The sequence below is a fragment of the Brachycentrus maculatus genome, unplaced genomic scaffold (genome assembly GCF_059751285.1).
Source record: "Brachycentrus maculatus isolate JH-2025_06_01 unplaced genomic scaffold, ASM5975128v1 h1tg000093l, whole genome shotgun sequence".
Lineage (NCBI taxonomy): Eukaryota > Metazoa > Arthropoda > Insecta > Trichoptera > Brachycentridae > Brachycentrus > Brachycentrus maculatus.
This window is the reverse complement of record NW_028280847.1, coordinates 334,491-395,680: the sequence shown is the minus strand read 5'-3', so window position 1 is coordinate 395,680 and position 61,190 is coordinate 334,491. Positions and strand designations below refer to the sequence as shown.

Here is a 61,190-nt window from a genome sequence, read left to right as displayed (position 1 = left end):
CAATTTCGAGCAATTCAACGCTTTGTTTAAACGGTGCAGACTAAATTTTGACAAATAGTATATTTTAACTAGAATCAACCGTACAAAAATTATATTACTTGTGGAATTTCTTCATTTTGCGACCGATGCAAGACGTGTAGTTTAACCCTGGATCACTAAACTTTCTTAAAAATTATAATGGACCTATTTTCGCCCATCATTTAAAGTGCTTAGAACGCTATTAAAGAGGCCTGTACTCTTCTAAATTTCCCTAATTCAGCTCGCCGATACACCACATTATGGGTTTGGTTTAAATGCATTCTAATTACGGATTTTTTCTAATGGCTAAATTTGTTCAGTGATAATTGAGTTTAGTGATCTAGGGTTAATGGTAGTAATCTTGGATTAGCAACACTAGCGACCATAAAGAATTGTGAACTATCACAGGCCCAAAGCTAGAATAGGGAAACTGTAGCTATTACTTATTGCATTTATATTAAAATTGGCAAGAGACAACACCATCAATTAGACGTATTGAAATGGCACATTGCTTACACTTGCGAGATCTAGACAACTTTATCCTAGAACAGAAAACAAATTGCACTAGTGTTTACTATTAGCAGTCATATATTCTGAAATTTAGAAAACAATAAAGCTACTTCTTAATAATCAAGTGTCTGTACAAATTTTATAGCCACAATGACAAAATAAAAATATTTTTATAAAATATCTGGCTTTTTTTTAATTTTATACAACTTACATAGTAAATTTTGTACAATTTCTGAGATATTCCTGTCACGTTAATATAAAAATAAATATTTTTAATAATTCTCTATATTTAGATGTGGGGCATCGTTCACGAGGTGTGCTATCACTCGAATAAAATGTAGTGAGCAATCACAATAAGTAGTTAGTTCTGTATAAAGTACACTGGTAAAATATATTACATTAAACATACAAACATTTTTTTTTAAAGAACAATAGACTAAGAGAATTAGAGTAAATGGCGCATAAGCAATATAGGGTGGCAAATCATTGCAAATCATTACCACATCATGCAAATAACTTGGGAGATTCGTCAATTTGCTAAATTTGGACAACACAATCATTAATCCCATCATTTACTATCACATACAATTAAGATCAAATAACACCTACACATTAATTGAATAATGTGGGTATCAAAGAATATATCGTCACTGTAAACAAAAACAAGGAAAAATATAAAAATTTATAGATTTGTTGCAAGGCGCAGCATTAGGGCTCTGTCTGTCCACTACAAAATGCTCTGTCTAAATCCCTATGTGAAACCGAGAGACCTTATAAAAATCTATATTTGGCAATAGTTGTGTTTGGAATAACGGATAGGTCCGTTAGGACATATCAGAGATTCTGCAGACTGCGACCTTTGGATTATTTCATATAGAATTATGCCAAGTCGATGATAAATGCTGATGCAAATTAAAGACCTAGAAAGCGCTGTCCAAGAGCAATCGTAACGGCCATATGCCCCAATTTTTATGCTTCATGCCATGTATCAATATATCAAATAATAAAATTTTAATATTAAAATAAAACCCTATTTCAATAAGCAAATATTTTACAACATAAAGTTCCATTGTTCTTTAAAAAATAAAACACCAAAATACGTTAAGGAAAAAGATGATTTGTGATATTTGTGTTTTGTCGTTATTCAGTCACATTGATATGCGCATAAATCAACAAATAGCCACATGGTCATATGACCCGTAATGAGAACTTATAAATAAACAGCAAAAATATTTAGGCACCGACACAAAATATATTTCAATTATAAAAGCATTAATCTTTTGAGCCAAATATGACATTAATTAAATGCAAATTAAATAATCCCATGCATTTGGAGGCTATATTATACAAGTTAATGAAATTAAAAAAAAAAACATTATTTTAAAGAATGCAAACTTGAGAGGAATTTAAACGGTGCAGCAAAACTGAAAATAGTTCGAGTCTCGTCCGAGTTGATTGGGAATATCAAAAACATTGTTTGTGATAGTTGTAAGGAACCAAAACAAGACATTTCAAGTGATGTACATTGTAAATAATTGAAGAGGAAAAGTACGGTTCTAGGTGTCTCAATAAATACAATGAAAATGTAACAACACACTTGAATAGTAGAGGACTTACAACATAAAATACTTATAGTAGTCAACGCTGAGCACATCATAAGGCATAATTTTACTCCTATACATACTAAATTTGTACTAAATTTACATAAAGATTTCCACTTTTTACAGTAATCTAGAAACCTAGATTGGTGGAAAAAATGTCTAAATAGCCCACGAGTAAAGCTATAGTTAAAACAACAATACTTTTTGCGATTACCTGTATTAGTCAAAATGTGTCTATCCAAATCTTGTCAATTGTGTTGAAAAAGTAATATGATGCAGCTGAATATGTTATTATATAACTTGTTAACACACATACTTTTCAACTTAGCTGAGTACATTCAGCTTTACATGTAACACCAAAGAATGTTAATAAAAAATATGTCAAAGGGCTAACCACATTTGAGTACACTCTTTAAAGCTTTCATGTTTTAGTCGACCAAGTTCAGAGTGGAAATTTTAAAGAAAATGGAATAAAATGCAATTCCACATAGAAACATGTTTCGTTACTAATTTGAAGGATAATAAAATGAACCAAATAATAATTATTGAATATTCATTTAACATGATTAAACACCAAATTTCTACACATACACATATTGTGCAGCTTGACGGATGAAAAGTTATGAATTAGTTGTTAAATGCTTATAATATTAGGTACATGCAGTATTTATTATAATTATTACAATTTATAAATAGCGTTACATATCGATGCCAAGGAAGAATTTCACACAAGCACTGTGTATATGTAAATCAAATGCAGAACCAAACTCTAGTCAGACAGACACTGACAAAGTGGGTAATCGTTTTATTAGTCCACAGTAAAAACATTCTTTTCAATATCTCGTAATGACCAAAAATATAGAAAATCTGCTCTCGGTGATACCTTCACATTTTATAGTACGCCAAGAAAACATTATAAGTTAAATGTCAAGAGCTAAGTTATTTAGTGGAATGGAATCCAATACTTCTGATTTTTTCCCAATCAAATACTTTACAATGTTGCCGAGGACTTTATCAGTGGCTATGTATTAATAATCAGAGCAAAATTAATTTGTTCTAACTATACCTGCAACATGGCAGAGTTTAATTTTTTGTTTTGATTAATTTCTGATTTTCATAAATAATAATGTATAAATGTCTCATCATAATATGTGTATAATTTAGAATTCATCGAGATATTGCTTGCAGATTATCAGAGTATATAATAAAGATCCCCTTTCAGTGGATTGATTTATGTATATATTTTTATTTATTTAATAAATTAAACAAGGAGGGTCTCGGCTGCGCAAAAGTGACCTAAATATAATGTGTGAATATTAACATTTTAATGAACATAATTATTCCAAAAGTAAAAAAATAATCTGGTAGAGAAACATCAACAATTGACTTAAAATCACTTAATTCTATACATTATTCTATCATATTTGTTCACAATACATGACTCAAGTGCATTATTTATTGTGTTTGCCAATTTCATTTGATATATCTGTTTCCGAGTGGTACGGGATAACATTAGAATTCAGTAATGTTGCAACATTGTATTTTTGCATTTTATATACATATTTATATATAAACCTTACACTGCTTCTAATAACTAAGTTATTCATATTAAACCCATACATCATTTGTAAGTAAAGTTTACGGTACAAGAATTATCTATGAAAATACTGTTTTCAATCCCCCTATGAACAAACTTGACAAGATTATATTCACACAACCTAGAAACCTTTTGAGATATTAGATTTTTAATAAAAACCCAAAAAGCACAATAACAAGGAAATGTTAATTTAAAAGTAAATACAATAGCTAGCAATAGTAAATACAATAGCTAGCTAGATAAAGGGTTTTGGAAATTAATTAATGAGTTTGGACCAATAACATAGGTGTTCTTCTTCATATAATTGCTTTTATTTCATGAAAAACAAAATTTTTGGGTTTTTAAAATGTTCTCCTTAAATGCAGATCAGCTTTGGAATTCGTTATTCAATTATCTGTATTCCTATAACCTACTTTAAAGGAGTCAGCATTTATCCGGACTCATCAAATGTATTTTTGTAATAGATTTTTTGTTACAGAATCAAACAGCCCATACCTAGCTGTCATTAATCAAATTATTGTTCTCATCTAGATAATGATATTGGTAAAGGATGATATTATTTTCCCGAGGATCCATTAAGTTTAGTTTCCAATTTTTTAAATGTAACACCATTTGAGATCTTAAAAAACAAGAAAAACAAGTACAATCAATGGACAGACAGTGAAAACTTGAAAATTCTAACAACGATAATTGAAATTTTACCATAATTGGAAAAATTGGAAAAATATTACAAAATTCTGGTCCCTCCAAAAATATACAAAAACTGATAAATTCACCGGATTATATAAAGGAGAAAAAGCGTATTATTTTATGCATGATACTACTATTATATGACACATAATTATCAAGGTTTTTCAAAGATAATTATAATGTAATATAAAATTAGCAACAAAAAACTTCAATCAAATCAAAAAAAATATATCACTGTTATAATATTATTATTTCATCAGCAACCAAAATATATAAATGAAGTTTAAAAATCATCAAGCATTAATTTGCATGCGGAAAATTGGTAAAAATTCTTTTGTTAAAATTTGGTAAATCAGAATTTGGTTTTTTTTTCCAATTTTGGTCCTGTGGTTTTCAAATGAACAAGTTTTTACTGTATTTAATTTAAGAAAATTTGCCACAAGCTCCCCCAACACACTTCTTTACAGACAGGAAATTAAAAATCAGATCAATTTATATTTTCTTCATTCAAACCCTCATCCGCACCCGATGGTGCATGGGGCACTGCATCGTATAAATGTTTTATCTTGATCATTAATTAACACATGAAGGAAAGGTGATCGGCCCTCCACTCCGGGGTAATACTGAATAAATATTTTAAGAGTGAAAGAATCAGTTATATTTATTTCACCCCCCCTGGGAATCGAATCCGGGACCTCCAGTACGGTAGCCATTACACTACGGAGGTGGATTAATTATTATATTTAAGTAAGCAATGTGAATTTATTCTCTCCATGTCAATCCTTTTTGGGCTGAACATCATTTACATATGCCAATTAAGAGATTGGGGAGTGTTGCATTTTTTTAACATCTCTTTTATAATGTAATGAAAGATATTGAATAGCTTAAATGCCGAGACCAAATTTTAAATTCTAACATTTATTTACTCCATTATAATAGTTATTGCTATTTTAAAATTGCGTCCTGTTGTACTGAAATCTTTAACAAATTTTTAATTATTTGATTCGCCGTCTTAAGATCTTAGACACAAAAGTCATCATAATTAATTGTGCACAATCGTATAAAAATATATTTATTTTAATATGTGATTGCAGATTTTATTGCTTTAACCATCTTCATACAGGAACTTTATATTATTGCAAATTAACTAAACATTACTTTATTAACATACGTCAAGGTATCTAGTACCCATCTATAGGCATTTTAAAAGATTTCAAATGGAGTTCATCTGATTTGGTAACAAGAGCCACTTTCCTTGTCATTGTTTTCATTTCATTTTGTTTAACTGCCCCAAGAACCTGGGATGTCTGAATAAAACATTTTATTCGAGGCAGATTTCATCAAGTTTTTAAAGTAAACAAAAAATCAATTTTAGTAAACATTACATTGAGAAGTCATAATTTGGAAAACATTAAAATGCCATTTTCTCACTTGTCTCTAATTGCCAATAATTTTCCCAAAGAGTCCTCAAATTTACATAATTTAGATGCTAACTTAGATAAAGCGAAAGAAACCGAGCAACTACAAAAGTTACAACGCCCCAACTCCAAATAAGGATGCTCTAACTGTGCAACCGCTCTGGATCACGAAACAAAGCAAAGCTTTTATTAAAAGCCACCATATTAAAAATAAAATTAAAATAAACTTGTTTCCAACTATACAGACATTAAATACACGGAAAACTGACATCACAAGAGACAGCCGAAGCTCGCATTGTTTCCATCCAGCGAGACAGTGACGCCTAACTTTTGTAGTGAAGAAGGATATTTGGACAAATTGACAAGGGCACGTACCGACTTGCCGCCATCGTTCCAACATACAACAAAAACAATATTACTATATCACTTTACCTTCACATTCATCGCGCTTAGTATTAACCCATTTCAACGTTAGTACATATACAAACATGTAAATATATACATTACTTACACATTACCATTAAACTAATACATCAAAAAGTCGGGTAAAGAATCCTTTATACAAACACTATATACAATATGTACAAAATTATAAAAACAAAACTTAAATTTGTACTTGCAGAAATATAAAAAGCAGATACATAATATTATACAGTAGCATAATTTACAGACAAGTTTATGATAGCACTTAGAATAATTTGTTAGCACTAGTAGGTCGGGTCGGTCATTCCACTCGAGTGCACGGGGAGTCCGGGACAGGGGCGCCCTCCAGCGCCAGGGGACCCGCGTCGCTCCCTCCTGCAACACACAACGGGGTTAGTGTCCGGCGGGAAACACCGAGCGTCATACGGCGGGTGCTGGCGTTACCTCGCTCTCGCAGACCCTCCGCATCCTCACTGAGTGAGAGACCAAATTCCCTTCGGAGCCTGTCACCGAGCTTTTCCCGTTGTCCCTCTACCATTGTTGGTTGACAATTAAAAACACCTACAACATTTACTAACCGTTACCCAGTGTCAGAACACCATTAATTTATTAATTTATTCCAAAGCCAAAATGTTCAACTCATTGTTGAGATAGTGTCACACCGCGCCCTCAAACAGGAGTCCTGAATTAAAAACGTTATTGTTTAAACTGTTAGATAAACTATCATAGAATATGTTTAAAAAATGACACGAGCCCAAATCAAAATATTTCCAAGAATATAAAGCCAAAAGCAGACGAGCGTCAAGCATGTATGCTAACGCTCCTCCTTTCTATTCAGAATTCTATACCTAACAAAGGTTCAAGAGTCGTTCAAAACGATCATTGATAATCCATCATTGTATTCAGTTGTCTTCTTTTCTCTTTTACAAGTATATATGTGTACAATTTATTTAGTGTCCGTAGCTTTACCTAGTAGTTGGTAGCATCGACGGTTAGTTTTGTTCAGATTCTTGACGCATACGCATCGTAAGAATATCATGGCGAGTTATCCAAAAGGTACAATATAGACTTCTGAACGACCTTTGAAACCCCATATGCGTACATCCTATGGAAATCGATTTGTTAAAACGACAAAAAATGAAGAGTTGGGAACGAGCAGCAGTGAGTGGGAAAAAATATCTACAGCGAGCAGCGTGGACATAATTGTGAATCCATTTCTTACAGTCATTACATTTTTCAGTTTTTTAAGCAATTGCCGGTGTTATCTGCGCAACATACAAACAAAAAATAAAAGTTGAAGAAAGCTACGTGGCTGCAGGTATGTTTAACGAAGGGTATTCAGTGATTTTAATTGTCACGCAGTTGCTTAATTTGAGCCAGCAGTGCAAAATGTTTGCAGATTTGGAATGACACTTTATAAAACACTTGCATAACTACTTTAATGAGTTTTATTTCATTAGACATGACTAGTTTCGAAAACTAACAGACGTTTTCATCTACAGGTGAAAAGTAAAAGTAACGAGTAAAAAATATTTAGGCATATTTCGTAATTGGTATCGATATAAGCAATGAAACGGAAAATTTTAAATAAAAAGTGCCAAATTCTTTATGAAATAAAAACATCATTCAAGAAATCAAAATAATAAAATATTTTTCAAATTGGAATGATTCAAATAAAAATTTTGTTGGAATTAGGGAGCGTTTACCATATTTAAACTAAATTACCTGCCTATTTATATTTACAAGATTAATTGAGTTTATAATACAATAAAGTTACCAATATTTATGTTGGACAGCTCGTTGAGGACGCTGATTGAATCTTGGAGGTTTTTTTCCAGACGAGAGATATCCTCTTCATCAGCCATATCGACCATGTCTCCCGGAGTGGAGGGGGGGGAGCCACTTTCCGAGGGGTTAGCCATACTATACCGTCTGCGGTACTCGTTTATAGATAGCTGGAAGCAAACAAATATGTAGAGTAAAAAGGAGATATCAAGGGACTGTTGAAAGATAAAGCCCATCAATCACACACAGATACAGACCTTTCTTCTAACAGGTTTGGGTGTCTCCGCCGGCGGGGGATTAAGGCGCGGGTCATTAGGTCGACCCGACATTTTGGTCGGAGTGGTGACCTCGGTGCTGCCGACTGCCCCCTGATTGGTGTCCTTCAGTACTCCCGACAACAGGACACTGTTCCGGGAGTCCATCTGGTTCACGTGACTGAGTATCTCTTGCACGTTCTTGTATTCATCGGCAGAACTCAACATCGTTCCGTCCTTGAATACGCTACTTTCCAAGCTAGCCGTCTTGTCTATAGCATTTTTGATAACAGTCATATCGGGAATGGATACCGACACTTCACTCAAAGATTCAAATGGAGATTCTGTGACATATGTTTTTAAACGGTAACCGTCTGAAAATAAATTTGCAGATGGGAAATTATTGTTAGTGAATTCAATGAAATTGGAATCTTCTTTCGGCTGATGTAGAGAAACATCCTCAGATATAGTATTGCAATCATCATCTCTGTCCGTATTTGTATTAGCAGTGTTATTATCCAGAGTCGGTGATGTTGAATTTCTCGACCTATCTGCGATGTCTTCATTACTGTCCACTTCCAAATCGGCGCACATTTCCTTTTCACATACCAATTTAGCATCCGCCCCTTGACTGAGAGGCGACTCTCCCGATGCACTTTCTTCACCCTTCACTTTACCTTCCTCCGCCTGTCTCCGACTATCCGCCGCACCTCCGAGCTCCGACTTCAGTTTAACTTCCACAGTCTGGTCATCTAGAACGCTCAAATCGAAATTCAGATTAACCTTCTTACGTTTCTCCTTGGGTGGTTTTTTATTTCTTATTTTAAGTATCTGAATATTTTCCGTGTGAAAAGAATGTATTTTCTTTTGTATATCATCCATTTCATCCAATACGGGTGATGAGTTGCCGCTCGTCTCGGTAGAGTTGATGATGCTAGTACATTCACTCTTAGTGTCCCCGTACGCTTGATCAACTGTCTCTTCGCTGGAAACCTCCTCTTTACTCTCCGGCATGCTGGATGTCTCTATATTCTCAACTCTCACATCTGTACTTTCCAAATTGGCATTGTCATTTTCATCATCCATACTATGCGGGATGGACGGGGAAGTTTCATTTATTTCTGCTTTTACACTATATTTATAGAGGACAGATAATTCTTCGTTATTGTTAAAACACTCCAGTTTTGATTCTGTAACTTCGGGGGAACTGGAACTCATTTCTGGGGAAGTCAACTTCTTCTCCACTTCTGCGAAATCTTGCTCTAAATTCATTTCTGAGAGAGCACTGTTTGGTAAAAGTAAATTCTCCGATAATGTGTTTTGGAGCAGCGGAGATTCTGCGCTTTCTTTGCTCGGAGTTCCTATTAACGGGTAATATTGGGCATCATCATTCTGCAAAAAAATTAAATCAATGAAATCACAACTGCAGTCGGGATAAAAAGCTAAAAAGATAAACTGTACCCTTCATCACTGATGACCATGCTCCAGTGAGGCATAAGTGACGTCTCTGGAGATTCAGATAATTGAAACAATATTTGATGCCCCTGAATTTATTGGAGTAAATGGAAGAAACGTTGCGGGAAATGTGATAAAATGCTTATTGAGATAAGTCGGATGAAACTGTAACAAATAACATAAAGGGATTCCATACATTGTAGAAGTTGGGCGGCTCTTGCGATAAAGACTCTCTTGCCAAGCGTCTCTTCTTTAAGGGCGTCACCATTTCACTAGGGGGAGATTCTGTAAAACAATAAAAATTTCATGTATTACCGACCATTTTACAGACTATGAAAGTAATTTCATCAATTTAAAATATTAGGTACTCGCGTTATATATACATAAATATACAGTAGAACTGCGATATAACGAAACGAGATAAATGACGTAAATCGAAAAAAAAAACAAAATTTACGACGTAAAACCATTTTTTCATACAAAAATGCATTTATATAACGAAATCTCGTTAATATGTATAACAAAATCATATTTGTCCCGTTCGAAAAAATGTCAATTCATTTACGTAAATTTATAACGAAATTAAAAAAAAAGGTTTAAAGATAAAAATATTATTTCGCACTTTTCGGCGGCGCGCAGTGGTCTGTCAGCTTCCAGAATGTCAAAGCTTCTATCAAAGACTAACTAATTTGTATAAAGATCGCCGACTCTGCCCAAAATCCAAGAATGGATGTGACGTACACGCACAGCTGGATGTGACATAACTCCCGGGTAGGAGGTACTTAGCTCTCGGCTGGGAATCTAAAGAGAATCTAAAGAGAATCAATTTAAAACTTCAGAATAGTGGGTGGTATCTTTAAGATATCTCCTTCGATGACTGCAAAAAATTGATTTACCGCTTTGTTATAACTTAATTACTTTTGAAACATCCACAAATTTTATAATATTTTAAACTTAGGGCTAATAAAATTTGGATACGGCGATCTTTTCCTATTATTGATTAGGAGAATGGAATTGAAATTACCGGCAGTAGGTGAATCACTTTCTTCGCTGATGGCTTGTCTCAGCCACCGCTTTTTGGCGGAGTGTTGGGGCGGGGGGGGCGGGTCGGGGGAGCGCGGGGGCGGGTGGTGCAGCGGCGAGGCGGCGCTGCGCAGCGCCCGCTTGCCCGGCGCAGGCGCCCCCGCCGGCGGCCGCGCGCGCTTGCCTCCCAGCGAGAGATCTCGCGCGGCGCGCTTGCCTCGCCGCGGGGAGGGCGAGCGGGAGCGCGCCGCCTCCGTGGGCCGCTCCTTCTCCGGGGTGGACTCCGCGCTGATGGTGCCGCCGCTCAGTGTGCCGATCATGGTATTCGCCACCCTCACTAGGTTCTCGATAGACTTTCCCCCGAGGAATGTCCGCTTTTCCATGAAGCGCTCGCTATCGGCCAGACCCGAGTAATCTGCGGAAGCGCTCGACTCGTAGTTGGCGTGCGACTCGGGGGATTTGTTGAGCCATTCGTTCATGATAGCTTTTTTCGTTTTGGGAAATTTGAAGGTGGTTTCCAGCGGCCCGACAGCCGCTTCGACGAGAAGGCAAGCAGAACTCAATCCCGCTTTCATCCTCTGTAATATTCCCAATATTAGTACTTGAAATATACATTCTGCACTCTAAATTATTAACACTACTTGAACAAGAAAACTGATAAACAGAGTAATTAAAATATGTTCATTCGACTCATATTTTAGCTATTTTAAAATAATAGAATTTTAAAAAAAAATCATAAAATTAAATATGTGATTTTTCATTCCCTATTAAGTTTTAACATACCGGTAGCTAATTAATAAAAAAATAAAATAATTTAATGTGACTTTTCATCCCTTATTAAATTTTAACATACCCGGTACCATAATGTACATTATTTTTTTATCCACAAAATCTTAATGTCATTTCAATATTAGAAAATAATTTGATAATGCGTTCCAAACCTCAGTATCCCGGAGTTAAATGCGGGTATGTTGTTTTCTGCATAACGCAATCATTTTGCAATTTTACATACATTCATATTGAGGTTTTAACTGCAGTTTACTTTTTGAGTAAATGAAAACTTAAATGGAATAGAATGACAGATGTAACAAATTATATCCAATTAAGCTCTTTTACACTTTCTTCTTTTAAAAGAAATTTTTTTAAATTTGTAAAAACATCATTGGAATGATAAATACATTCAATACAATAAAAATACTATCCTCGATTTTATAAAGACCCTAATATTTTACACTATCTTAGAAAGTTTGGTTTCCGAAATAGTTGTTTAGTAACAAAGTGTGCATTACATGAATAGATTCCCCGAGAGCGATATTGGTCTCGGCCAGTTCCCGGAAGGTGTCCTCCGGGGCGAAGGGGTCGGGCAGCGGCAGTGGGGCTGCGGGCGGGGGCTGGGAGCGGGGGGGGGACATGAGCGCGCCCATCTGCTCCTCCTCGGAGGTGAGCATGTCGCTGTCCGCAGAGTTGAGTCGCTTCCTATCCGCGTGGCTGGTGCTGGTGGTACTGGTGGTGCGAGCCCTGCCCTTCCTTCTGCATCCACAAACAACAATTATTTTGTGACAACCGATTTCAGTAAGGACAATTTCACAAATAAAACGCCTCATTTATAATTTCTTAGGGTTTTATAACCATATTATTTTTTTCAATTGATTTAAATTATTGATTTTATACAGATATTTTGATTTTGTAACAAAAAATGTGAATTTATTTTGAATTATCTTGTTCGGTTTCTATATTCAAAATTGTTTTTTCAAAATATTTATTTGCTACCTACCCCCAAGGCCAGATTTACATTGAGTCAGTGACCGACTTCAAACACAAGGCAAGTCAGCGCGGACTCGATAACGCTATCATGTAAAACAGTATAGAGCCGTTGTGTCAGTGCGACTTCTATATTCCCGGTGTAAACAGTGTAAATTGGTTCTCAGCGCCAGTACTGAGATCAGTAACTGACCCTAAATTTATGAATAACTTATAGAAACCATTTACAAAATGGTGGTACATATGGATAGAGAAAAATGTTAACCTCGGTCTGCCTTTCAACATAGAATGAAGAGCAGCCTCTTGGGCGTGTTGGGCAGCGGACGTCTCCTTGCAGTCCCCGGAAATGAGGGGACAGGGCTGTTGCGGATCCGGCTCCCTGCGCTTGCTTTGCTTATCCCGGTTCTCTAGTTTCCTCTGTTCGGCCTTCTCCATGCGCTCAAAAGCCTTCATTATTGCTTCCATTTTTCTTTCTTCGCGTGTCTGTTATATAAGAGTAACATGTAACATTAGCATTTTTACATAATAAAGATTCAAAATTAAGTATCGTAAGGAGGAATAATTCCACATGGATTCCTATTGAAGCTTAGATTCATTTTGAATGATTCCGTACATAGAATGACATCTGAATGAAATCTGCTTATGACATCTTAATATGCAAAAAATAAAGAAAAAAATATATAATGGGGATTTTTAATTTATTATTTTTAAACAAACAAATCAAAACAATAATGGGTCAGCCTAAAGCATTTTTATTTAATAAAAGTTTGATTTATGCGATTTTTTGTCAACAAATTATTTTGAATGCTTTGTTTAGTAATTGTTTAATATTGAGAAAACACAAGCTTTGCTTACCATTTTCTTCTTATCCTTAGCAGACTTGGATTTAGATTCACCCTGAGAGTCACTCTTTTCATCTGCAGATTCACCGGCAGTGGCTGCAGCGGATGCTCGGGTTGTTCTGGTGGAGTGAATGGAAGTTCTGCGAGTGGAGACCACACTCTCACTGGCCTCATCCGTGTCCGGCTCCTCCTTTTTGGAAATAGATTTAGAATCGCTTTCCGCAGACTCATTGAGATCAGTTTCCACGGGAAGAACTGGTTCAGGTTTAATAACCTCCGTTTGCTGCGTTTCTCTCTCGGGAGATTTTGGAATAACTTCTTCTTTTACCAGAGAGAGTTTCGGCGGTGATAAAACATTCTCAGTCTCCGCTTCTTCTTTAATAATTTTTGAGATGTCCATGTCGACAGCAGTGAAAAATTCTTCTTTAAGAGGAATCAACGGATTAGTCTCTATAAATGGTTTGACATCTAGAATTTCGTCTAATGTGGGTTGTATGAAGGCTTCTTCCTTTTTGACGAGAACAGTTGGACTGTTATCTTCCAACTCCTGTTTCACTTTAGGGCCGGATAGTTTAGGACTGCAGAGCTTGGGAGAGATGTTTTCTTTGGGCGTGGCTGTCGGCGCGGAGGCAGGTAGAGAGAAGAGCGCCGAGGAGCTAGCGTGGCGAGTGCGGCCTCGACGGTCTCGCTCCCAACTCGCACCGTTATTCCTGTGACTCAGGGCCGTACTCGGGCTGGTCTGCTTGCAGTGGTTCGGGTTTCCGCAAGCGCATGGTTGCCAACTGCCTGATGACTCGTGGCCGATACTAATTTCCGTGTTGGATTGGACACAGCTCGTGGTGACTAAATAAACATGCAAGGCGCCCTTTATAATGCAGTGCTGAAGTTCCGCATTAGGCTTACAAGAGCGCCTGACAAATCGGGCTTCGTTGCCGTACGTGCGCGTGTCGATGCATACCTGAGTAGAGTCTTTAGGGAATCGGTAGAAGAACAAGTACGGGCCGGGTCTCTGACTGCCCGCTCTCCCGATAGGATGCGGTTGCGGCCGGTGCTGGGCGGACAGCATATATTTGCCACGAAGTTCAATGATGGCGGTGTTTTCCTTCAAGTCCTTTGTAGCTATAAGTATTTTAGCCCCCGCATGAGGGACTGTAGTACAGTAATGAGCGGTAAGGACATTGGACACGGAAGGGTTACTTGTCGCTTTGGAATAGTACCGAGCTATTTTAGCTCTCAACTCGGGACTATAGTGGTTGGTCGTAGCTAGCTCGTAACTTTCCTGAGATTGGTTCACCTGTTGGGATGCATTAGGCGGAGAGAGATATTTATTTCTGTTCACTATATCGCTTTTTCTCTTTAATCTTTTTTCGGGAATTTTTCTTTTAGGGCCCTTACGCCCGTTGTCGACCCTCCTGGGGCGTTTGGGAGCTCGCTTGGCATTGCTAGTGGGCAGCGGCGCGGGCGGAACGGGCAGGGAGTACTGAGGAGGCTGGTGGGGAGGTACAACGGGGACGGAGGAACTCACGCCTCCGACGGTATTGCTGTAGGTCGTCACCGTGATGGGACGCTTTCTGTGTGAACTCAGAATCCCACCCATCGGCAGCTTCTTGTTCCGGTGAAAGTTGACGGATCTGCTAGACGACTCGCTTCCGGATGATCCTAGGCCCGTGAGTTCTTCGCGTTTCCTCATTTGAATAGATCGGGCTCGTTTGCGGTCTACCAATCTGGGTTGGCACTTTTCGCACATGTAGTCATCGGGGATGTTTTGGCGATCGATGGCCATGCAGTCTACGTGCTGCCACTCGCCACACCTGTCGCAACATATCATGTAGCCATCGTCGTGGGTAAACTCGCACACGCAACGAGTCTTCCCCTCGTCCTCTCCTTCAGGGGCCGTTTCCGTATCGCTCCCGTTCCTCTCCATCTGCCTTCTCTCGTCTCCGTCGATGGAGGATATCACGGAAGCTGTATCTTCGTCGTCGCGCTCCTGGGGAAGAAGGCTGCGGTACTGGTAGGCGCTCTGCGCCGAGGAAACCGTGTTTGCGGCCATCAGAGAACCGCTCGTGTGTACGGGAGACTGGCTGGGAAGTGACTTGACCGGAGATAGTAAAGTGAGCGGCGTGGACTTGACGGGACTAGTGAGTGGCGAGGCGATGCTTGTACTGTTGACGGGAGAGGTACTACTTGTGGCTTGGCTGCCAGTATTACCGGCGCTACTACTAACAACTTGAGGAGTCCCGGCGTAATTATGATCTAACATTACTAACTGCAAAGTAAAGTAATGGTATGATAAAGAATCGTCTGATAAATTGGGACGTTCTTCTGTGCCGGGTATATCATCCGAAAGTAAAGAAGTGGTTGGATCTCCACTGGAAAAAAAAGAATAATGTTAAATAAATTGATGGTAGATTATGTGATACAAAAACAAGATTAGCTTGAAATTCTACAATGACTCCAATACCCATTTCCAATGATTCACACTTTTAGTTTTCTAATACTAATCTATTCAATTTGGTACCCAAAAACCTTAACTCGAACACTAAATAACTAGCCTTTAAGTTGTCAAAAATCAAGTTAAAACTGCTTCAAAATAATTTAGAGCCCCATGCAACATAGGTTGCATGGGGCTCTAATGGGGTTGCTGGGGCGAATAGGAGCCATAAGAAACATTTGTTAACACCGCAGATTCCATTTTGTATTCAATGTGCATAATGGTGGACAGCTAGGAAAAGAAATTGTAATATAAATGGATCTCGGGGCAACCAATGCAGACTAACAGTCGGAATCAGCTAACTGTCATGTGCTCGTTAGTATACATAAATGGCCCAGGAGACTTTTATTATATTATGTCATTTTTCCAATTTTCTTTTGTGCATTAAATACATAAAATGACGAAAGTACCAGATGAATAGATTAAAAAAAAATTAAATTAGTAATAATTACAATAAAATAGCCCAAATGAATCATTATTTAGTAATATTTGAAACTTTTAAAGTGCGTATCAAATATTTCTAAATATTACTCAATTTTATTTTCTGATAATAATTTTATCATTATAATTTTTTTATTTCCTGCCGATATTCGTCGGTATAAACCAACACATCTATATATCTGATAAGAGCTTGTATAATCTGAATATGTTTGGAGTTGGTAATGTTATACGTACTGTATCTGTCTCTGGTGCTGGTGCTGGTGCTGGTGGTGGTGGCGGTGGCGGTCCGCCGGATAGCAATCATTACTTTTATCAGCTGGCTGGATATTGCCGACCACCGGAGATTGAGGAAATGCGTGAAGAGCTTTCGGTTGCGACAGAGACTGTAATATTTGCGCCGTAAGGTTCTGGTTAGAGGATACGGAGTTCTGGTTGCTCTCCAATCCTAGAATGCTCTGGATATATCGCACACTGTGGGTATCACTCACAGTTTGGTAGCAGTGAGTATTCGCTCGATTGTGCTGCGCCGAATTGGACGAGACCATATGTCCCGGAGCTTGCTGTAGCACTAACCGATGAGATGTATTTTTACTATTATGCTTTTGCAAACTGACACTTCCGCTAGTACTCTTCGCATAGAAGCTCTGTTTTTGACTATTAGCTAGATTCAAATTACTAGCGGTTCCTGCGGGCCGCGACTTCCCTTGCAAGTTGTGAGATCCCTTAGCTCCCGCACTAGTTCTGGAAGGCGGCACACTTTTCAGGCCCCCTTTAGGGTGAGAGGAAATATTCTGCTGTTGCACGATTTTCACAGGCATCGAAGAATGCATATTTTGCGATTGAACTATGTTTGGAAATGATCCCGATCTACTAGACACCTTTTGACTGTATTGAAAGGAGCTATTTGTTTTAGACGACCTTCCCACCGACTGCAAGGAAATCTTGGGACCGGGCACGACCCTGGAGAGCACGTGACTGTGCTGATTGGTACTAGATATAGGATTACTATGTGATAAATTGGTCGATTTGTTCACGGGCCTGAAACTCCCCGAGGTGATGACGGAGACCCCCCTCGAGTTCATGTGCCCAGTCTGTCCTCTGCCACCGCCGCTACTGTTGCTCGATGAAACCTTCCCGGATAACTGAGTGGCGGGCACAGAACTGTGTACCGCTTGCTCGGGTTGCTGAGCTGAGGGGCTACAATTCAGTTTACTGATATCCTCCGAACTTAAATAGTTAGCGTGTATAACGCCTTTCATATTTGAAGCTATGGAGCCGTGCTTGGGAATAGTAATACTGCTGAGTATCTGCACTTTGGGAGAGTATTTATGGTTGGACGTGGCGCTACACGAGTTAGGGCCGGACAGAAGGGGAGATGGGAAAGGCTGACCCGTACTCGTGAGGATGATTTGAGACACCGTGGTGGACGGTCCTTCCGTCTCACTTTGCGCCGGTTTATCATTACCGGATGAGGCGTTTGAAGATAGTATAGTAGGCAACCATAGCGTCTGATTTCCACTGGACACACTCTGGACGACATTCTGTATGGCCGTAATGTTCCCTACTGTCGAACCTACGTTGAGGGTAAACTTGGGAACACTCGGTAGGATGGGTGATGTCTCCGCGGGCTCCCGCGCATCGTCACACGCCGGCCTGGATTCTCCATTGTGAGACTCGACACCCTTTTCATTAGAATGTAGTCGCTCCAACCTGTCTTCTACGGAAAGCAGATTGGGAGGATCTCCTTCCACTTCCTCGGCTATGGAAAGCAGATTGGATCCTTCTGACTCTTCTATATCATCCTGGACATGATTTAATTTAGTTTTAGATTCACTTTTAATGTACGATTGGAATTGGTCACTATCATGGTCATACGAAATAGGCGAGTTTGAAGTGTGTAAATCACTGGAGAGCACTAAAACAGGAGTTTGGGTACAAGTATCCATACTGTGGTGATTGGTACCATTAACTAATAGTAGATCCAACGAGGGCACCTTGCCTTCCCCGGCGGCGGCCGACCCGCAGTCCTGCGGAATAAGCGATACACTATTACGTAATATATCCCAGCACATTGGGGATGCAAACTTTACATAGAACTAAGTTGTGGAGAGTTCAATTTAATGAAGTGTTTTTTCAACGCTTACTGTCCGGAGTGTCAACATAGAGAGTGTTATGGCATACATTTTTAGAGATTTAACAATATGCTTAATTATCATACATGTAACTCGAATGTTTCTTTTTCACTTGTATACACACATACTTGTATACACTTGTTCGCCTTGGTAGTGTAATGGTCATCACACTCGGCTACCGTACTGGAAGTCCCGGGTTCAATTCCCAGGGAGGGATCAAATAAATATACTTGTAATAGTATGTGATTTTTCACTCTTATATTTATTTAATATTACCCTGGACACTCTTGTTCGCCTTCATAGTGTAATGGTCAGCACACTCGGCTACCGTACTGGAAGTCCCGGGTTCGATTCCCAGGGAGGGATCAAATAAATATACTTGCAATAATATGTGATTTTTCACTCTAATATTTATTTAATATTACCCTGGACTGGTACCTGAAGCAGAGGGCTGATCACCTTTCCTTCATGTGTTAAAAATCAAGATAACACTGCGTTTATATGATGGAGTGCCCTATGCACCATCGGGTGCAGATAAGGGTTTGAATAAATGTATTCATGGAACACACGAGATAAACAGCTTTTTTTCAAAAATCACAATGATTTTAATAGAAAAATTAAAACACATTCTACACTGATGTTATTCATTGATGTCATATTTTTTTTTTAAATGTTGATTTGTAATGTGCGTAAATGAAGTGGTTATTTGGATATTTGCCAACACCAGTCACGGTGGCTGTACACCGCGGAAAGGGAGGGAACCTGCGCTATAGTAAGTATACTCGCGGTGTATGCGGCTAGGGGAGGTAGCAGTGTATATTCAACTTACCAGCCGGGACTCTGTATCATAATCTCCTTTCTGAGCAAACATACTGCCATCAATTTCATTTTGTAGTGTCCACCGCTATCGGCTTCCAGACACCGCGACACCGACTCTGTCGAGTGCCAGAACTTCTATCTGCAAAATAAAATCAAGGCTGACTTCGTACCTAACATTACTTCCTACTTTATACTTCTATATTTGAAGAAACAAGGTAAAGAAATAGAGAAGCAAAAAAAGGCAACAATCAAACAATTCCTTTATACTTCATTGTCATTATTTTTAAAATAAATTATTATTAGTTTCCGAGAAAGCATGTATGGTTTGCCGGCTGTGATATTTCTTGTTCTTCCCTGGGGATCGACACATCAATTATATACAGTGAAACCTCTATCTATCGTTCCTCGAATAATCGTTTTCCCGGATGTGTCGTTTATTTCTTCTACCCCGAATTCATTTCATACAAAAATAGATCGCATCTTGAATTATGCTACATATTTGATATAAATTGTCTGTTTTTTTGCTTTTTTTTTAATTTTCTGAATTTTGTTATATTCGACGACAATATTTCAACGTGTGGGATACAGCCTATCGAAAGCTTGTGTGATGGATACAGCAGAAGAGGTCTGAAGATCTTTGGGTTCTGTTCAACTTTGTATTTTTTTTTTAATAAATACATTTATTAACATCTAAAACTTGTATTCTTGAAATTTCCACCTACTAATGGTTATGCAGATTGGGAGGACAGTATTTTTACTCAATCGTATCTCCTTGAGTATTGACTTCTTTAAACCGCATTCATCGTTTTCCCGCATTCATAGTTTATTTCAATAGGTCCCTTTAAAAACAATAGATAGAGGTTTCTCTGTATATTAACGAGGGCCTGCTGGAGTAGTACTAGGTGGAGTACGGAGAGCACGGCGGAGTCAGCCAGGCCTCCGCTGTGACTTTGCATTCCACCATTACTGTAAGATGCAAAACACTACATATCACTATATACTAGCCGGCTGAGCTCTTTGAGGCGGTATTTCCAAATACCTGTTAAATGCTTCTACTGCACTTTAGTGGCTGTTAGGCAAAACAGTCATAGCAATAAATTTAATAATGGTAGATTGAGAAGCGGGAAAGTTGACAGTGCCAACCTTAGAAACATAAACTCAACAAAATACAATTTCTGCTGCAAATGTACGCCAACATCGCGGCTCAAAACTCGGAATAAATCTATATAAAACAAGAGACTAAAGATGGCCAGAAGTGAGTCAACTGAATTAATGCCAAACATAGGCAATGGAGCTAGTTAATAGTCTGTGCTCATTTCATGTGATATTGTCAAGAAAGCCCGGGGTCTTACACTTAAGTATTCTTACTTTGTCATTGGTAGTATCTACAAAATTACTATTATAAATATTTGCATTATAATAATTCCCAAAATTCTGTTCATAACAATTAAAGATTTCAGTTTTTTTAAACTTTTGTTAACTGTTATAACGGAGAAACAAAAACATATTTTTTTCACCAATGTTTTTTTCACCGTGTTTATGTGAGGACGCAGCTTTCTATATAAATAAAAATGTAAATACATTTTGACATCTCAAAATAGATCAAAAAAAGTATTTATAAGGCTTTAGATCCCGTCATTGGCTCCATGTAAAATAATTCAGGAAGGATCTTTCATACATTTAAAAATAAAAGGTTCTCTGCTAAATAAAAAGCTTACTCAATTCACATGAATGTTACACGTTACTATTTTCAACTATCGGTCCGCGAGAGAGAAATTATTTTAACTGAACAGATTCAAACAAAAACTTACATTTGAAACTGTATATGTATGAATATTTATGTATATATGCATGTATGTATGTGTGCATGTATTTGTATATACATGTTGGGCAAAAGATTTCGATTTGTATTTTTATTTTTTTTTAAATAAGTTATACATCGATATATAGAATTAAATGGTCTTACAAGTTAATGGTCTTTAAATTATTTTATTAAAATTAAACACTTATTTTGATTATTGGATCATGTGTTTAATTTTAATATAATAATCATGTCATTCCACAAAGTTAATGCCGAATCAATAAATAATGTCTTTGAATTAGTTGTAATATTACATAAATTGAAGTTACAAAAATACTTAAAGGAAAACGAGATAAAAAAGTACACTAAACCAATTTTGTTTCCGCACAAAATAAGTTGTGTAAAGCTGTGATATATTTATTTTAGCTATCTTCAGATATATGTTTACGTATCAACAATATGCAACATATTGATACAAATACATCATATTGCAAAACTAATATATAGATTTATTATATATATGATATGATTATATATGATATATGATTATATATATATATATATATATATATATATATATATTATATATATATATATTATATATATATATATATATATATATATATATATATATATATATATATATATATATATATATATATATATATATATATATATATATATATATATATATATATATATATATATATATATATATATATATATATATATATATATATATATATATATATTATATATATATATATATTATATATATATATATATTATATATATATATATATATTATATATTTATAAATTAGTTAATGACTCTCACCCCCACTCTATTCCTTAGAGGTAGGGTGACCATTAAAATGTGCTATATTCCGCATTGTACGGACGGTCCCGCTGAGCGACATGACGACAGCTACAGCGTCACAGCACCGCGCGCAGCGCAGGGGCCTATTCTGGGTGAATACACGGCGAGCCGCCCCGCTCCCCTCTCCCCTCTCCCCGCCCCCCTCCTTCCGCCCGGCCGCTCCACGAACATGCGCACTCCGCACCGACATAACAATACCATTTCGAATCTATCTCTATGTATACGTATGTACGTACTGCGTACGTGTGGCACCGTAATTCAATAACCGTTCTATTTAATCAATTACTTGATAAAAGATTAATCGATGTATAAAAATAATTACTAAACCTTCATAAGTATTCAATTTTATAAACACTGAAAACGTTGCTACACCTAACGGGTAATAATTTTCCCGGTAATCAGATATAATTGAAAAATTTGCAAGTATTTCGCTTTAAAGCAATCTAAAATATAGTAAAATGTTAAACAGCATAATCTTTCCCTAAAGGACACGACAATAATACTTTAAGCACTCGATCGCGTGTTTGACCATCACGAAGTGTAATATATATATTTTAGAGTTTTTAATTAAATTAGAATCCGCTTCCTGGTTAATGGTGCTTTTAGCAAAAAATATAATATCTGCTTTACGATTTATATATTCAGTGTTTCATTCAAAGATATCGATTCTGTCCCAACAAGATATTGGAAAAGCCATAAAAGTGGAAAACTTCGTTTTGACGCGTCGGGAAAAATCGTTCATGGAGCAATCTAAAGGTTACGATGCGAGCCTTTGTATAGTCAGTACAGCGAGCCGAGCTCGTTCCGAGTACTACATCCGAAGTCGGATGCTCGCCGCGAATGTAACGTTACAACGAAATGCTCCGGTCAGTCCCCACCTTAGGGGGCTTGTGCACTACCCGGAATTTTACCGTCCGGCAGTCCGGTTTTGAAAAATAAAAGCGACTACGACGGTTTAGCGTGATCGAATTTACGCGCAATGTGTTCACGCACCGATCCGAAGAAAGATGGACAAAAGCACGAGCCAATCCGAGCCAATAATCGTTTTATCACGCTAACTGAAATGCCGGACGGTAAAATTCCGTGTAGTGCACAAACGCCCTTAAGGTCACTACGAAGATTTCTCGTTTTTAATATGCTCCAATTTGACCCGTCCATCCGCATTTATATTTTTTTTAAATATGTATTACAAATATACTAATTAAATGTATCCCCAAAGTAAAAAGTTGCCCCGCCCGGAGGCGAAGTGACACGGTTTGTCAAACAATGACGCGCTAATATTTTGCACCTGATAAAACGAGAACAAACATAGAAAATAATCTTTAAATGTAGAAAAAGGTAGCACGCACTAAACAGATTGATTTTTGTGGTATAAATCAGTCCAACAAATCATAACGCTCACGTATGACTCACACTTTTAAGGGTAAAAAAGGCGTTCAAATTCAACCGAGTTAAAAAAAATAAACTATCTCATAAAATTATAACTACTACTGTTTTACCAATAAATATGGTACATATAACTATTACGCACGTATTTTATCGAGTGTCTAGATCAGAAATGTGATAAATTGACAAGAAAACTTAAAAAATAACCTGGGATGTGTCTGTTTTGAATGTTGACTGATTTTACTTGATATTTTAATCAAAAGGATAATTCTATCCTAACATGGATATCTTTGGTCAAGTACCGTTAGTAAATTTGTATAAAAATAATAAGAAATAATGCATTACAAAAAGTATCTTTATAATATGAACTACCCGCGGACGGGGGTGTGGCTTAAACCGCGGCTGATATGCGAATGTAAATTTGCTCTCCTGAAAAGTTAACAAACTTGTTATTAGAAAGATTGTTTTAGTTTTACTTTTTATTTATTTGAACTTTACAGAAAAGAAATAAGCACATTGGCGGGCTTATTGCTAAAAATCAATATCTTCCAACGAAACAAAAACAGACTAGTGATATTGGTCAAAACGTTTGAAACCTATAAGGTTATAGCAGTATACTGTATAGCTGATTGCGAGTTTAGGGAAGGAGGTAGAGGGAAAATTAAGGCAGAGGTTTGATGGGTAACAAAATGAATATCAGACAATATTAATATTACAATGATACTGGTAGCATCAAAAACGCCATGAAGATGAACATCCAACGGTTCAAAAGGTGTAGACCAGAATTCAAAGTAATCCACAACAAAGCGCAGTTCAATTGGCGAAAAATCTTAATGTGTATCATAGAGCCCATGTTAAAAAATTATACTATGATTGAATGCCCTACAAAACACAAAAATGCAAGATTTAACCCTGCACCAAAGGCAGTTCACCTAGCAAGAGCAAACACTTGCACGTTGGTGACGAGCGTTTAAATTTGGTCTTCTCTGGTGATTTCTTTACAGTTCAGCAATATGTAAACAAACAAAACGATTGTGTATGGGGTTACAGTCAAATAAAAAAACAATGGATCTTTGTCAGACAGGAGGAATATCTAATTTAACATACTCAACCTATAAAGGATTATATTATACTCGTTTTGTGTTTAAAACAGCCGATAAAATATTATATTATCTTTTGGAAAATTCACCTTCGAAAAAACGTTATTTTCCTAAGTTGGCAATGAATGACGTCACAGAAACGATGGAGTTATTTTAATGTTGGTGTCATTGCTTATTTATTGGCGGCTCTTTTTGTTGATGTCTATAGTCCACTCGCCCACTCCCCCCTCCCCTCATATTTGTATAACACAAATGGTAGGTGTAGTAAACAATCTGGTAGAATCATTGGATGTTTCAACGAGACTCTACACCATCCCATAAAGCCTGTGACAACGTTTTTTACAAGAAAAAGTTCCCAGCTTCATTTCTTCACAATAATGGCCACCATATTCCCCGGACCTAAGCCCAATGGACTTTTCCATAAGGTCCATCCTGGAAGCCGAATCCACCAACAAAATACGAGACAATCGACGCCTTACAGATTGCCAGTCGCCGAGAATGGGGCAAGCCCATCGAAACACACTCGTGCACCGTGTGAAGCCTTCTCGGACAGACTCAATGCTATTACCCTTACCAAAGGTGGCTATATCGAACAATCAAAACCATTATTATCAATAAGTAATGCACACTTCACAATATATGTATGCATGTTGCAGTGCCTTACATGACACTGAATTCCGACTAGAATAATAACCAAAACTTATTCCGGAAAACTCGTTAAAACGTAATTATTTACATCTCCTCGTTTATAAACCAGCCTTTCCCGTACAACAAAGAAAGCCTTCAAAATGTATAATATGATATTCACTATCCTGCTTTTCCTTATTAAAAAATATTAATTATTCAGAATCCCTTTCCCAGTTTTAAAAAAAAACATTATACATTTTAGCAAACAGTTTAAAGCTAAAAAATTAATGAATTTTTGCATGTAAATGGCGTAATAAAATTAAGTATTACCACTAGCATATGATTTATGCACACCAACGAAACTAAATTACAAGAATATTGTTTGATTTTATTACTGAACAACCAATCATGGCATTCGCTATATCAGATCTAAATGAAACCTCCAGAAAATAAAAATTAGATTATTAGTATTAACAAACTTTACCACAGACTGTAAAGGACCTAAATATATGTATATCAAACTCAATTGAAAAATATATTTGAATGAAATTACCGTTACAGTTTTTCCTTAATTTGTGATCCTTCGCATGATTTGGACAGAAAGATTGTTCCGAATATAGTGGCGCCTCAAGACGGAGGAATGAGCTTGCGAGTGTAAATCTTCATGCCAAGTGCCTGGTCTATTCGTTTAACTATGACAGTGCACTAATATTGTTTTTATCGTTTTATAGAAAAAGGAGCATTTTAATCATTTTAAGAAAAGTGCGCTACTTTGTTGTAAGTATACTGCAATTAGAAAAATATATTAATACTATAAATGTTTGTAAATAGGACATAGAGTTAAAAAAATATAACACAATTCACAAAGTAGATATGTAAATGAATAAACATTTAGATATTCAGTTTATTTTTGGCAAATACTGTAAAATTGGAAACCTGTGCTTGACATTGTGCAATTCAGATTGGTAAAATTTTGTTTTTAAATTGTGCCAAATTTTCTCGTATCCATGGAAATCCGAAAAATGGCATTTTAGGAAGTAGGCAAAGTTCTGCATCATTACGAATTAACTATATATATAGTCAACTATGCTAGTCAATTCCCACTCCGAGTACTACATACCCAGGGCAGAGATTGAAAGTTCCGTGTTAGAGCTAAACTACAGTAAGAAGTGTAAAGTTACGTCGAATTGTAAAGAGGTCACATCCAACGAAAGAGTACATATAGATTGTAATTGCAATAATAACGGCATCCGGGTCCGTGGGACCACTAGGATTTGATATTGCACAGTCGATATCACCGCCGCTTTCGCTCCCAAATATAAGCACAGCCTTGCAGTGCACTCATTTTTAATCAAGTTAAAAGGGATTTCACACTGAAATAAGTTTGAAACTGCCGCAGTACTAACTACATCCCAAAGGAACTGACTAATTGGTATTGTTCATTGATTTCGATTGTTGTTTTCTACTACAAAAAGAAAAGTCAATATTAATATTATAGATAGATGGGATAGTGAGTGCTCGAAAAATGCTTAATATTTTGGTGCTCATGGTGTCAACTTCTATTGATCAATTAAAACAGTATATGACAGCTCCCCCCTACTAAGCCCTGTGCCTACAAACAATTTTGATTGGTTTTTTTTTATACTTTTGTATCGAGTGTTATCTGTATTGTAAATTTATGAATGACATGGATAAAAGGTATGAATTCGACAAAATGCTCACCCTTGATTGAAAAAATGGAGTGAAGAAAGTTACCAACCCAGTTACAGGTAGGATGCCGTATTAAAGTATTAGATATAATTTAAACCAGCTTTTCTCTAATCATTTAACCAAATATATCTTTCCCGTAGTATCCTCATTCAGTACTCCGCTACAAAATGTAAAATCACTTTGTTTATTTTACAACACTATATTCCAAAAATTCTATAAATTACTAATTCAAAGAAATTAATAAAAACAAATACTTATAAAGGATTAGAGTGTTAAGTGGAACATGTTAACAGGATAATAGATTTTTTTAAATAAACAGTGAGTTGACAGTCAACATATAAATTCTGATCTAAGAAATTGTAAGCGTCGCTTGAAAAAATGGAAGGTAGGAATTTGGAAAAATGCTCATCCTCGACTAAGAATATAATGACAAGAAAGAAGAACAGAGAAACTGATTGACTCAGCCACGCATAGAATGGAGTATCGAGAAAACACATTTTCATGTATTACCGCACATCAAGTAGCATGTATAATTGTAACCAGCTTGTACTAGGAAGTGATGATTAAGACTTTCTCATACTACCCCTGTACTCTAAATGCATTCTATTATATTAAAACATAAAATAGCGTGTTTACTATTTGCCTCATCAGTTACACAATATGAATGAGATTTTATCTTAATGATATTTTATTTTATTTTGGGCAGTGGTGTACTGCCATCTGTGAAATCAGTAAAATATTATTGTCTTTTCATTACCAGTATGCCCCATAATAGCATTCCTCTTATTCCATAGTAATTATTGAAGATGGCTATGAGAAGTAAGATACTGAAATAGCAGTGTTATAATCCTTGTTCTATGTTTTGGTTGTGTGATTGATTATTCAATAATATAAGATTACTTTAAAATTTCGTCAAATACTCACGTATATAAGTTCAAACAAGGATCCCATGACACTTGAACAAGGCTCTCAGTTGAAGTGTTACAATAACCAAATACTATTTTTAAAATGTTTTCTTTTTTACAATCCATTCACAACACCGCGAATTAAAGAATCAAGAAAACAGCAATCGTGAGTAATGCATGAAAATCCAGGCTAGAATAAAAATGTATTTTAATTATTACATTTTATTTACAGCAGATTTTTAACTACCCACAGAATGTCTGGACGTCTGTTTTCAATAAAATACGGTGAGTAGTGAATTCCATCCGAAAACTAAACAAAAAATAGAATACAATTACTGAGACTATTTACTTAGTTTCAAAACAAATTTACGTTTCATCGATAAAAAGGATTTATAACCATTTTAATACATGTTTTGGGATATGTCTAACAAACAACCCAGCGAGTGTTTGACAATACTTATCGAAAGGTAACAGGATTACTTATCATACGATAAACATCCTTGCATATTATGTTTAACTATGTTCTAAAATACATTGATTAACTTTTAAATTGAAGACACGTATCAACATAATACATAAAACAGAGTTTAGATGAAAGATATTACGGGACATTCACGTAAACACGAATATAATGTACAGCAAAAGTACACGTAAAACTTTTTCAAACTATAATAGCACAATGGCTAAGTACATACGCATAAAAACCAAACAAAAATCGTCATTTCTAGATGGTAAATACGAAAGACTTACCTTTTAATTGACAGCAACACAACAAAATAATTCTAACAAGGATGTAAACACAGTCAAAACACGTAAAAAACCAAGAAATCCAGCTTCAGATAAACTGTTCGGAGACTTTTTGAAACAGGTTATTCATTTTTAAATTCACATATAATAATACTTTCGACGAAATGCAATATTTGACAAAACTCTTTCAATCAACGTCGAAAAACATACATCCAAACTAAAGATGGCGGCCATAGTTCATCTATGAACAAAACATGGGGTCTTCACAAACGAACTATTTTTAGCCTCCAACCCACAAAATCTTTGTATCCGGTTTCCGGTAACTCCAGATTATTCGAAACAAATACGAAATGCTCCCTTCTTATTGGTCAAAAAAATACCATAAACACCATTCATTCACATAATCATAGAAATTTCAAAAGATGGAATGAAATTATACACCGTCTATGATTCGTCTGTCTTGAGTAGTTCAAGTACCTAGAGAAGAAGGGGGAGGATTTTTCGAAATTGTTTTCGGTCATTGATAGACACTATATAAATATATTTAAAATAAATTAACGTTTTGGGATTAAAGGAAAAAAAGACAAATAAATAGTACGATATTGAATTTTTAATTATAATGATGTTCAATTTTTTTATTTATTTTTTTTATAATAAGAATAAACATAGCTTGAATCTTGTTTTTTCATTTCTGTATTATACGTTTAAATAATACTTTTTTTAATAAACAAAAATTTATAATTAAAAATAAATTTAATTTCTTTCACCAATTTTTTTTTTGGTTTATACGGTTCATAATTTTCGTAACCAAAAATGCGAATATTGTTTTTTGTTTTTCAATTATCTGATTTTAAAATGAATTAAAATTAAAAAAGATTGGAAACATATTTCAAAGGGGATTTTTAGATAAATCATTTACTTGAGTATTCATAAGTTGTAAATCGCTTTTTGAATTTCTAATATTTCTAATGAAGCCCCTATGTATGCATGTAATACATGTAAACCTTTATTTTAATCGAATTTGTGATCATTTTATATTAGGTGATTACCAAACTTTAAAAATTATGATCATGTAGACATCTTGTATGCTCTTTAGATCGAATTAAAAATTTCTTGCAGTTTTTCTTAAAATGCTCATCTTGTCCAAGTTTATACAACTCGGATAACATGAGAACTTAAGTGAATAGTGTTTAGTAACAGTCTCGAGAAAGAAGCGGTTGGCTTCAAAATCGGCAGATATTATAATTATATTATAATAAGATATCTATTGGGTTTTTTCAAGTTTCGATGGTTGTTGTTTATAGCTTGACAGTTGAAAATGTCAAATTGTGTTAGCATGTCTGTTTAGTAAGGTTTAGCAATAGTAATAATATCATGAATAGTTTAACGCCAGAACAAAGCTTTCAAATTGTGGAAATTCACTTTGAAAAAAATAAATCTCTTCGCCAAGTTTATAGAGCATTTTTATATTTAAAGTTCTCAAGCTCTTGAATTATTACGGGGCTCGGGTATAGGTAATAATAAGTCGTAATTAGGATGCAATCGGTTTATTCAACAGGTCGCCATGACAGTACAATGACAAGTGTGTGCAGTCTTCCCTGCCTCAAAAAAAACACCCGTTACGGTGATTTTGAAACAAAGCTTAAATTTTAGTTATAAAATAGAAAATCACAAAATGTACTACTTCGAATAAATAATATAATATTTTAGTATTTATAATCCCATCTTAACGAATACTTTGAACTGATTTCATAATTCTTACAATAGACAAGTACATTGAGCTTTTGGATGGAAAATGGATATGGCCTGTGTATTACGTTTTATTACTAATCCATATGTACTGTATATGAACTGTTTTCAGAACTCTTATCTCATACAAACGTATCCATCTGGTCTCCGTAAGATTCCTTTGAAAAATGGATATGGTCTTCGTGTTTTAATATTTATCTGTATGTACTTTAAATGGGTTTTTGCGTCATAACGACAAACAACTATATCCCTCTATCCACGTATCTTAATTCGGTTGTACTCTTCGTACCTCAATACTAATCTATCCATTCTAAATAGGGTACACTTTTTAAGCTACATTCTACAGAACCCTCTGGAGATAAAAAGTTTTTTCCTAATCAATGTTAATCGCTATAAAATGTTTATGTGATTAAAAAATTGATATACAAATATATTTTCCAAGATATCAACGTTATAAGTTTTTAACAATGTAGAGGAGAAAAGTGGTTGTTTGTATATCTGCAAAGTCATTAAAATGTTGCTTAGAGGGTTTAACATATTTATACTTTTAACCTTTTTCAAAACTCATCAAATTTTATATAAATGTCTTAGTTATCAATAGCCTCAAATGCCAAATGGTCTGATGCCTTGTGAGAAATTTGCTTGTACAGCACGGGTGTACTCGTAAACTATAACTCGTAAACAATACAGGCTATGCGGGTTATTCATTTAATTTAAAATTAAAATTAAATATATTTGGCGTCGCAGCATCACATACCAACAAAATTAATTACTACATATCCAATAACCCAACGACGTTTTAATGTGGTCCATATTGAAGAAATCTTTTAGCATTGAATATAAATTTTAGAACGTAGTTCCAATCCAGGTAGGTACCTAGAAAAGCTTATGTTGTAAATGTCAATATTTGTCTCTGGCTAACCTCATTCCTACACATTTTGACATTTCTCATCATTGTTTCCTTTCTATGGTTTGTATTTCGAAGTGTGGTTTGGTTTATTTTATGGAACAGGGATCCTAATATTATTTAATATTAGTAATATTAAACGACAACATAAAAATCATCATGTCTGAGTTTGAAATGAACAGCAGCGACTCAGAAATGAGCGACTCTGATGTAGAGGTAAATTGCAAATTATCCTACTACACATTTGGTTTACCGCGCGGATATAATATATCTAATTATTTTTATTTAAGCAAGTAATGTAAAGAACCCTGTTATTAAAAAAATACTTTATTTTTATTTCATTAATCTTTACCACTTACAAAAAATAAATATTTAATTCAACTTTATAGCTTATGATAGTATATAATACATAGAAGGATCGATTTATTTATCCTTATTGACTCTTTTTAAGACTAAAATGAAGTAGTAAAACAATTCTGCGCTTTTATTAATTTTACAAAAATCCTCTTAGATATGTCAAATTCACTTCTAATAATTTTTTATGCTTGTAATTTATTTTTTAATAGCTACAAGATGCATTTGAAAAAGGATTAATTAAGCCTGGCTTAAATAGAGTGATAGTTAGAGAAAACAAAACAATTGTAAACAACATCCCGGATATAAAGCTGAAGATTAACGAAATTCATTTGAAATTACCATGGATTGAGACAATGGATATCATCGGTAATCCGGCACCTATGGCTCCTGATGTTGCCGTTCAACTTCAAGAAACTGCTAAAAGACAAATGTTTGTAATCAATATTATATTTCAATTCTATTTTTTTTCGTTATTGGATGGGGACAAAAATGGCTGTCATTAAAACTTTTTCATGAAAAGAATATTAGTGATGCCATAAGTTCGCCCCTGACCTCCTACTTTATTATTTTGTTGCCGTTGTTTTTATTTTACATAGACTAATATTTTTCTAGGAATATAAGAGCAAATAATGCCAAATTACCCGCATTAAATATCAGTGAAGATCCGGTAGTAAATGAGTTTAAAAGAGAAACATTACTTCATCGTCAAGCGCAAGCATGTGTAGTCGAAGGTATTCAGAGGCTAAAGCAGCTCGACATTGTAACCAAGCGGTTAGTAAATACTTATAATATAATAATATGTATGTGAATGTATCTCTTTTTTTCAAAATAAACTAGAAAGACTAATACCGCTGTTTATGAATATATGTAAATGAATTATCGGCTCACTTTTCAGCCCCGACACATATTTTGCAGAAATGGCCAAAAGCGATAATCATATGCAGAAAGTGAGACAGAACCTCATGGCCAAGCAAGCTGGACAAGTGAGAGCGGAGAAAGTGCGGCAATTGCGCCAACAGAAGAAGATGGGCAAGCAACTTCAGGTGATTGAAATATTTCTAATGTTTCGTATTGTGTGTCATAGTACAACTCTTTACAACCATATATGTATCTACAAAAGCTGACGGTCTCTCATTGAGGTGTGTTCTTAAAGTATCGAACCTTCGGTAGACACAACTACATTTGCTGATTTGGAAATCCGAAACACTAATCCCCTTCAAAATTGTCATTTCGGTAATGCACACACTTCCCAGCGCTTCTGCCATTATTGGAAACAATTCTGGAAATTTTGGAACGATGACCAACCGTGCCGTTGCATTCCGCATGATGTTTTATCCTCGCTCAAATCGGATCAGCATGGGAAATACCTAAAAGTCAAACGGGGTCATGTCGGGTGTGAAGGGAGCCTGACGACACGCAGGAATGTTCTGTTTGGTAAGAAAACCTGAATCAAATTGGCAGAATGGGAAGGTGCGTATCATAATGGAACCACCAAGATTACGCTGCTCACAGATCTGGTCTTTTTCGCTGCACAGCATCACAAAGGCGGAAAAGAATCTCCTAGTAGTACTCCTTTGTGAGAGTTGGCAATTCCTCAAAATGTTATATTATGTCATATGGTCTTGGAGGACCACAATCCGCACTAGCTCAATGACATTGTCGTTCCGACTTGTGGAAGGCCTACTTCATTGTCCACAGGCGGGAAGAAAAGCATGACTCCGCATGAGTTTCTCCTGTACATCTACACTGAAGATAGTCTCCAGCGCTTCATTGGTTTACGCGAGAAATAATAATTTTCGATACTTTTTTAACATACCTCATATTGTCTCGTTACAATATGAGTACTACCGACTTGATACTAATGTATTGTAATTGCTAATGTGGGGAGTACTGTTATTGTAATCCCCTGTTTTGTGCATTTTTGTGATGTGCAAGTGATACAATCACACTTGGGTTATATATACTATATGTAATAAGTATAGGGTTTATATGGTAAAATAGTAAGTAGTGGGTTCAAGTCGGAAGAAAACCCTGAAATTGGAAAAATGAGTTTCACAAAGTTTTGCTCTGGAGTCTGTGGCAATTACTCTTCGAGAATTAATCATATATTTGACGTAAACGTGAGAGTTTGTACATTGGTTCTTAGGGTTTATATGAAATTTCTTGTGGTGACTGCGATAAAAAATATATTGGCCAAACTGCGAGAAGTCTAAAAATTAGAATAAGAGAACATCACCGTCGACTAACAAGTAATTATTTTTCGGAATTTGCAAATCATATCATGGAAACTAACCACTCATTTGACTCTCATACACTTAAATTATTACACTCTGTTACAAATAAAGGTCAAGTCATGAATAATTTCGAAAATTTAGAAATATATAAAAAATTTAATTCAGATAAAACGATAATTAATAATATACTGTTTCAAAATATGTCACCATTATTATCTGTTTCCTTTTACAAAAAATCTTGTTCCTTAACCCCCCTCCCCCTTCCCTATATTTATTACCCTATCAACTTCTATATATATATACCCCTAAAAAAATTTGCTCGTTAGTTTTAATATTCACCTGTAGATGAAAACATCTCTAAGTTTTCTAAACTAGTCCTGTATAAAAATAAAACTCGTTAAGTGGTTTATTACAAGTGTTTAATTTTAAAAAAATAATAATCATGTCATTCCACAAAGTTAATGCTGAATCATTAAATAATATTCATGTCTGGTATAACCGGGATAGCACACAATTCTTTTTTCAAATGTTTAGCAGTGACACTACTTCGTATGAATCGTCCGTTCTTATACGAAGATTGGAAGTGTGTGTGCAAATAACAAATGTTTAACTGTACACACACAAAGTGCGAATTATTAAACTGACTTTATCTTTTCCGGGACCTTGTTTATGTAATCCTTTACGTCTTTATATTTTTTAAATGTTTGTGTTTTATTTTTATAGGCACAAACAAAACAACAGCGAGCTACAGAAAAGAAAGATATGTTAAATCAAGTGAAGAGAATTCGCAAGGGCCTTAAAGGTCAAGATGATTTTGCGGATAAAAATATGAGCAAAAAGAATATGATGCAACAAAATAAAAGTATAGCTAAAAGGAATATGAAGAACAGCAAATATGGTTTCGGTGGGAAAAAACGAGGAAACAAATTAAATACAAGGGAGTCTTCCGCCGATTTTGGAGACTTCCATAAATCTGGTAAAGGCAAAAATAAAGTTGGAAAAAATCAAAGGCCGGGTAAATCCCGAAGACAAAATTTTAAATCCAAGGGTAAAAAGTGATGGAGTTGTTCCTTACTTTTACAAATAAAAATTAATGAAATTTACATGTTTGTGTTTCTATTTACCGCCGTGCTCTTAAAACTGATATATGTATACACTGGTGCCCCTATAGTGAGCTGATAAAACATTGTCTTGGGTAAACAGGAGTATTGTTAGTCACCCCCTAGTTATTAACTATACTGATTTCATATCGCCCACTCCTTTCAAGAACGTCATAAATCAAAATACTTGATTTTTCAGGAGATCGTTTTTAAAGTTTAAAAAAATAATAAAACATATTAAAAATAAATACCAAGTCACTTAGTAATTTTTTTACTATGCAACAGATCGTTTTAGGTAAAACCTGAAGGTTTTTTCTCAATTTGAAAAATATTTAGTATATTTAAAAAAATATTTAAACATTACCTTTTGATTTATGACGTTCTTGCTCAAAATTTCAGTAATTGTGCCTGAAGTATGTCAAAATATGTCATTATTATCACTAAAACAAATAGAATTTGGAAGTCTGAAATTGAAGTATCTTGAGATAATTTCATTCCAAATAAGCAGTTATACCTAAAAATAATCATGGAGTTCAAATAAAAAATATGGGTTTGGGCTTTTTTTGGTTTTAAGGATAAAACACAGATAGAGGCAATACAATTTTATTTTCTCAAAAATTTCCAAAAAGTTAATGGTAACAATTACAATGCTCGTAGATATATAATACAACATACAACAGATAATAATATAGAAGTTTAAAAAAAATATAAGCTACTGTATAAAACAGTTTTTTGATAACCCTAAAGGCACAGTTGCTTTTTTAATTTAAAAAGTTTTATAAACCTTTGAAATTCAATTTTTTTCATAAGGTTATTCTTTTTAGCGTCAGAAATCTTAGGCTTTTGAACGAAGGCAGGCTTTAGCGGCATATTTTTACATGGCTTAGGTTTTCTTATAATGATGGCCTCCATAAATTCTGTTTCCCCATAAGATTCCCCATTATAAAATATCGAACTAGGGGAATCTCTTTAAATTCGCATCACTTTAATCTGTTTAAATTGAACAGGTTCATTTGGCTTATTTTTGAGGACACGGAGATGACCAACGTCAGAGGCCAAAAGTTTTAAATCAAAGAAATCTTCAAATGAAAGTTCATTAATAGAAAATGGTGTTGTTCTTTTTCTGTTATAATTAATTAAATAAGACCTTCTGGCGAATAAATTGGCCCACTTTTGAGTGCTTGTTTTATTATTCTTTAAATTAAAGAGTGAACGGAATCTCCTTCGTTCTGGGTATGGCCCTTTATCAAAAATTTATGTGTGATTGAATCGATAATGTATTTGCGGGCAGCAAAAATGTATGCAGCTAACATAAATTGGTTCTTCTGCTGTCCACTGCAATTATCAGAATAGAAAATAACATCTTTGGATGTTTTTCTTTGATCGGTTTTCTGCTTTTTGTTGCCGGCTGAAGAATATCATCATTGACACCACTAAATTTTAGAAATGGATTTTTGTGGATTAAAACTGATCTTAAAACTGAATTCCGAGTTTGCTTTTAACTCGGTAAATCGGTTTTCCTGAAACAATCACAAAATATAATAAAGACATTAACAAACTTCATTGACTGCATATTTAGTGTACGTACAATTTTTTTACCTTTACTGTCGGATGTATTTCTACATAAAGCATCTTTTTAGCATTGTTTTACATCTTTTATTACTAATTTTATCGACATTTTTCCCTCGAAAAGTCATAATGATGAATGTAGAAAGGACAAACGTAAATTACCAATTTAAGTGCAGAAAGACGCATGCTGCAATTTGTAGCAACTTGCAAATAGTAGATTGTTTTACTGGCAATAATGACACATTCCTAAATAAACTGCACATTTTTCTTAAAGTGGACGAATTTTTCTTTGGAAAAGTGTCATAAAACAAATTAGTTCAAATCCGCTTTGTAAAAGGAAGAAAGTTTTATTGACAACAGTGTCATAAGTTAAAATAGTACAGTCGATGTCACGCTTTTACTGTGCAAGAACGTCATAAATCAATATAAACCAGACAGGACGCTATTTGTTTTCTTTGCAATACTGACACAAAACAAAATAATACATTCTTGATACAAAACTATTAATTGAAAATGGTCTTACCTTTTGCGCAACACTGTTTTATGCCGAAATAATACACTATTGCACTAATCGACAAGAGCGTTCCTGCTCGATGGGTCAGTCACAACTAACTTATGACGGTCTTGAAAAGAACAATGAATAATTTCTTCAAAATGCAAAAACACACTTTCTGCCCTGTAGCGAGTAAATATTAAGTTAAAAATATGCCGTTTTTGCTGGGATATAGTACATTTTCTAGGCATTCCGAAAATATGCATAACTCAAAATTGACAAATTTTGATTTATGACGTTCTTGAAAGGAGTGAGCGATGTGTATACCATTGTCTCCTTCGTTGCCTTCCCCACCTAACGACATCTTCGATCTCCCATATTTCCCTGATCCTGGTGTTTCTTATTCTATCTCGAAGACTCTTGCCTGATATGCTTCATAGAGTCTTCATTTCTAACACTCAAATTTCTGAGTGAGATGTTCAAAATTAATATTCGTCTTCAGTTATAATTAATATTTCTGTGCATGCCCACTCTAACAAAGATTATATTTCAGAAAAGAATTTACAAGTTGGTGGCTTGGAGCCGGGCTGATAAATTGTAAAAAAAATACTCCCTATTGCAACAAACCTATTCGATATTTGAGAACAAATGTTGTTTTATGACTGTTAGTTTAGGCATTTTAAAGTAAGTTTGAGATTGTTTGTAAGCATAACTATTCCGCCATGGTTCGTCCAAGAAATGTTTTTTACACTATCCTGACTTTCAATAACATTAAATTATTAATGTATTCTTTATATTTATTGATATTGTTAAAGGCATTAGCCATAAATAAAATAAAAATAAAACCCCTGCTGCGAGCTGTTTAATGGTGACAGTTATTTTCATGCCACGTTTCCGTTATGGCCAGAATATCTATTTTTATAGTCCGCTACTCTATCATAAATTTTATTATTGAGTGAGCGTTTTATATCCCAATCGAGATATATACATTTTTTTATTATTTTTTTAAAGAAAAATATTTGTGTTTTCATTATTTACACAAATATTTCAATTTCATACTATTTCTGTAAGCTTAAACGGCTCATTATTAGAAATAGGTATCTAATTGTGGTAGAGTGGGTTCGAACCGAGAAAAACTTCCGCGAGTCCGCGATACTAACCACGGAACCACAACCCGACATTGGATATGCTACACCTACATGCCTATCATCCGCCTCTGTGGTGTAACGGTTAGCGTGTTTAGCTACCCTGCTGAAAGTCCCGGGTTCGATTCCCAAGGGGGGTGAAAAAAAATATTAGTGATTTTAGACTCAAATATTTATTTAATATTACCCTGGACTGGTCCCTGAAGCGCAGGAGTGATCACCTTGCCTTCATGTAAGTAACAATCAAGATAACACTGCGTCAATATGATGCAGTGCCCTTGGCACCATTGGTTGCGCATCATAAGGGTTAGAAGAAGACATGCCTTTTTGGTTTTACATTTACTTGCTTTTTAACACCTACAGTATTTAAGATTCTCGGCAAATAAAATTCATCTTACCCGCGCTACGCCCTATTTTTTTTCCGGATGTGCCTTTCCTGATGGTGTTCAATGAAATTTAAATTGCGTTTTGAAATGGTATCTCTTTTGACTTTGTGGAGTCTGGTGTAACTGTAGATGCTTCTCTACTGTTCAAACAATCTTTGATTTATTACCCTCAATACACATTTCAAGCAAATTACAGTCAGCGAGATGTAAGAAACAGCATGAATAGAATAAAATTAAAGCGTTTTTAATTTTTGGACAAAACAATTGAGCAAACGTCAGAAAACTGGTCAGCTTTGTCACATCTGACTCGGGTCTAGAAATTGCATAGGCATCGAACATACTTTTGACACATTTATAAACTATATCATTGAAGATAGTCAATATTTTCATTCTTTCTTTAATAAAAACACAGGTTTTACTGTATTATTATTTATGTTTATTTATCATCGATTTTATCAATACCGACTCACTCACAAAAAAATTATAAATGAAAAACATTTCGCCCAGTAAAAAAACTGCTTTATTTGGAAAAAAAAATACAAGATAAAGCACAGTTTGATAGATGTAACAATATATAAACCTATCAAAATATGTGAACAATATAGAACAATTTACAGAAGTAGTTGGTTCTAGTACAATAATTGTTCTATATTATTCTGGCCTCTCGGGATGGTTCCCACTCCGCAATGGCACCTATTCCAATCTCCATTTTACACCCAAATGCTGCTTTCCTTATTAGTAGGACTTCCAAACTTAGAATGGTCATTATATCACTTTTTACTAAGTCTTTAATTACTCTCGATACTGTTTGCGAATAACTCTACTGTGATGAAGCCACAGTACAAAAATGAACCACCAGAGTTCTACATTAAGGATAACCATCTTACATACATATAAAAGTTTTGTGTTTTTTAAAAAATATCTTTGTACACTTTTAATCCTTAAAACTAGTAAGCAATCTTGTGGTGGTGGGCTAGCTCTCTGCTGACCGCTATATCTCCCCCAGATACTAGCAGCCAGCTCCCTGCTGACCGCTATATCTCCCCCAGATACTAGCAGCCAACTCTCTGCTGACGGCTATATCTCCCCCAGATACTAGCAGCCAGCTCCCTGCTGACCGCTACATCTCCCCCAGATACTAGCAGCCAGCTCTCTGCTGACCGCTATATCTCCCCCAGATACTAGCAGCTAGCTCTCTGCTGACCGCTATGTCTCCCCCAGATAAAAGCAGCCAGCTCTCTGCTGACCGCTATATCTCCCCCGGATACTAGCATCCAGCTCTCTGCTGACTGCTATGTCTCCCCCAGATACTAGCAGCCAGCTCTCTGCTGACCAGTATATCTCCCCCGGATACTAGCAGCCAGCTCTCCTCTGGCCAGCTCGCTACAACTCCCACGACACCTTGGCCAGGTACACAGAGAATAACCCGAGTCAATTTATAAGGTACACAATTTTATAGTAGTCTAAGACTTAAATTCTAACAAAAATTTCATAATCAACGTATATAGAGAAAATTAAATCCAACAATATAATTTGTCATTGATAAATCAACGGTGACTTTAAAAAAAATTAATAAGTATATATGAAAAATTTATAAACTAATTGTATTTTTAATTCTCTCGTTATATATCTTTGAACATTCAAATGATTATTATTCAATATAGTAAAATTTATGACCAGCTTATAGAGATATGACTGGAGAATGATTTCAAATATATTTAAAAATAATTAACAGTTTTATTATAATTAAAGGACAACACAAGATTTTAGTTGCAGACCTAAACTCTATTTGTTGGACCAAAGCAGAATCTTATATACGAGTACAGAGTCTATCTAGCACATTCCATTCATGCACTGTATTCATATTCACGCCAACTCCTCATTATTGCTTATATGCATATATCACAAATTATACAATGGTTGGAAAGTTTCTCAACACAGATTACATTCAGTGTGCGTTGTCAAACTCCACCTTAAAAAAACACAATTCTTCAACACCACGGAATAAAGTCCTAAATACGTTGGCAAATTAACGTCTTGAATAAAGGGCTCGGACAATATATTTAGGACCTATCCCTCACAAGATAAAAATGGAAAATAACTCGGATAATGCAACCTACACACTAAACATCCAGACGGAATCTGCGAAGATTTATTGTTATACCAAGAAACAAACATTCGATAGATCACAGGTTTAAGTATCAGAACTGGAATCCCATAAGACGAGATGATTATTTCTGTAGTTAAAACTAAATATTGATAAAGGTTATTATTATCACAATATTGACCATGGTCAACACCAATAACCGACTGCCAATATAATAATCACCATCTTATTTCAAAACAAATAAGGATGATTTATAGTATGTAAAGCATTAAGAAAATTTTCCCAAACAATTGTTCATAAAACATTGCACACTGGCAGTTCATTGATGATAATAAAACAATTATAAACTAAAAATAATTATAATAATTATGGCCTCGTTCACTCTTTTCAAGTGTTCCAGATATAATTATTTATACTTAATTTTGCAAGATTTTGTTTTTCCTGATATTCCACACAACTGTCAGTACGCATGAATATTGGATACACCGGAAAATGTTCATTTTTCAGAAAGTTTTTGAATCATTAATTACATACATAAAAAGCAGTCCTAATACATACATGAAAAGTTAGCAAATAAAAGCGTGCTCCATTATTTTTGTTGTTTTTTTTTTTAACATTGAGAACAGTTGCTATTTTGTGTGTGGAATGAATTATTTTTAACAAAAATAGAAAACTAAGTATCACAAAGCATTTGAAAGTAAATGAAACATTGTCTTAAGTATACAAGGTACTTCGGGATGAATAATCATCAAATTATCTTAATTTGCTGGGATAGAATGTTTTAAAGTTTCACAAAATGTGTTCACTATAGTATAATAAGTAGTCATTTTAAAACAACAATTTTGTAAATTATTACATAATTTCAAAATGAAAGTTATTTAACATATGATTCTTTTAAGTTTTTTTTAGTGTCGAATAAAAAATGACTACTCTAATGGTGGGGACTGACCGGAGCCATTTCGTGTAATGTAACGCGTTAAGATGCGAGCATTTATATAGTCAGTACAGCGAGCCGAGCCCTCCATCCATAGTCGGAGCGATATTACGACGTTACGTTACCACCAAATGCTCCGGTCAGTCCCTACCATAATGATTTATTCTTGTTTTAAACAAAAATATAAGTAGGTTGCAAATAACACAGACAGCAACCCTAAATACATAGAATAATAAATGCTTAGTTTCATTATCAGCATCCTTACTCAGGAAGAACTTGACTTCATATCTTACTTAACCATAAGAATCACACACGCTTAGCATTTAATCGTTTGTTGCGTTTTCTCTACAAGTACATACATATTATATTGTAATTCAGTCACAAATTTAAACAATTATACATACATATTGGATTTTTATGAGAAAAAAAAAGTATTGAAACCGAAAAAAACTAAATCTAAACACTGCGCACTGAAAGCGCATGGTAAGTATTTAGTAGAAAATAGAATGGTAAATAATTTTTTCGTGGAATTAAAAACAATTTCCAAGCTGATTAAGCCGAGTTATATTTTGTTACTAACTTCTGCTATTAAGTTTGACTGACATCTGGTGAATGAAGGAGGCACTATTAAACCTAATAATAATAATATTCTGGAAGGAATCTTACCAGCGAGATTTCTTTAAAGCAGAAAATAGTACTGATCACTAAGTACTAAAAATACAACCAAATGGTTCATTTCCAAAAGGATCCTACCAAACTATGCCAAAATATTTAAGTCGAGTACTTTTTTCCAGGGATAGACACTCCAGTTTAATACAAAGTAAATAATACAGGTTTTAAATCTATATTCTAGATCCAAGGGTTTTCGAGTCTATAAAAAGCCTTTTGAAACATTCCAATCAGCAATTAGCCTCGAATAGGATTATACTTTTAATGCAATTTATTAAGCTTTACTATGAGGTAATTTAATTCCAATCTATCCCTAGAGGAAATACAAAGTATTGATGCATACAGGAAGTGATAATGGTTTTGAAATAACCAATTTAATTACTATTGAGGTTCTGAGAACACAAGGGGAGTTTCAAGAAATATTATCAAATTTAATAGTCCGGCAATATTTGGGAAAACAAAGACTATTAAATTAGATAGTCCAGACAATTGTGTTCACTTTTGATCGCTTCAAACTGTCTTTTTTCTCAGAGCATCAATTACAAAAAAAAAAATGCATATCTCACTAAATATTGACACTCATCATTCACCAGTAAATAAATAATAAAAAAAAACTTATAGTAAAATACTTTGTCGAATTCTTGTAAACGTTCTCTAAACTCATATTGCAAGATACGGTAAACAAGCAAAACAGAGAACATTTAAACAAGTAAAAAATAAATTAACAAATACCTAGTGGAACTTTATCCACAGAGGAATGGTCTCGGAGTCTTCTCTTCATGAGATGCGACTCGGCGGGCGGTGACAGCCCGAGGGGAGTAGCTCTATCGGTAGCGGCTCTCCAGTTAGTTTCCGCTTGAATAGGCCAAGGTCGGTCGCGCCAATTCTCGTAAACTATCTTCTCTCTGGAAATTTCTAGACTCTCCAACATTCTATTCACATCGTTCTCGAGGCTGCTGCGCCGATCTTGCGACTCCACGCTCTCGGACAAACAGCGGTGAGTGTTCAACTGGGACTCCACCGCAAACACGTCGTTGTCCCCGTCGCCATCGCCGTCTCCGTCGTCCGTCTCCATCGGCCCGACAGATTGTTCCGACACATTGTCCATTCCGCAGCGAACCTTACAAATAGCCGCATTCTTTTTAATTCTGTTTTCCAAATCCGCCGAGTTGATGTTCTCAGTATGGAGTTCCAGTTGGTAGATGCTGTCCACGTCCTGAGGGACGTGCTTGCTGCGGCGGATGAGGGTGGCCGGGCGCTTGCGCGGCGGGCAGTACACTGACTGGGTGGCCCGCGGGCGGTAGATGTTGGGGCGCTCCATGTAGGAGTAGTTCATGGAGAAGTGCTGCATGATGACGCGGTTGGCTTGCATGGCCGAGTCGGCGAAGCTGGACAGGTCGCGCGTGGAGCGGTTGCGCCGCATGTTGGCGGGCGTACGCAGCTGCGGGCCCTCGCACTGCCAGTGCTCCAGCCAGGGGTGCTGCAGGATGCGCGCGGCGCTCAGCCGGCGCGAGGGCGCGCGCACCAGCAGGTTGTCGATCAGGTCCTTGGCCTCGGCCGAGATGTGGCCCCACTCCTCCTGCGGGAAGTAGTAGCGACCCTCCTCGATGGAGGAGAAGAGCAGCCGCTGGCACTGCGGGCAGTTCTCGCCGCGCTCCCAGCCGCAGTCGGCGCCGCAGTTGCCGTAGAAGGGCGGGTAGCCGCACAGCAGGATGTAGGCGATGACGCCCAGGGACCAGAGGTCGCAGCGCTTGTCGTAGGCGGCCGAGGAACCCACGAACAGCGACACCACCTCGGGGGCCATGAACTCGGCGCTGCCCACCGGCGTGCGCAGCTGCGGGGTCGCCAGCGGGCTCGTGAGGCTGGCGCTGAAGTTGATCCCGGAGCCGAGGTCGAAATCGCAGATCTTGATGGGACAGAGGCGGTCGGGGTACACGCACAGGATGTTCTCGGGCTTGAGGTCGCGGTGCGCGATGCCCTTGGCGTGCAGGAAGCTCAAGGCGGAAGCGATTTCGCGCACTATCTCGGCCGCCTGCTGCTCCGAGAAGTGTTGATGTTCCTGGATACGCGTGAGCAGTTGGCCGCCTACAATCTGTCAACGAGATTTGACAATTAAAGTTTAACACGCAATTTTACAGAGGATATAATCAATTAGTTGGCGACGACCAGGAGAAATAATAAAGATTAGGATTAGAAGTATGTATTACCTTTTCAAACACCAAATAGAACTTCTCTTCGTCCTCGAAGAACTCGATGAGCTGTATGATGCCGGGGTGGCCGTGGCAGTGGTGGAAGGTCTCCACCTCCCGGAAGACTCGCGCCCTCGCGTGGCCCGGAACCTTGTCGATGATCTTCACGGCGAACTCCATCTCCGTGTAGATGTTGACGCACGTCTGCACGGAGGCGTAGGCGCCCTCGCCCAGCACCTCCCCGGTCAGCTTGTACAACTCTGGAGCGAGAAGGGAGAGTGAGACACGCGACAGACCGAGTATATATAGTGAGCGCGGTGGCGGGGCAGTCGGCAGTCGGTACCTTGGAAGCACGAGGACACGACGGAGCTGGCGGCGCGCTTCTTCTTCTTGCGGCGGCGGCGCGCCTCCTCCTTGCGGCGCTGCAGGTCCTCGGCCGACTCGGGCCCCGCGCCGCCGCCCGCGCGCCCCTCGCACTCGCGCTCGCTGCCGGAGTTGCTCAGGGAGCCCTCGTGCTCCTGCCCTGCGAACAACACATCGTTACCGATTACGACTCGATTTAAATTAATATATCCTACCCATCGCCACTACCCGCGTTCTATATCGGCGATTGCCAAGCGGCGGGTCGCGGCCCGGCATCCGACGAAACAATAATGGCAGGTCCCCTAAACTTCACTACGAAAGTTCTTACTAAAAGTCGCCCTAACTTCTTATTTGCTTTAAGTTTAATTATCTTAAACGCTACCATCTAATTTGTAAAAACTGCATTGAAAAATGAATACGCGATTTAAAAGTGTCACCGAGGAGATGTAACATATTAGCAGCCACGGAAAAAAAATCAATACTACTACTTTTGTATTTTAAAAGCGTTATTCATTTTGAAAATAAGGGATAAAAACTTTTTATAAATTAGTAAAAAAAGTACAATTTAAATTTATTTGAAAAAAAATCTCAATTTGCTATTTACTAAATGGTTTTCGTATATGGTATACATACACACGCGATATCGGCGGTGAAAGATCCGAGGCTCGCATCGTTATGCCCTGCCGGAAGCCGTTGTTCAGTTGGTAGTTACGCACTAGGTACCGGCGAGTACTCGCCAAACGTTACAAAATTGCGCGTAACGCAAGACGAACGACGCGATTCCGGCACTCCTCGCTCCTACCCTCCAACTCGCGTCGCCCATTGAGCACGCGAGTACGCGCGTGCCGCGTACGCCGAGCGACCAGCGAGCGGCGGCCGGCCGGCTCGCCAAATAATAGCGTAACGCGGGAGGAACGACGCAATTCAGGCACTCCTCACTCCTACACTCAAACTCGCTTTGCCTATCGCTTGATACTAACCCAAGGTCAAACACAACTATGCCGTGGTTGGAAAAAAAATCCGTGACAAACAAGTCTATATTTTTCGTCACGAAAATAAAAATAACTGGATATTATATTGCGAACTGAAGTTCCTACATAATATCGTAAATTTTGATATCGTTACTGAGGCGATCCACGCAATTACGTATACGGTCTCCGAAAGCCCCCGCCATTCCCAGGTCCGGTGTGGAAACTCTCTGTTTCCATTCGGACCCAGAGGAAAACGGTCTACATGGCTACACGATACACGATACACGACACGTCACATCTCCAATACACGAAAAGGTAAACAAAGCGACCCTAAACAGTTTTTTTTCTTTTAAACTCGATTGAATGATCGGGAAAAGAAACAAACGCTCGCAAGTTCTAGTTAGCGGTGAAATCGTGGATATTCAAATGTAACTACAATAAACGATATTTTTTTACAAAAGTATCGAGTAATTTTGATTCACAACATTTTGAGTGTGTCCAAATACTTGTCCACAGTCTGGGTATTTACGGGGCTTATGAGCTGTCAAATAAAAGGTTTCTCAATGCAAAATAGATGGCTGTTGTGAACTCATATGTACTGTGTCGTTTGATTGATCGTATAACTAAGAGTTCCAAAAATTTGAGTAGTGTGGTTGTCAATCATGGGTAGAATGGTGGACGTTGCACGCGTGTAAAGTAATTTTGAGCTCAAATTGATATATTTTACTAAAATAAACATCCGATAGATGAATGCGAAGAAAAAGAAAGTTATATCTTTTGTATATGAGGCCCGAATCGGGACCACCGTGTTAAGGTGCGATGTTCATCTCTTATATATTGAAGGTGATGAATTGATAAAGAAATTGCTTCGTATTTGAATTGGTTTTTACTAGGAAAATGGTTTAAGTATAGTTCGCCTATATTTAAATCACGTCTATGAAAGTGGTTAAGGATAACTCTTAACATGTCAAAAAATAATTAAAAAGGCCACCCCGAGTCACTCGCCTTCGACTATCATCGTGCCATCTCAATTGTCGACACTTTTAGCATTGGTGTTGTTGCATGTGTGCGACATTTTCAGAGTAAGACAATATTTTTATATCAAATATTGTCAGCAATAGAAAAAAGTCAAAAAATGAAAATTATTTGCAATAATAACAAAAAACTAACTGTCAAAGTGACGTTTCTTCAACATACGAAACGTAGAGACGAGACATCCAAGAAAAGGGATGGGTTAGAACAGGCATTTCGTTACATGGTCAAATTGTAACAGCATTTATGAATCGATATATGATCGAATGTTAGTTTTATAAAAATTATCAAAATGCACACGAAATTAATGGTTTTCTAAAGCAAATTGAATTACTCAAATCAAGTGGATACGTACATAAAATAAACAGATATAGACAAATAAATAATCCGATCGCGCGAGGTGAGAAAAGGAAAAAGTCCCTCTCGAAACACAAGAGTTCAGTCTCTTTAGAGGGCTTAGCGCAACTAAAATTATAAGATTGTTTTAATTATAAATGTATTTAATAAATAAAAAAAATAAGAAGAAAAAAATATCTCCACGAAATAAAAATGGGTCAGTGCGCGTCGTCTCCCATGTCGCCACATAGTAGCCCCGTAGAGCTGGATCGAATGATGATGTCATTTCAACATATTGTTACAATACGGAAATAATGTTAAATCTATTCACTTGTCAGTTATTTAACTGGACGATTTATTTTTGTGGATTCGTAAAGCGAGGCACGTGTTCGCATTTTGAGGTTAACTCGCTACACTGTTACGCATTGCATCGACGTCCATTCAGTATTGTACCGTGATTTGATATTTATTACAAAATATAGATAAATATTCTAATACTTACACGTGTGGTATTTAAAAAAAAGTACATACTTATATGTTTTGCATACCCATTCGTGGTGTTTGTTTCAAATGATTAATATTTACCGGACAAACCATACCTATTTTCTGAATATTACCTATAAATAAATCCAGACGGCTAAGTACTAATACTGTAGCTACTTAATAAATTAAATTAAGCTGCGCAAATCTGAGAAATATCCTTGAGCGAATATTTTCTTGTTTTCGAGACACGTAGCACGTAGCGTTGTGGCAAAAGGTTGTAGTTTAATATACTACTACATAAACGTTGTACTATGCAGACCGAATATCAAAGAGCAGGAAATAAGAAATGGGCAAATATTTTACAATTTCCGTTGCCTCGAGACTATGGGAGAACGCCTCAAAGAAGCGAAGTATTACATACGGCAAATCTTTAATAATTTTTCGACATAACAAACTCCATTCCGAAGCTCGTTCGCAACTCCAAAAATGTTAATCAGGCCATTACATTACAAAAAATGCTCACTCAACATCTCGCTTCCTGCAAATGCTGAAAAATGTACAATGATAATACAGTACATGGATAACTGAAGAAATCGTGTTTACTGCAAATATGGTATTACCAAAATGATGTGTTATCTTCTAAATATATATGTACATATAAAAAAAAAGTGCGTTATCGCGAAAATTGGAAAATGACTAGGACCGATTCCATTTTTTTTTATTTGTTCGCCTTAATACTGGGGTGGTTTCAAAGAGAAAATGAAGAAAACCTTAAAGTAACAGACGAAAAATCGAAAAAAATTTAAAAATCAGAAATTTTCCACGGGAATTGCTTAACTACTCAATTACTTTCCAAATTATGTGTCTAAATTTCCAATTTCCTTGTGTCCATATTTTCGTTCACAAATTCTAGATTTGATATACCATACATGTATATTTATATTTATAATTCGGAAAAGAATCTCATACGTTTCATGTAGGTTTCCGCTTATAAAGAACAAAGAAGGTGCTGTTAAAATAAATAGATATAAGCAATTGTCTGGATATATAAAAACATAATACATAATTCTTAATTCAGAAAGCTACGTAGAAAAAAATTATAAAGGCATTTCGCATTTTTGTATTTTGTTAATAAAAAAAATTATCCGGGTCGTATTGACTAAACCTAATATTTCCAATAGATATGGCTAACTAAATCTATATAAATAAAAATGTGAATGCAATTTTTTTGGGAAAATCGCTTTAAACCGCGAAAGCAGCATCATCTTTTTAACGTAACAGTAAAATAATAAACATTGTTCACGGCGGAAAGCGTGCTTCTTGACAGGTGCTGACACAGCATTTTTAATGTTTTCAAATGAATTGGATGAACCGAGCCCACAGCTACGCGTGGCCGGGTACAGCTTGTAGATAATATTGCATATATTTTCATTCGCGGATTTGTCTAAAATTGCGCGGTCTCGATATATAATAAACTTATTTTTCGGTAAGTCATACAGAGTAATTCCACTCACGAGTAGGCATAGGCTATGAAACTTAAAAAATTGAAGCCTGAGTAGGGTCATGATAAGCGGTGTTGCATAAGCCGTAGCTAGATTTTAGAGTCACTTGGACGTGAGATAATTCAACAAAAAAAATAAGCTTAGAATTTTTATCGCCCCTCAGTAAAAACTTCATAGAAAATCTTAAATCGACAATGTAACAATTAGAGCGTATTTACCCGGGTGATTTGTGCATTTGTTTAAGTTGTTTGTCTTCCTTTTCCTCGGCCAGCGTCAGTTCACTGCAAGACATATGCCGCTTTCTCTACAACCTGCAGGACTTTACCCTGGTCTCTCGGCAGCTCCCCGCGTCCATTCGGGCTGATAGCGCACGTGACGTCCGCGATTCCGGTCCGTCGTATTTCTGCATTGGTGACGTAGTTTATCGGGTTGTCGTGTATCGGACACCTGATTATGTGAGACAGACAACTCGGGACCAAATGCGGCCCATGCCAATTTGATACGACGGCTTACTGCGGCAGTTCGCTCGTCTCCCGATTTCTTTATTTGGGACAAGTTCGTTATACTATTATTCCGCGCTGATGCAACCTATGCGATTTATTCTCGATTCTAGTTTCATCTCTGTCCCGTATCAAATTAGCACCTATGGTACTTCTTAATGACAGGCAATTCGTATAATTCTAAATATTTCATCTTCATTTGACTAGGTACGTAAAATTCCCAAAGGGTAGTAAGTTTCCCGCGATTTATTAGTGTTTTCGAACACTCAAAATGGGACATCGAATAATCGGAGAGATCCCAGTACGCAGAACGAATCGTCGACCGGGAAAATGCCAAAATACATTTTCATTCCAAGTGCCAATACCCAGTTCAGTAGCAGTTAGTGCTGTCTGCCGGGTCCTTAGTGCATAATACGTGGATGCGTGTGATAATAATTAGTACTCGCTAATCGAACCCAGACTAGTCCTTTATCCGGTGGCACAACATAAGGTATTCAATTTATTTAGAACCGCTCATTTATTTATGGATAATTGATATATTTTAAAGAATTTATTATAGAGACGTTTGAAATCGAGAAAGCATTGACTGCGAGAATTTTTACTTATCACTATCGTAATACATTAATAATTTTGAAAATTATAATAATGTTACCTCACTGGGTTTTCCCAAGTCGAATGCACATATAAAAATACTTGTTAAAAAATGGTAGTTATGAGTCGTGAAATCATGGCCGAATGACACGATCTAAGACAAAATGGAAAATAGTTCGTAGTAATTATCTGCATCAACATAATCCATAATAAAATTTGTCGACACGGTTCTTTTGATAGAAAGCAAACTGGTCTCGAAAAGACGCCAACTTCTGTTTTAAACTGTTACAACTCAAAAAATGACATTTAGAATTTGAGATTTCTAGATCTAATTTTCTGACATTTTTTCAAAGTGCGAACCTTGCAAAGAGCATTTCACGGATTTTCACTGGATGAAAACATAAATTGTAAGAAATTATACCGGTAATAAATATAAAATTATCACAAGATCCTCTAAAACTAGTTGGAACAATAACAACAATCTTTCTGATTACAACTTTCATTTAATATTAATGTTTTCGCCCTTTTGAATAAGACTTAACTGATCATTTTTCCTATTAGACATTGTAGATTCTAGAAAATTCATAACCTAGGAACAAGGCCCGGTAGTAGATAATCTCAATATTGACAGTGCAATGTTTAAGAAATTGCATCGGTGTTGACCGGGGAAATTTATATTTTGATTTGACATATTGAATTTTAGGGGTTGATGTGGGGAAACGGTATTCGAGAAAAAATGAAAACTCTCGTATACCGGTTAAGCACAAGTACGAAGTATATGATCGTCGATCTGCCGCTACTTTAGTACATAAAAAGCACATCTACTTGTGCGCGATTATTATTATTATAGACGAGAAACCGGTATTTGGGTTATATTATTTGTTTTCAACACTAGGGCCAACAGCAACGCCTCCCAAACTGCGCAACAGCGGCGTTCCGCACACATCTACGGGAACCGTACAGTGTACACACGGGTACAGACACACCTACACGACACACATATCGGCGCACGCACTAACACTCGGCTAACCTGATCAGGTGATCAGAACAACACAACATCTGCCTACAGGCTACGAGAAGCCAACTCGACCGCTCACCCAGCGATCTTATTGTCTGCTCGCTGCTTATTGCCCTGCACTCGTCGCAAATATCACAAAATCATTTTCACCATCGCGCGACCGACGAGCTACCTACAATATACACGTACAAATATTTATTTAGGAATAAGATATAAATAATAAAATAAAAACTCACCTTCGTAATTGGCTTCTTCCAAAATTTTTTCAACCATTGTAGATAATAAGGTAGATAGCGATGATTTAAAGAAGAATTAAGATAATCACAAAACAAAATATTTTATGACAACAGAATCGGGAAGTAAACAAAAAGCGGTCGAAGAAGATAACCGCTTTAAATTCACATCAATTTGGCACTTAAAATACGATAGTATTTCACTACGCGAAAGAAATATTGTGAAGAAAAGAAAAGGTAGAATGCGAATCGGCGGACAAAGGCCCTGCTGTATGAAAAGACAAATAGTTCCCTGTGTTAGCGATCCATAGTACGTGCCCGGCGCTTGATGTTTCTATTCCGACTGTGGCGCGGCGTCACGTAGCCACCGAACTCGACTCGGTACAGCCGGCAAAAGGAGGAGGGGGTAGCGTGGAGGGGGCGCGCATGCTCATTACGCCCTGATCAATTGACGTGGTCCTATTATACCAGGTCATTACAATGTCACTTATCTATTTAAAAAATATAATAATAATCCAATTTAAGAGAGCAATTAGCTTTAGACAAAAATATTGCATTCATTTTAGAGACAAGGTAGAATATCAATAAAATTTAGGAGTGGACTGCAAAGTAAACAATGGAAAATTCCACACGAGACGCATGAAAATCCCGCCATTGAGGACCTTTTCACAAATATGACAATAAAATATTTATAAGGTGGCATAGCATTATTTACAATAGGCTATTTGGTGTTTAAAATGTGTTAATTTTTTTATTGGCTACAATTTTTTTCCTCGGACGACTAAATACAGTATATTGGTAAAAATCCATTTCAAAAGTATAAGATTGCATTTTAACTGTTTGAAAAGTATAGGAATGTCTTGCTATTAGGATTACGTCTCATTTTGTTGTTTCATTAATTAAACTTAAATAATACTATTTTGCAACGCTATTGCACTTTTAATATTTCGCTCAAACTTAAACGTATTTGAAATGGTAAACATCATCTCAAACATGCTTTAGGGAGGATATGAGTTTTTTCCTTGATTGACTTGAATGCACACTATAATGATCCTGAGGTATGATCTTTTCGCTGCAAAACACGATCTCCGACTATGTTTAATAGTGGATTGTGGTATTCCTTTATTTAAGTGTCTAGTGTGAAGTCCAAAGATAAAATAATGTTTTTATTTCAATGATAGTTAGAACGGATGGAAAAATTTTGATGATTATTTCACTCGTTAATGATATTTTTAAATGAAAATACCTACATGTTTATACAATGAGTTTTTAAAATTTCATCTCTAACTAACCAACCATCATGCCGCTATCCTACTAATAGAACTCCATACCAATCTGACTTATGAAATAATCTTCGCCTCTTCCACATTCATGTATCGCCTCATACATACCCACCGATTTTCCCTGACTTGACCACTTTCAATTATTTGAAATACTTGATCTTGAGCCAACTCCGTACTTCACTTCCATACATTACGGTTAGAAACAAGACTTTATTGTGCAATCCTAGCTTAACTTCCGTTGAAAGGTTTTTACTTGCTGTAACTGATTTCAGTTACATTTTGCACCATTCGATCTGTTCCTAGTATTCAATATCCTTTTTTATCAATCTCTCCATTCCTAGAAAGCATACTTCCCAAATATACGAAATCATCACCTGTTCCAAAATTTCCCCATTTACTGTTATTTTGCATCCAGATCTTTACATTCATCTCTTTCAAACTTTCTTTCTCTCTCTCTCTCTCTCTCTCTCTCTCTAACTTTTTATCAATATTTTATCCTTACAAAACATACTTCCTAAATTCCTTTCAACAGACGTATAGAACAAATATAACATCCATTTTTTAGTATTCTTGTAGATGCATTCAAATTCAGCTTTCAATGAGAGAGAAAGGGAGATAAAGCTATGTTTATAGTATTTCGGCAACGTTGTATGAAAGAGCGAATGAAGAAAATATTATTTTATAGTTCCCTGTTTACAATTATTTATTCAAAATCTAAGGATCTCAATGTCTCTGTAGAGCCTTTATTAATAGGGTTTTGAGATTAAAAATATAAAAATAGGGTTGTAAGAAAACACAGCATATTTGAAAATTTATCGCAAAATGTAGTTGCGTCGACTTATGATTATTTGGGGTGGAAAAGGGTCAAGAAAATCGTTGCTTAAGGAAAATAGATGAATAGTAAACGGAAAAATTCAATATGTGATTTAACAGCCCAGTAAAAGCTATCGCAGGCTGTGTGCTCGTAGAATAATTTCCACTCTTTAAAGACGTTTTTTAAATCGCTGCAAAAATGGGCTGTGTGATTAAAAGCCCACTTTTGTGAATTAAATTAGTGTATAGACACTTATTTTCATTAAGGATGCACCGACCAGTCGGCATTATTCTACCCATAAATAGTATGGATTTGAGCGAAACCCTAATGTATAGAAGTGAAACATGGAGTTGGCAAAGGAAGGATGAAAATAGACTGAATGCAGTCGAAATGCGATCTCTCAGAAGAATGTGCGACAAAACGACGTATGATAGATGTTCGAATAGTGAAATAAGGAAGGAATGCAAAGCCGAGATAAGCATTATCGATAAAATTGAGAAAGGTGTATTGAGATGGTTTGAACACGTGGAACGAATGAGTGAGGAAAGAACGGTAAAACAAATTTATGAGACGAATGTAATTGGAAAATGAAGCAGAGAAATACCGAGAAAAAATTAGCACGATCAGGTATGCCCAACACAAACAGATGTTTTCGAAACTAGTCGTGTTTAATAAAATAAAACTTATTAAATGGTTTATTGCAAGTGTTTAATTTTAAAAAAATCAACAAGTCATTCCACAAATTTAATGCCGCATCAATAAATAATATAATCCAGATTTGTGAACAAGTATTTTGACACACTCAAAGTGTAAAATTGTAATTATTTATTTATGATGGTTATCTTTTGAATTGAGATTTTTCTCGTTCTGGTAACGGACGATTTCTTGTTTACACTACCGTCAATAGAAATACAATACTCAATCGGAACATCCTCAACCGGCATGATTTTTGCAGCCCTCTCGAGCGGCATTCTTTGTTTCCTGCCCGAGAATCGCAAAATTACTGCTGATGTTTGTTGGCTTCAATTCGAAGAGCATATCCTAGAAACGCAATGAAACCCAACCGAAGTAACCAAACGTCATTGATCTCTCATTTTTCGAATTTCGTATAACCTTATTTCCATTCGTACTGCCATCGATTGTTTTTATATTTATATTCGTATGTATACGGGATCTATTCTGGGCTACTGAAAACAAAACGTGTTTCACTACGTATGGATAACTTTTACATTACTTATTATCGGTGAAAAGAAAACCATTCAGTATGAGAAATAGAAATTACTCATCAGGAATATTATATTTATGACTAACTAACTAACTAACTAACCATCACGCCGCTTCCCCGCAGGGGTAGGCAGAGAGAATAGAGCGCCACACCACTCTGTCCTTGCAAACATTCTTCGCCTCTTCCACGTTCATGCATCTCCTCATACATACCCGCCGATTGTTACGACTCCTAACCTGACCACTTTCAAGTAATTGGCATACCTGATCGTGCCATGTTTTTCTCGGTCTTCCTCTGCTTCTTTTCCCACTAACATTCGCCTCATAAATTTGTTTGACCGTTCTTTCCTCACTCATTCGTTCTACATGTCCAAACCATCTCAACACACCTTTCTTAATTTTATCGATAATGCTTATCTCAGCTTTGCATTCCTTCCTTATTTCACTATTCGCACATCTATCATACATCGTTTTGTCGCACATCCTTCTGAGAGATCGCATTTCGACTGCATTCAGTCTACTTTCATCCTTCTTTTGCCTTTTTTTCATTCTTCTTCAGTTATATATATGACTTATGTATGTAATATGTTTTGAAAAAAAAATGTTTTTGGTTCCTATCATTAGGGTCGCGAATAGTCTTCAGAAATGTAAATTCGGAAGTAGAGTTATAATTATTTACACTACGTAGTTAAAGCGTTATCTTTTCATTGTAATTACATACAGGGTATGGATTACATACGCGTGTTAACGTTTTAACTACGTAGTTAAGATAACTTTGACTTTGCTTCTGCCCGGAGTTTCGATTACATACGGTTAAGTGTAATTTTTTTTAACTACGTGGTGTAGAGGTTAACATTACTTCTATTCCACTTCAAAAAAAAACACGTATAATTTTTTTTCGGTAATTTTTACTTCTCGAATTCTTCTTCTTTTATTAATTAAAACGTAAACCTCCGTATGCGATCAATGCTCCGGTAAAATGTTTCTCGTATCTCGTAGTTTGTTCTAGAATCTCGATCTAGAACCGCGTGTCGCGTGTCCGCGTGTAGCGCGCTCTCGTGCAATGCTTGCCAGCAATATAGGGTCAACCGTGGAATAATATTATTAAAATTTATTATATTAACATTTTCACATGTTTTTTATAGAACTAATTACATACATTTGTAATATTACATGGCACTATTATATACCCACGTCCATAATATCTTCCTTTTTCTCGATACATAAAGACATTAAGTTCCATAAGAATATTTAAGGCCCAACATACCATAAATCTCAACTTAATTTTCATTAAAGCCCAGGTAATATTTGAAGTAATTGATTTTTTTCTTAAAACACCGTTTTTGTACTGAAAAAAGTTTTTCTTCGAAAGAAATATACGATTCTGAAAAGAAAAGAGTTATTGAAAGGTAAGGAAAGGTTTTTCAAAATATAAAAAAAGAGAAACAGTTGTGTGTTTTTTATTATATAAACAAATATTTCAATTTCATACTATATCTGTGAGCCTAAGGGGCTCATTATTAGAAATAGGTATCAAATTGTGGTAGAGTGGGTTCGAACCGAGAAACTCTGACGTAAGAGTCCGCGACACTAACCACGGGACCACAAGCCGACACAGTAGGTACGTGTATTCTAAATTCGGCAGTACAAACCATAGGGCATATAAGCATTTACGGGTGGCGAATTATACAAGTGTATAGTGAGAATTTATACATCCTCATACGTACGATATGTATTATACATGTACTTATATAGTTAATTCTACTACACAAGTACAAAGCCATTTATACTTCCGTCTATGCATTATTATATTCCTCCTCTCAGACCCTTCAAGACCCAGGACACAAAATATGAGATTTCGGAAGAAATTCTTAGATAATACATAGAAGACTTAATTAAAGAACACTTTATTGATATTGTCTCTATTACGTTGTTACTTTTACGTGAGGACCGGCCTAACTATTTTTATAGTAGGAATTTCTGAATAACATTGTTTTGAATTATCTAACGTCTAAGTGCCTCTGAAATCTAGCTGCGGCTTATGCAACACCGCTTAGCCCCTACTTAGGCTTACATTTTTTAAGTTTTATAGCCTATGCCTACTCGTAGTGGATTTACTATTTATGTTTATAGTAAAATTTCTTGTAATTCATGAGTGAAATTTCTAGGCAAAAACACTCGCCATCTCTCTAGAACAGTGGTGCTCCGCGAGCTTGTAAGTTCTCCGAAAACTGTGAAAAAAAATAATGTTGGCTCATTTACTGTGCGATTTGAGTTGCAAATATCAAGAAAAAGAACAATTAATTATTCTATCAGCAGATCGTACTCTAAAAATAAAATTCTCATAAATAACTTCGGATGAATTTTGGATTTTTGCTAAAGACGAATACCCAGCTCTCTACATAAGGGTACTGAAAATTTTATCACAGTTTTCAGCCTCACATTTGAGTGAACTAGGTTTCTTGACATCAACCAATATTAATACTATAAACGTGAAAGGCTTAGCAATTTGGATGAAGAAATGAATGTATCTTTATGAAATATTAGACCTAAAATCGTTGAAATTTGTAAAAGCCGACAAGCTCAGGTGTAAATTGAATTATTTTCGCCGTTTCATTACAGTATTTATGTTTTTGTTTATTTTTAATAAATGTAATTTTTAACTGGTCTAACTAAATATTCTGTTTTCTTTTTAATAAAAGTTATGTTTGTATGTTTTTTCAATCTCATGTTTTGGTGGACTGCGAATTTTCCTTATGATCAAAAGTGCTTTCTAACTTATAAATGGTTCAGAACCACTGCTCTAGAGACATGAGTTTATACAATTCAATTAATCTTATCAATGTTATTAAAGTTAGCAAAGTTATTGTATATAATATGAAAAAAAGTACTTTTTCTGTGGCCCACCATTTAGTTATTTGAATAGACAGGGGATCGTATCTGGTTTAGACAGCCCTGCCGTAGTTTCTACTCGTAAATTTTCTTCACAAATATCGATAAATCAAATGAATCGCTATCTTGAAAAATATATGGTATGTTGGCTTCGGTTTCGAGCACTTATATTGCATGAATATACATACATATATACAAAGGACGATAATTTCCTATTACAAAAATATTAAAATTGATGTATGATACAAGGGGTGAGGATCGTCTAGTGTCTAGTTTAACATGGACTTCGTTAGATAAAGTAAAACTTTTAACAGTCTCACAGAATATGTCCAATTACAGCTATCAATTGAAAAAAAACAGAAATATAAAAAATATTAAACTATATTATATAAATTTGAGTTTACAGAATAGATTAACGACTATTAACGAATAGCCTCTTAGGTCCAGATTTGAAGGGATTTAAAGTTCGTTGGGATTAACAATTCAATGATATGATATAGTACTGTTACAAATAATTCTATTTTACATACTTATCATATAGTTTACAGATATTGTAATTAAACGTAGTTTATATTTTCCAAAATCTAGCGTTGAATGGTTGAAGTAGTTGGCTGATGTAATTGTTCGGGTATTTACTCGGACGAGTACGTACAGTGAATATATGATTTATAAAAGTCTACAGATATTGTAATTAAACGTAGTTTATATTTTCCAAAATCTAGCGTTGAAGTAGTTGGCTGATGTAATTGTTCGGGTATTTACTCGTACGAGTACGTACAGTGAATGTATGATTTATAAAAAAACACATTTCCACAATCGCACGAGGATGAATCATCAACAGTTTTAATAGATTAGCCCCACATTGTATTTTACCAGCATTAAAAGTAGTTTATTGACATACGAGCATATCGTATCGGGTATATACTCGCCGCACACACGCGCAAGTGCGTCCTTCGTGCACTGTTTTGTGTTAACGTGGTTACTTTAGACATATTTCGAATTACTCCTATATATGTAGATAGGTATTCGGTTTTAAAGTGTGCAAAACGATATTTACTTATTGATTTATGATATGGATCTAGATATATCTAAAATGACATGCCAAACAATAGTTATAAATAAAACAACAATAAATTCTGTTTAGTCACACATGTTTTTTTCGCTTTCAAGAAATTGCACGAAGAACAAGAATAATACAAACGCAGATGAGGTTTCCTTTTCTTAAGAATTATACATTTCAGATGATTAAACAATAAATACCGTGCTTTAGGTAAACAATGATCGCATGACCGATACACATTATTTCATCAGGTGGTTTGAAATGACAACTACGAGTACACACAATACGTTCAAGATTATTCGGCCCTCTGCCCCGCATCGGATTCGGGCTTCATATACACACATACACACATACGCATACACTTGTACAATGGATTAATAAAATAAGGAACATATTGGGAATAGTTTAAGATATTCAATCTTTACCAAGTTACATAATAGATTTCTTTTCAATATCATGGAAAACTTTGCTATAAATACATATTTAAACTTTATCGGTACGGGAAGGAATATAAAATGTTAATAATTTCACATTATTTTATATCACTTCAAAATAATTAACAATATTGTGTAAAGTGTTATTTTTCAACGGGTGGGTTTAAACTGTTTTTCAGTTATTTTTTCCACTTCGTGGTAACATCATTGATTTGTAAACAGCACTTTATTGTATTTCGAAGGTGTGTACATGCTGTGAACATACTATCAAGCTCACGACCTACACATTATTTATTGATTTGTTATTCATATTGTCTAGATTCACTCATGTTGAATGTTAATACCGATATTAAAATAAATATTTTTTTTTAAATATGAACTGGCAGTACAATGTCGTGACACGTACATATTATTAGTAAAAAAAGAGTAAATAAAAAAGTAAGAATAATGAGTGAAATATTTCGAATGATGAGCGGAAAAGTGGACAATATTATTACTGAAGGAGATATATCGGAGACATTTTTTTACCTTGCAATGGAAGCCACAAAATGGTACAGGCAGGTACCTCTCTAATTTATTTAAATCTTATCAGGAAAATACAAATACCACCGTCTTGTAAATATCTAGTCGCACACGGTAACAGAGTACATGTCGATTTCGTATTCCCAAATAAATCTGTTTTACTTAAAAAGAAATAAATACTTTCATACATATTTCGACATACGAGTACGATATTTCGTATTCTTACTTCACGTGTTTACTCTTATGTTTTATTTTAGTTGAATAGAGAACACAGAAATGTTTCAGCGTGTCTGAGACACCGGCCACAGTAATTTTAAAATTGACAATACTATTCGTGATTGGCAGTTTGTGGAGGCGTCAATATTTTCGTCACAGATAGTAGGTAGTCATTTTTCGGATGGTTTATTGCGTGTCTATTAAATTTCTGTTGCGCTTACCGTTTCCAAATATTACTATTTGCTTCGAGGATTTTTAAATGTACTGAAAATAAATTATTTCGGCCACACAGCTTGTTATATATATATACACTACACTACATGCATACACATAATAGGTACGTCGTACGCATACACGTTTGATGCGTGATATTAAAGTAAAATTATGTACATAATTCGTCTACAATTTATAATAGTTAAAATTCATAAATAAAAGAAAACATTATCATTGAATTATGAAAAGTGAAATATTTGCAATATGCTGAATAGCTTATTGAAGGAAAAAAACATAATATGAAACGATTTTTTGCACAACCTGAATGCCTTACATACTGCCCAAAATATATCTAAACTTTTATAAATCATGACATCAGATCCGACGTATCCGGTATTTCTCGCCAGAGAACCGAAAGCCGATATATCGGATTTTGACAGTTAAAGGGTTAAAATGAGTGATAATATTGCGACACGCGTAGATTTAGCTTAAAGAGGACATAATGAAGTGGAAGATTGAGTATTTCTTGGTTTAATCGAGATGCTGAAATTGATTCGTCTATGACGGAAAATCAAAGCAACTGTTTTATCAGCCCAAAATGATTGATTGAATGCAGTTACACGATTGTCATGAGAAAAAATTGTAATAAAATTCTGAAACAGACCTATTTAATATATTGCCATTTTTGAAGTGAAATGCACTGCCGTCAACTTGAGTCACTGACCTCTGCTACGTAGTTGAAGGGTTTATATAGCCCTGTCATTTCATATGGTGTGTATTGCAATTTAAAGATACTTGTTTTTTCAATAAAAAATATTTCGACAGTACAATAATAATTTATGTTACATATATTATTTTATCGCGATACATTATGTTTTATTGTCAGTGTGATAAAAAAATATTTGCATAAAACTATGTTTTGTTCCTTTATAAAAAATATTTGGATTAAACTGGTTTCAATATACTTATATCGATAAGAGTATAATTAAAAGTGAAAATAAAGTATCATAAATACAATAATACATTAATTTACAGCTTATGTATATCAAGGTATTAGGTAACGATAAGAATCAATAAAATAAACATAATCTTACTGGACAAAAACAACTTGAGTGAATACCTTAATTTTTCATTAGTCAGAAGCAGGTGAGAACCGTGAAATGGGGAAAGAAAGTCGGCAAGGTGTGCAAGGGTGGGTATTGGTATTGTATATGTGGCATGTGAAGTTGCTGAGTCAAAATGAACTATG

General features: G+C 35.8%; 3 protein-coding genes and 1 long non-coding RNA gene across 9 annotated transcripts; 1 reads left to right on the top strand and 3 right to left on the bottom strand.

The window, feature by feature from the left end:
* Positions 1-4,903: 4,903 nt before the first annotated feature.
* Positions 4,904-28,660, bottom strand: upSET (SET domain-containing protein upSET). Of its 5 annotated transcripts, XM_088258347.1 has the most exons (14): positions 28,419-28,660; positions 27,688-27,858; positions 26,776-26,923; positions 25,607-25,839; positions 19,271-19,399; positions 16,544-18,336; positions 13,391-15,746; positions 12,801-13,018; positions 12,064-12,304; positions 10,776-11,352; positions 9,948-10,036; positions 8,300-9,688; positions 8,035-8,212; positions 4,904-6,632 (listed from the first exon to the last, which is right to left on the bottom strand). In XM_088258347.1, the coding sequence occupies exons 5-14, from the start codon at positions 19,310-19,312 to the stop codon at positions 6,559-6,561; spliced, it is 6,957 nt and encodes a 2,318-aa protein (XP_088114473.1). In that variant the 5' UTR covers positions 19,313-19,399; positions 25,607-25,839; positions 26,776-26,923; positions 27,688-27,858; positions 28,419-28,660; the 3' UTR covers positions 4,904-6,558. The 5 variants fall into 5 exon arrangements, with proteins under 5 accessions (XP_088114473.1, XP_088114474.1, XP_088114472.1 ...); XM_088258348.1 differs by lacking the exon at positions 26,776-26,923; XM_088258346.1 differs by lacking the exons at positions 25,607-25,839; positions 26,776-26,923.
* Positions 28,661-31,124: 2,464 nt separating this feature from the next.
* LOC148310481 (putative rRNA-processing protein EBP2 homolog) lies at positions 31,125-34,765 on the top strand. The gene is made up of 5 exons (XM_088258343.1): positions 31,125-31,287; positions 31,638-31,858; positions 32,041-32,199; positions 32,324-32,471; positions 34,386-34,765. Exons 1-5 carry the CDS (start codon positions 31,231-31,233, stop codon positions 34,719-34,721), a joined length of 921 nt encoding a protein of 306 aa, XP_088114469.1. The 5' UTR covers positions 31,125-31,230; the 3' UTR covers positions 34,722-34,765.
* A 586-nt stretch (positions 34,766-35,351) lies between these two features.
* Positions 35,352-37,698, bottom strand: LOC148310480 (uncharacterized). Its single transcript, XR_015837392.1, has 2 exons — positions 36,855-37,698; positions 35,352-36,282 (listed from the first exon to the last, which is right to left on the bottom strand). It is a non-coding gene; the product is annotated as an uncharacterized LOC148310480 (long non-coding RNA).
* A 3,356-nt stretch (positions 37,699-41,054) lies between these two features.
* Positions 41,055-51,628, bottom strand: Lk6 (MAPK interacting serine/threonine Lk6 kinase). 2 transcript variants are annotated; one of them, XR_015837391.1, is made up of 5 exons: positions 51,287-51,628; positions 44,598-44,777; positions 44,273-44,514; positions 41,996-44,157; positions 41,055-41,406 (listed from the first exon to the last, which is right to left on the bottom strand). XR_015837391.1 is itself a non-coding variant. In XM_088258342.1 (4 exons), the coding sequence occupies exons 1-4, from the start codon at positions 51,321-51,323 to the stop codon at positions 42,787-42,789; spliced, it is 1,830 nt and encodes a 609-aa protein (XP_088114468.1). In that variant the 5' UTR covers positions 51,324-51,628; the 3' UTR covers positions 41,055-42,786. The 2 variants fall into 2 exon arrangements, 1 of the variants encoding a protein (XP_088114468.1); XM_088258342.1 differs by having other exon boundaries at positions 41,055-44,157.
* Between the last annotated feature and the right edge of the window lie 9,562 nt (positions 51,629-61,190).

Bases quoted from the DNA above. Each gene is read 5' to 3' on its own strand.
- upSET (XM_088258347.1), bottom strand. From the start codon at position 19,312: ATGTTTGCTCAGAAAGGAGATTATGATACAGAGTCCCGGCTG. The intron at 8,213-8,299 runs GTCTGTATCTGT...GTTTGCTTCCAG, and splicing joins CCAAACCTGTTAGAAGAAAG to CTATCTATAAACGAGTACCG. The intron at 6,633-8,034 runs GTAACTTTATTG...TGTGTGTTGCAG, and splicing joins GCTGTCCAACATAAATATTG to GAGGGAGCGACGCGGGTCCC.
- LOC148310481 (XM_088258343.1), top strand. From the start codon at position 31,231: ATGTCTGAGTTTGAAATGAACAGCAGCGACTCAGAAATGAGCGACTCT. The intron at 32,200-32,323 runs GTTAGTAAATAC...CTCACTTTTCAG, and splicing joins CTCGACATTGTAACCAAGCG to CCCCGACACATATTTTGCAG. The intron at 32,472-34,385 runs GTGATTGAAATA...TTATTTTTATAG, and splicing joins AGATGGGCAAGCAACTTCAG to GCACAAACAAAACAACAGCG.
- Lk6 (XM_088258342.1), bottom strand. From the start codon at position 51,323: ATGGTTGAAAAAATTTTGGAAGAAGCCAATTACGAAG. The intron at 44,778-51,286 runs GTGAGTTTTTAT...TGTTGTTCGCAG, and splicing joins GGAAGAAGCCAATTACGAAG to GGCAGGAGCACGAGGGCTCC. The intron at 44,158-44,272 runs GTAATACATACT...TCTCGTTGACAG, and splicing joins TCTATTTGGTGTTTGAAAAG to ATTGTAGGCGGCCAACTGCT.